Here is a 69683-nt window from a genome sequence, read left to right as displayed (position 1 = left end):
GGCGCAGTTCTTGGGGGCGAAAGTGTCGCCTCGCCATGGCATGCCTTGGCTTTCGTTCATTTATTTTGCTTTATTCTCGCGCCCTGCAGATCGCATGCCACGCCCATTGCTGGTGCTGCTGCTTCAGCATACAAGTGGCAAATAAATTCATTAGTGGCACAAATTAGTTGCATGCAACAGCAGCAGCAGCCCAGAGGAGCCACGGTCAGGGCTTGTACCAGAGGTTTCAGCTGATTCCAGCAGCTACCATTCTGAGTCGTAGTCACAGTCCCCAATACCCAGCACTCCCTCTGCCTCTCTGGAATCCCCTTCACAGCGCAAAAGGACACAAAAGTGCTTTCAATTTCAATTAAATTTTGCCACTTCCATTGCCTGCAACACTTGCAGCTGCAACTGCAACGCCTGGCCGCACTCTCTCCTTCGCTGTGTGTGCTTGCTGCTGACTCAGGGGCACATTTAAAGCTCATTTAAGCGCTCGTTTCGCTTCTCCATTTAGCCCTGGGAGCCTGATTAAGTAATCAAAGTATTTGTCAGATACTTAATCTATCGTCAGGCCACCCATGCCTCCTGTTGCCACATGTTACAGTTGTTTAAACAGTAAAAAGAAACATGCCAGTCGGAGAAATATAAATGAAAATAATGGAAGAGCATGCAGGAAGCTACCAAATGAGGTGGGACATTTATTGGCTTTGCTATCGCTTATTAAATGATGTCCTTACGCACACTTGAAACATTACCCACAGCTTTTCCCCTCTTTAAAGATATTTTCACTCACAAAGGTTTTGGGGGCAAACCTTTGCTGGTAAACCGTAAACAGACCCAAAAAGAAGCGACAGTCGACACACCCAAAGGCAGCGGCAGCAACCGCCAAAACAATCAACAGGGAAATTACAAACATGTGTACCGGTGTACCCCGCACACTACCTTCAACTTTACACACCCCGACCCCCAGGCGCTTCACTGCTTCACCAATTTCTACCACTCTTTATGCCTGCTGCTGCCTGCTTTTCTTCCTTTATTCCTTATACATATGCATATTTGCCATGGGCTTCCTTTTCCGCTTCCACGCGGCACAAAATAAAGCGCAAAACTCCCCGAAATAAATGTGTGCGTGTAGGCGTGGCTGTCACGTGCCTCCTGCCGCTGCTGTTGCTGCTAAAATGTACTTTAAAAATCACTTAACGCATTTAGCATTGATTTTCTAGCCATCGTTTTATCTCCTTTTACGCTTTATTTATTTCGCATATTTTTCACCAATGGATTACCCTGCAGTGCCACATGCCCCACTGAAGCGCACAGCCTGGCACATATGACTGAGCAAAAGCAGCTTTGAAGCATCCAACAAACACATCATTCGCGGCCCATTAGAAAACTGTTATTATATTCAATTTAATTTTTGTTTCATTTCTTGGCTGTAGCATTTTTTGTGTGTCTTTTTTTCCCCCGTTTTATGGAGAACCAAAATGAAATTTCGAAATTTTAATGAGCAATCAACGAGAGAAAAAACCGAAAAATAATAAACGTAAATGGAGCCCCTCACAGGACTCTCTGTTGCTCCCGAGACTCCTCTCTGGTAAGACAGGGAATAGACCTCATCCTGCAGAAAACAAAAGCAAACAAACCCCCCCCCCCCCGCCCGAAAATGCTTAAAGTAAATTCAAATTTAATTAGGATTTTTTTAAGTTTTTTTTTGCTCTTGTTTTTGGGTATTGTTTTTTGGGTATTTCCTCATTCAAGTCTTAGGAGTGTGACCGGGAGCGGGGGAGAGAGGGCGGCATCACGCCCCAGTGGACTAAATGTAAATGAAAATTGACGCAGACGCAAGTTTATTAAAATGGGATTTGCATAAGCATATAGAAGTGGGTGGACAGGGGACTGGGAGCGGGGGTAGCTTGGGCAACCAATGAATATTTTTGAAGGCAGAAAAACTCCCCCGCTGTGGCGCAAAAGTGTGTGGCATCTGTGGCAATGAAAATGTCACAAAAGTCAAAAGTGGGAAGGCATTAATTTTTCTCCGTTTCCATTTTGCGACGAAACTCAATTAAAACTGAACCCTGAACTCTTCTGACCCTCTCAACAGGTGACAAGAGCAAAAAAGACTAAAGACCATTAGCTGGCTCATCAAGTTGGTAAAGTGTTTGGGGCCACCAGCGGCCAAGGGGAATGCCCATTCCGATATTGATCTCTCAAGAGATCCATTAAGGTACTCAACTTTGCATGCCCCTGCCCCTCCACTGATTATAAGTGCTTTTTTTTTGCTTTAATTTCCTTTTTTATTCGGAGTGGAATAAATTACATACATTTTTGCATCTCATTGGGAGATGTAGGAGCAGCAGCAGCAGCCGGATGGGGAATTATCTGTCCTCTGCCACTTGCCATAGAAATTCTAGAATGATTTCACTGCCATTCAGCAACCTGTGATAGTTCAGGTATTTTATGCCCTTTGTGGCATGCTTCAGCGGAAAAAAGAAACAGAAAGAGTGAGAGAGCAAGGGCAATCTGAGTGTGGTGTGGCATGCGGTGCAATCAATGCAGCTGTGGCGCTTTTTAATTGCTTAGCCGATACACACAGAAAGAAAGGAGTGCGTGGCAGGCAACAATTGCTGGCAGCAACCGATATCCGCTTCGAAGAATCAATTGAAAAGCCACTGAAAAGGGCCAAAAGACAGCATAAATTGACGTTGATCCATCAGCTAACAAAAGAGAGAGCGAGAGCGAGAGCGAGTGCATGTCATAGCGCCAGAGACAACGGCAGCTTCAGCATGAAATATAAAACAAAGTTTAAAACATAAAAAAAACCTCGAAATTGAAAATTGTTGTCAACGTAAATTGAGAATAATTATATTTAATTGCATGAATGCAAGTGCATGCAGCAACGGTATGTGGCAGGCAAATGTGGCATGTGAAAGTCAGGCAGGCCAGCAAGCAAATTTTTCGTTTGTGGGCGTTGGCGGGGGACAGGGCAAAGTGCGAATGCGATTGCCATGGCACACAAAAAATGCATTAAGCAAAACAACATTAAAATTAACTTAAATGGCATACAACAGCCGAGTAGAATGCATTTTACATAAAAAGCCCAAAAATATTATGCAGATAAAAAACAGAAGTTTGTGCGGCTGTAAATCCTATAAAGGAAATGACCGTAGTGGGCTTCATATTCGTTAATATTAAACATTAGTGATATAAAGCGTATCCTTTAGTCGTGAAGTCCAAATGTTAGTCATGAAGAAATAGAGAGAGAGAACATAAAAACAAAACCTATGCTCAAAAGTAAAGTCCCGTTTGTTATTTCTCCTTTGCTTTGCTACACACTACACAACAGGGTCCCGTTTTTGCTGTGAGCGAGCGTTGCACTATGGGAGCCAACCATAAAAAAGGTGCTCATAAATGGAGTTCATCAAAATTTTAAATGGGGTAAAATAAACAAATTCTCATAGTTCACACAATTAACAGCCATAAAAGTTAAATATATAATAAAGGTCCATCTATTCCAGTTTATGCATAAAATAAGGCCTTGCTTTATATCTTGTTCGAATTTTGAGACGAAAATGATAAAAGGCTTCCATGGTGCGTGGTATTCAGTCGAATGTGGGTGCATTAGTGTGGTTTTTGTTGCTGAGAGAGCATAGAATAAACGACTGAAAAAATTGCAAAGAGAGCAGCAAAGGAATGAAGCAATTTCCAGAGCGTTTAAGAGTGCGGGGGAGCAAAGACATAAAGAGATAAGACAATCACAGAGATCAAAGCAAAACGAAAATCAAAGAGAGGGTAATATTTAGGGGCCAATAGAGATAAAGAGAGCGGCAGGGCTTGATGTAATTATCATGTGAGAGCGAGAGCAAGAGCGGCTAATACAAATTTAATTAATATTTGGCAACTAGATTTGTTTGCAGATGCCTATAAATGTTTTTAGCATTAGATAAATATTTGTGCTGTTGTGGAAATATGCAAAATTAATTGGAATTTGTATGTAGTTACATGGGATTTGTACGGTCGGTCATTTGATATTGGCCACAGCCAAAGCACAAAGCACAACAATTCCACATCTATCCACCCACCTCAGGTAAGCCCCAACATCATCAAATGAATCTAATTTCACACAAAAATAATCATCGGAAAGCTGCTGCTGGTGCTGCTGCTGCTCTCATACTACTCTTTACCCTAATTGCCACTCGATGTGGCACAATGTGCGACAGAGAGATCAAATTTAAATGTAAATTAATATTTCTACCGTTAACCAGTCTACCATCTGCCTCCTCTGCCCTATCTGAGCTGCAAAATTGCTTCATTTGCATATTCCAGGTAGACACACACTCGTATCTTACAGATACTTTGCCCCCACAGCCACTGCCACTGCCACTGCCACTGCAGAAGTTTGAAATAGTACAAACTAATCATTTCCATCAATAATTCAAATTGCATCAAGCCAGAGGCCGCCTCCTGTCTGTCACCCACTAATTAACGTTATGTCCTGAATGTATCTGAACTTTGAGCCCAACTGTGAACCCAACAAGTCAGGAGTCGATGCTCAAAATGCATAGAAATTTCCTTGTTTGCCCAAAATGCTATGCTAAAAAGTACATTTGTTTGCTCAATTTTCAATTCGTTTCATTTTTCGGAAATTGTGTGGCAAATATTTGACAATGCAATGCGCAAATTGCCTTTGGGTGGCAGCAATTCGTGTCTGCCACAACGAAATACATGTGGAACGGGGAGTGTGCTCAAAGTTCAAAGTGCATAACGGAAATTGTTTGATTTGTTTGGGCAAAATGGTTAAAGGAAAGCGATTTTTGCACATTATTTATTAAGTTTTTATTCAAATAAAGGATGAACGGATGAGGGAATCTCTTTAACAATTTCTAGAGAAAAATGTATGCTAATGGAATTTTTGCATATTTATTTTATATTTATGTATAATGCAAAGATTGTCGTTTAGAAATTTCTCTATTTTATAATTCTTTATGCTCCATCAAAATTTGTTTGTATTTTTGGATAAATTTATATTCTTTTATTAATGTATTTAAATGAATATTTGATCTACAATCCATAATCTTTTGCCAATTTATTTCTTATATATTTTCATTTAATTTCGCCATCAAATTATCTCTCAATCTTTCCGCAAACTCAATTACTTCCTAGTTAATTTTCTCCTTCCCACGAAAATTGCCCTATTCCAGCAGCAAACTCAATCACAGACTGATTAACCTTTCAATCGAGTTACCAAAGAACACTCTCTCTCTCACCTTAACGATTGACTGAGCTGTTGCTGTTGCTCCACTTTTGGCCAACAAACTTCTTGGTGGCAAGTTCTGTTACTTTTTGATCACTGTGTCACTTACCCGGGGAAAAACTTTCGCTGCTGCGATGAGACAGGGGAGAGGCAACAATTCCGCCGCAGAAACTCACACGCAGGCGAGAACTCACTTCAAAGTGCAAATTAGTTTTGCCTTTTCCTGAGGTTTTTTCTTTTCTTTTTCTGCCACTCTTCTTTTTCGTTGGTTTTTGCTGTCTGTTTTAGTCACGTTCTAAACTCTTTTCGGCTCTGGCTCAATAAATTAGCAGGAGTCCCCAAATCCTGTGGCAATGGGTGATGTCCTTTTTTTCACACAAAAACACAGCCACACACACTGGCAGAGTATTAAAAACTCATTAAGCGAACCGTTGCAGGAGTCTTGAGAGTAGAGTCGAGAGTCTATGCTTTTTATGTTCTTTTTTTAATTTATGCAAATATCGACCGCAACATACACAAACACACACACACACACCACACACATATACACATATGCAAAACCGGAAGTCAGTGGAGAAAAGGCTCTTCTGTCGTTGGAGCTGCCAAAAAGTGTGCGACGTCTCCCCCTTCCTTCCTTTCCTCTTTCCTCTTGCCTCTTGCCTTCGTTCGTTTTTTCTGGTGAAAGTAAATCGAATGTCAACCGCACACACACACACACATGCAAGTAGAACACTTAATCAAAAGCACACACACCGGAGGAGGAGGAGAAGGTGTGTTGGAGCGTAGGAGGCGGAGGTGTGGAGTGTAGGAGGGGCACTGTCTCCTGTCAGAAACACACGTGCGATACGTGACCTAGCCCAAGCGTTAAATTCACGCGCCAATGTTCATTCCCGCTCGGATTTGACTTTGCTTCTCAGTTCACTCAGAGACCTTGCCTCAGTTTGGCTCGACTCTGCCTCTGGATTCTGGATTCGGGAGTCTGCTTAAGGACGAGATGCCTGTAGAAAGATTCACCCACACAGATACACACACACACATATACACACGTGTCGACCAAATCCGCTTAGGACAAACTGACGACTGATTCTGTGCCACACGGCGCTGGCCTGCAAGTTGGCCAAAAACTTCGCTATGGCAGTGGCAGAGGCAGGCACTCGGAGTAGCAGCGGCAGCGACCATCATCGTTTTTGCTTCGTTGCCGTCAATGGCTCATCATCGTGCCTGGGAGCCGATGGCCCTGGCTCCCACTTGCTCCTCCAGTGCTACACGACCTGCCCTACACTGACAAAAGAGAGCGCTTAAGAGGAAAAGAGCGTGAGAGCGCGCGCTTAAGAGAGCGCGCCGTGTTCCATTTGCCAAACGTTTCGCCCGCGCGAGAAGCGCAACTAGTTTTGGGGGCCGACGACTGGAAGGCACAGCCAAATGTGTGACATTGGAAGAGTGGCTACCCCAAGTTGAACGAATGCGAATTTTCCGCATGCCCCACACCCTTTCTTTTATACATATAACCCTCTAGTGAATACCGCCCGTCCGTTTTGTTTGCCCAATTAAATGCCACATATGTCATAAGCATAAGCATCCCTTCAGCATCCCACAACTCCAGACCCAGGAACCCCATTCGGTATCTCCCTTTTTTATTCGCTGAATGCAGTTTTTTAATTAATCATTAATAGGAGCCACGCTTGGGTGGAAAGTAAAGCAGACGGCAGGCCCCTCGCCATACGGAATCCCAAATTGCAATTGCCCTCTGCCCCGACAGTGCCTTTGATATGTCCGCGGACACGACTGGCACTGGCTTTGGCTCCAGCCGCAATTAGCAAGAGGCCCGACAAAAGTCCCACAATTGCATCCCTGGTCCCTTGTCCCAGCAGCAGCAGCAGAAAAACACATCCAGATCACGTACCCCACCGCCCCATGGGCCGTGGAAATGGCAGAAATGCAAAGAATTCGAAAAACAAGTGAGAACACTATAGACGGCATTCCGGCGATAAAATCTGGGACGGATTTAGCTTTCAACGATTCCAAGATCTCAACGTAGAAACAATGTTTCAGTTAATTTTCTGGAAAAAAACAATTTATAATTTCAGGAAACAATATTTTTTTCCCTTTTAGCTTCTGGTGCACCCGATGCACAGAGTCAACAGAGGTCGGTGGGGGTACCCTGTCTGCGACCTCTGTGCGACTCCAGCGTCACTCTACGCCACATCCAGAGACCCTGCCACATGGCCGGATGGTGGAAGTGCAGTAGTAAATACAATTTACTTCACTCGGTCGCACACATTCCGGTTCCGCATAATTTTATTGGCCCCTGACTGCCTGCCTGCCGCCTGGCCTGCCCTGCCCTGCCATTGCCTGGCAATGCAATGAGATGCGTTTCGTTGACTTCGATGACAGCAAACAGAATCAACAGTCCCTCGGCAGCGACGGCGGCAGCAGCTCCGGCCCCCTGTTCCCTGCGCTGTGTCTCTCCATTCTAATGAGATATGGCCGAGGGCGTGGGGGCATGGCATGCATTTTTCCAACAGTCGCCCGCCGCCCAACATTTGCAAACAGCGAATCATGGGATGGCCCAACCATATGCCAGATGCCATATGCCATGCCATAGCGATCCCTGCCGCCAGTGCCCGAAGGCACTTATGTTTTGCATATGAAATCGTGCACATAATCAGCTGGGACATCGAGAAGTCAGCCGCCGACTCGATCCCTGGTCGGGACGTGTGGGGCGGGTAGGGCGAGGGAGCGGTTGGGGTCGCGACTCGGTGTGCGATTGCAGGAATGCTAATTAGGCGTAATTCGCATAAAATTCGCAAACAGTGGCTGTCACTGGCCCTGCCAACGGGAGTTGCTCTCCATTGAAATTGCCCCAAAGCGGAGGACCAACTTTTGATAATTTACTCCAAAGGCGTCACTCTGAATGCCCAGTGGTTTTAATATTTTCCCGTTTTGGGTTTCATTTGATAAATATTAATTATTGATCAAAAAAATAAGATTTTAAGCAGCCCTAAACCAGGTTTTAATTAAACATTCAGTCACTAAAGTAGAGGGGGACAAGAATATAACTACCGAAAAGAAAAGAACAAAATCGAAAGCATACAGAAAAACAATAAAGAAATATTATTTTTTCTCTCTTACCTTTGGCCCACCATCTTGAAGGCGACGATTCCGCGTCGAACGAAGAAGCGTACGCGAGCGAGACGGTTTTCGAGCGAACGATTTACGAAACGAATACGAAAACGAAAACGCACTAGCACTGAGAGCACCAATTTTTGGTAGATTAAAATAAGGTGAGGCATAATTGAACTAGAGCACCAACGAGAGAGAGAGAGAGAGATCACCAAAACCTCACCTCACCATGCGAGATAGCTGCACACGCTCTTTTCTTATTGCTTTTCTCCTATTCTTCACATTGAATATTGGAGAGGGAAGGGGACAAATCTTCTCGCCTTTTTTGCACACACTAACACACACATTGCCAGAGATTTGCATACAAAAATTAGTATGCACATTTTGTGCATAAAATACACAATACACTTTTTCACTTTTACTATCACTTTTCACTTATTGCCAATATTTCCGCTGCCGCTCTGCCTTCTTATGCCATTTTGGATCAGGAACTTTTTCTTGCCATCTGGAACACTGACTCAATATACTGCAACCAACTGAGAGAGCGTGGACACGCTGCTCTTTTCTCCACTGCTTCACATTGGGAATTGAAGAGAGAAGATGATGAGTCATCACGCATTATGCCATCAGGATCAGGAACTATACTGCAACCACTTCACTTCACAACAACACTGCACTGCACCACACTAAACCTTCACTTTTCACTTTCACTTTTCACTTATTGCCAACCGCTGTCGCTGCTCTGCCTTTTCTATGCCATTTTGCCGCCTGCTGCCGCCTCTTTGGATCAGGAACTATACTGCAACCACTTCACTGCACATTTAATTACACCAAACATTACACTGCACCACTGCGCGACAATTTTCCCGATGGATATTTCATCCAATTACCGATTTTCGCGACCCGAAACGCGGAGCTGACTCAAAACCACGCGCTTTGTCCGTCCGAAAAATTGCAAGTGAGAGAGCGGCGCAGATTTGAATGCGTAGGCGGCTTAGTTTCTGGAACCTTCCATGCTCTCCTTCTCAATTCTTCTTCCTAATTGCTCTCTCATTTGACTTAGTCTTTTGTCTTCTTCTTCTTCGACTTGAAGAGAGGGTGAGTTTCTGCGTTGGACGAGTGACCACTTGTTAATGCAACGGTGAATTGCGAGAAGGGGAATGTGCTCAATAGCTTGGTTGGTTTGGGATAGGAGAGGGGAGTAGGGCAGGTGACATTGGCTTTTGTTGAGAGAGGGGAGAAGATGCCTAGCAGATCATAAGCTGAACATGGGAGGTTAAATTAGTTTCAAGAGGCATTCCATACTCTTCTTCAGAAATTGTTCTCTCATTTGAATTGGAATTCCGTATTCCCCCTGTCCTACAACAACAGATCGAACGTTTGTGCGTTAACTTGTTAATGCAACGGTGAATTGCGAGAAGGGGAAATGGCTGTGTACCTACATTGGTATGTAGCTGAAGAGAGGAGTAGAAGCACCTCAAACCGTAAGGAGAGCGTGGAATGCTCTCAAAGCAACATACGCATTAAAATCTGCGCCGCTCTCTCACTTGCAATTTTTCGGACGGACAAAGCGCGTGGTTTTGAGTCAGCTCCGCGTTTCGAGTCGCGAAAATCGGGAAATGGGTGAAAAATCCATCGGGAAAATTCTCGCGCAGTGGTGCAGTGTAATGTTTGGTGTAATTAAATGTGCAGTGAAGTGGTTGCAGTATAGTTCCTGATCCAAAGAGGCGGCAGCAGGCGGCAAAATGGCATAGAAAAGGCAGAGCAGCGACAGCGGTTGGCAATAAGTGAAAAGTGAAAGTGAAAAGTGAAGGTTCAGTGTGGTTGCAGTATACTTCCTGATCCTGATGGCATAAAATGTGTTCAAATAATATAAAAAAAAGGTGTGATTACTCATCTTCTCTCTTCAATTCTCAATGTAAAGCAGTGGAGAAAAGCAATACGAAAAGAGCCTCGTGTCCACGCTCTCTCAGTTGGTTGCAGTATATTGAGTCAGTGTTTCAGATGGCAAGAAAAAGTTCCTGATCCAAAATGGCATAGAAAAGGCAGAGCGGCAGCGGAAATATTGGCAATAAGTGAAAAGTGAAAGTGAAAAGTGTGTGAAGTGGTTGCAGTATAGTGGGGCATTGTTTTAAAAGAAAAAGGCCCACAAATGGCATGAAAAAGTTCCTGATCCAGAGAGGCGGCAGCAGTCAACGAAATGGCTAAAAAACGTGGCAGCAGAAAAATTGGCAATAAGTGAAAGTGAAATGTGTTCTTTGAATTTGTTGTATTCAGATCTCTGGAAATGTGTGTGCAAAAATGGATAAAAAACGCAGGAGATTCCTCTTCCCATTCCAATATTCAATGTCATGAAGAGGAGAGAAGCAATAAGAAGTGCAGCGTGTCGTCTCTCTCTTGAATTGTGAGGTGAGGTCTTGGTGATCTCCCACTCTCTTTAGTGCTTTTAGTCCCATTATGCCTCACCTTATTTTAACCCACCCAAAATGTGTGCTCTCAGTGAAATGTTACTGGAATTATTGGAATTCCTTTGGTGCGTTTTCGTATTCGTTTCGTATATCGTTTGTTCGAAAATCCTATCTAACGTATTCGCACTGTCCCGTTCCACTTCTCGTGCGGGTGGAAAGAGAACAGAAAATGCTCCAAGCAAAGTGTAACGCTTCTAATTATGAACCAACGGTAAGTCTGACCTTGACATTTCTTTACTGTTTTTATTATTGCTAGCATACTCCTCTTGTTTCTTATTCTTATAATATTCTTCTTCGCTCGGCTTATTCTTCTCTTTTCTATTCCATTCGTCTCTCCCCTTGAATGTTTGTGTGTGCGTGGCATTGGTTGTGTGGGAGTAGCATGGCGGGAGTATGGAGTGGAATCAAGTAACATATGATTTTTGCCCTGCATATGTATTTCCTATTGAATTCCAACTAAATCGGATCTTCTTAATCAGCTTTGTTTATCGATTGTTTCCCTAGCCTCACGGATTTCATCATGGTATAATTATATCCAAGTTGCTTGCGGTAATAAACACTAAGTTCATCAACAGAATGTCCCAACAGAGTTTCGCTTCAGGGAGCTTTTCTCGGATTCGAATTGAGTTTGGTCATAGTTTCCCCGAGACAGAGGGGGGCATTATTCACTTGACGCAAATACTTAGCATTCCCTGTCCACCACCTCTCAACACTTTACACTTTACTCGGGCGGAGGGGCAACTATTGTCAACTACTTTTGGGGCAGAAACGATTCCACTGCTGCTTCCTTCCTGGGCCCCGTCCGCGCTGAAAGGATTTCAATGTCAAACCGCAGCTGTTATTCTGTCATGGGACGCGACTTGGGACGGATGGTCCATTACATAAAACCCACGGGCGCATCAAGTTTTTCCGGGGAAACGCGACGGCGACCACAAAAGCGACGAAAATGAAAATTCATGAAAGTTCATCCACCGCCGCCGCCGCACTCCAATGGAGATGTTCGGCTCCACTTTTGTGGTCAATTAACGGCCATTCGCCGGGCCTTAAGTTTGTTTTTGTCGTAATGAATTTAAATGACCCACTGCTGCGGCGTGCCCCATCAAGTGGCACAAAGTGTTTTCCAACAGAGAGAACGAAGCGGAAGGACAGGCAGCCGACTAGTCAGCGAGATTCCCCAATCAGCATCCCAGACAGACGGCCCTGCCCCAAGAGGCAATGCCTTAAACCCCGGGCCCACAGCACACATTGTGACAGCACCTGTCGCCGAAAAATGTTCAACAATTTAGCTAATGACTTTCCCATGGAGGCAGATCCGAGCCGAACAGGGGCCAACCGAGTCTGTGTGTAGATACCAAATTAATTATATGCCATGCAGAGGAATTAATCAACCAAAACCAGCCACACTTTACCGCTGAACTGAACTCTATTTAACCCCAAAAACAAGACCAAACAACCTCCGACACCGCCCCCCCAAAACTCAGGTGTGAGCCAAAGTCCTGCCCAGCTTGCGGCCACTTCATTAATCACACTCTACACTTAGCAGAAGTTTGGGGCAGGCCTTGGACTTGGGCCCTAGCGCTGGCATGGGTTTTGAGGGTGGGGTCAAGTTGGGATGGTTTTGAGCTGCCTGAGGCCTCCCAATTATTTAACAATAAATAAAAGCTATCTTCCTGTTGAGCTAGATTAGCTATCACCATTAGAGACAGTGACAGTCGGTGAAATTAACTCCACATGAGCAGAGCTGCGCGCCATCTAGAGGAGCATTTCGGTAACAGTCAATTCAGCCAGCAGCAAACCTGAAACTTGGTTTTTATGGAAAGGTGTCATTCCAGAAAGTTTTCAGTGGCAAGTGGTACCACTGCCGCCTACTAGATGGCGTTTGGGAGCCTAAAAGAATGCAACCAGCAAAAACTCATCAGTGAAACGCAAAATTGAGCATTGCTTTGCTAAATTGTTCTCTCGCTTTGAGTTTGACTGTCAAAACAATTAACTAGAGACTCAATTAGGTTACAGGATCACTAGAGTCGTCTCTTGGCTTCTTTTAGGTGTACATTAATGGCTGCCTTTGTGGCACATTTAAAACTTTGCCGCTTCCCACAAAAAAGATCACTTTGAAGTCGCGCGTTAGTCAGGCAACAGGTGTATCGGACGGAACGAACCCGCGCTGCGATAAGATCGGTAATTTGAGGTGTTACTCCCCCATAACAATAGGGAATCACCAGCCAAAATACACGTTTCGTTTTTATGCATATTTGCTATACAAGTGAATTAAAAATGTGGGCCAATATTAGCTGAAATAAAAGAAAAAGTTGTACACCTTCCCGCAGCAAAAGTGTTGAGCGGACTGGAGTCGGTGCTTGTGTGTGTGTGTGTGTGATAAGATTAGACATGCGGGTAACACTGTGACGCTTTGTGATAACAGTCAGAGGGGCTGTTAGTAGGGGGACGCACACAAAAAGTACACTAAACCAAACTGTTAGTCATTTAATCCGGTAGCAGTGTAACTATGCACATGCAACAGGTAGATAATGCCACAGTCCGCCTCTCTGTCGGTGTATGTGAACCCAAAAGTTATCTGGAAGCATGTAAACTTAGACCAGATAAGGCAAAGATATGAATAGAAATCACATCAGTGCTCAAACACGATCGTATAGTAAGAGTGACTAGAATGAAAGCTCTAATAGCCGTGCAACAAATGACAATAATTACCAACCATTGAGCGCAAATAAATTATTTTTTATACAACAAAAATAGGAGATATGCTCATATGAGCAGCTTCCGGCTTTGGCAGCATTTAAAAAAAATACTTGGAACTGTTGTCCAGTCCGGGAAATTATATATAAATTGAGCCTACGGCCTGCTTTTGGTATTTGTTGTTCCTATTGCTGATTGTAGTATGATACGATGTGTGTGTGTGCCTGCACTTGGTCGATCAATCAGCCCCCAATGAGTGCCTGCCTGCCGACACCGAAACCAATGCGATGCGATGCGATCGTCAGCGTGAAGTAAAAGCATAAAAAAAACAAATATTTAACTTGGGGTAATCATCCACAAACAACACACACAAAAAGCTGAACAATAGCCATAGAGTCATTCCAATAATATATAGCCAGAAATCGAAAATATATTGGCAACAAGTACAGGTACACCTGGATAAAGAGTAAGCGCAAAGCGAAAGGGAAAGGGGAATCAGTGAGTGGCCATGAAACATTCCCTTAATCGTTCAAATCCACAACTGGCTCTAAAATTGCTAGAATAACTCAAAATATTCGGTAGTCATTGCGCAGCGGGGGGATCTCTGTAACCGTTACACAACTGCAAAGAGAACGCCATGGGCTTAGGCCTGTAATTAGCTGCTCCATGTATCTGGTCTGGTCTGGTCTGGTCTGGTCTGGTCATTGTCACTTGCTCTCAGCCTGGGTCTGGGTCATTGGCCATTAGGTTTTGTTCGTAGGGAACTTTGAGTGTGCCGACTAAGGAATACCCTTTTGGAAGTAATAAATGGAAGTGGATAAACATTTCTGACTCCGTCTTTACCTATTCCTAACTACTTTTCGAGTAATGGGCATCGATAAAGCGCCATTGCTGACCGCCAGCTGACGTCACAGCGAATGCAATAAATTCATTTCGTTTCGTTTCAGTTTTGATTTTGATTTTAATTTAGTTTTTTCTCTTGTTGGTCATTAACTTTGCAGACATGCAACTGTTGCCGCTGGACGTACAAGCACGAGTTCGTATTACTGCTTGATATATCCGGTGTGGCACCAGTGCTGCTGCTGTTGCTGCTGCCACAGTGGTCAACATGTGTGTGCTGCGTGAGGAAATATTAATAACTAAATGCCATGCATTTCTAATAAATAGCCAAAAGCCGCACAACACACCAGCCACTCCATGGCTAGCCGATGTGTGAATACTCTATGTTGAAAGCCATATTTGGGGCTGAAATTTCTTTTATTGCTCAATTTATAACGCCTAAGCTTGAGGATTGATAATGCTGCGGAGAATCGCGCCAATTGGCGTGGCAAATGCTTGAGTCAGTGGACTACCTGTTGCTCCAGGGACTAGGCAGAGGCGTCTGCAGAAAGGGCAGAGGCATAGGGCAGTTGTAGGTGCCCCTTTTCTGCCGCCTCTGACTGGCTAATGTTTCTTGTGTAGTTACTGTGTGACACCCCGCAACGTGAGAGCAAAACAACAACTAACGGAGCGCACCTTTTGTGTTTTGTGGAGCAAGAGAGGAAGTGACTTGGTGAGCGAGAGAGAGGGTGGGTCACAGAAAGAGCGAACGAACGAGCAGCCAAAGCTCTGCCGGCGACACCTATGGCTGCTCACTCGCGTTCGGTAGCCGGCAACAGCAACAACAGCAGCACAGAAACCCACAGAGAGAATAGCTTGTACTTCGTAATTAGTCGTCAGATAAATATGCATAAAAACGTAACAAAGTAAAAACTATGCAAGAGGCAGACACAGCGATTACTGTAAAGATACAGAAACATATCCATGGGTAATGCAACTGTGCAGCCCGCTACGTGTGTCAGCTATCGGATCAAAGTGGATCGAACATGTTTCTTGGTGCTTAATGATGTGTTGTACATCTTCTTCTGGTGACATTTCAGTTGGCATTTTGTGTGCTGTGAATGCTCTTAGCGATTGATCTGCAGCTAAAACTGATTCCTGCCTGAATTATCTATTTGATTCCACAATTTCTGATGGCCTCCAATAGCAGCAGCAGTCCCACAGATCTGGACAGTCAGGTCAATGTGGAGGATTTGCCCATAACCTTCAAGGTATGTATTTATGGCTCTGATGTTCGCTTGGGATTTACGTTTTTGCGGCCAAAGTGAATATTTAAATGCTGTGAAATGAATGGCGCAAGCACCCGCCGCACCAAAACCTACACTCGGCGAAAAAAAACACTCACTCGGAGAACAAAGTACCCAAACAAAGAGACAAAAGAAAGAGTTTTTGTGTGTTTTTTCCAGGTGTAACCAAAATATAACCAGACACGCATGCGTCACGGTCTGCTGCGCCTTGGTTCGGGGGCGGCGACGCATCATCTAACATTTTGGCTTGGCTGTAGCTCTGACATCCGGCCTGTGGCCTGCCGGGCTTCGGATGCAAATGAAGCGACATTTTGCCCGCAGGCAGTCCAAAGCCCGACGACCGACGACTGACTAACGGCAAACGCAGGCGCAGCGGAAGCAAATGCCACCCGATGAATAATCTCCACCACTCTCCCCCCTTCCTCTCTTATGCGCAGGTCAAATACATTGGCTCGGAGGTGGCACGCGGCCTGTGGGGCATTAAGTACACACGCCGGCCGGTCGATCATATGGTGGGTGTGGCCAAGAACCTGCCGCCCAACAAAGTGCTGCCCAATTGCGACCTGACGGTGTCCGTGACGGGCGTTCAGCTGGAGATCATTTCGCCCAAGGCGAGCATCAACAACTGGAGCCATCCGATCGACACGATCTCGTATGGGGTGCAGGATCTGGTCTACACACGAGTCTTTGCCATGATCGTGGTCAAGGATGACTCCAGCCCGCATCCGTACGATGTGCACGCCTTCGTCTGCGACAGCCGGGCCATGGCCCGCCGGCTGACCTTTGCCTTGGCAGCAGCCTTCCAGGACTACTCGCGACGTGTCAAGGAGGCGGCAGGAGATGATCAGATCGATACCATAACGCCCGCACGCCAAAAGTTTGCCATCGATCTGCGCACGCCCGAGGAGATACAGGCTGGGGAAATGGAACAGGAAACGGAGGCGTAGTCGGAGGAGGAGGAGAGTCTGTGGGGCTCCATTGTGATGTCATAGTTACTTATTGTCCAGTGTTCACTGTAATTGTAAATTGTACGACTGCACGTACGAGTAGTTCTCCTCGCTCACATGGTACGAGTAGTTTCCTCATACAGCTAATTACCCAAAGCTTACATAAGTGTTAAATCCAAAACTGTAAACGATTTTCTACAATAAATAATAGTAAATATTTGTAAAGTATTTTGAATATTACGATGCAGAATTACTTGCTAAATTTTAAATAATTATAATATAAACGGAATCAAGATTGACTTGCTTTATCTTCCTGATTAAGAAAATGTAAATATACTTTTGGGGCTACATTTGAGACCCTCTTTCTATCTATCCTTCTCTGCGTTCTTCTCTCTTGAAGGGTCACGGAAATGTTTAGCGGAAGTTTGATTTGAATTTGTACATAAATGCGCACACATTCAATTCTTATTTATTTACTTCATTTCATATATTTTCCTGCATATATTTAATTTCCTGACTATTCACAGCAGCCATTGGAATAATTATTTAATAATTTTCATTGCTTCAAAATGAAGAAAAACATTTGTTAATTAAATCATTGAACCCTCGAATAAGATCTTTAAAAAAGATAGGAAAATGTAGAGAACTAAATATCGTTTAGAATTGATGTAAATCTGTCTTAAATTCGATTTCCCCCGAAAGTGCCTCTGCTCCTCTTTCAGCTCTTTCTTTAGGTTGCTTTTTAGCAAGCTTTTTAGTTGAATGCGATTTGACAAGACACACGAACACTCGAAACATTGCTATCTATTTCTATACCCATAATAATCATAATCTTTAAATATTTTATAATTTTTATTTGTCGCTTTTTTGTTTGTTTTTTTTGTAATTTGTTTTTCATTGAACTCGTTGGAACAACAACAATTCTAAGCTTAAATTTCAACTCTCGTGCCGCGAAATGACTATAAAACTAGGAAATCAAGGAATATTAAATTGACTTAAGACTTGCCTTAAAGCGCAAATGAGAGGGGGGGGGGGGGGGGGCGGGGGGAACTAGGACGTGAACGGGCGTGGCTGCTCCTCCAGTTCGTTCGCTGTTTTGTGGGCGGGGGGTTTTTGTTTGTGTTTATAATTTTTTGGCTAGAAGAAATGCCTAACTGGCATCGGCGCGGAACAGGAAACGACGCTTGCGAGCATCCATTTTGCCATGGGACAGGGACGGGAACAGGGACAGGGACTGGGACTTGGGCTCTCGCACCTCCAGCTGGGGCAGGGATTCCTTTTCCGTTTCTGTGTCCAACTTGCTGACAGTCACGGGCAGCGTTTGCACCTTGGACATGCTGGGCTCGGCATTGGAAATGCGCTTGTAAATGGGCAGAATTAGCTCCTGTTCTGGTTGAGATTCCTGTTCAGGTTCAGATTCAGGTTCAGACTCTGCCTCACGCTGAGCTTCGGGCTTTGTGCTCTGAATCAGTGTCATTGGTGCAGCAGCGCCGGGAGTCATGACCAGCTCCATGGGAGCCATCTGTTCATTTTTAGGCGTCTGATCCAAGCGCTCTTTCACGAGCTCCACAATATCATCGATGCTGATTGAGGGCATATAGGGGGCAGTGGCTATGCTCTCCTGGGCAGCCACATCATCGTTTTGGATGGGCGACGCTTCGGGTTGGACTTCAGGTTCTGTTTCCTGCTGAATTGCAGAAGTTTCCTCGACTGCAGGTGCGACTTCCTTGACTTCCTCTGGTGCGACTTCCTCCTTGACTTCCTCTGGCGCCTCTGGCTTGGCATTGATCTCCATTTGTGGCTGCATCTGCTGCTCCAATGGGATAACCTGCACGGGTATCTGATAGTCCATGGGCAGATGGTTGAACTGCATTATGTTTATAATGGGAGAGTCCGTCATTAGTTTTTCGGGTGACTTTTGCAGCTCTGATTCCTCCAGCATTTGCTCCTCAATCGAGGCATTCTTATCAACGATTTCGGGCTCTGGCAGCTTGGCCTCCTCTACGGAAACATCTGGGGATGGCTCCAACTTCTCGTTTAGGGTCTCTGCCATATCCATGGCTGCTGTGGCCAGCTCAGTCTCGGGTTTCTCTTCATTTTTCTTCAGTGTATTGAGGAAATCTGTAATCAGCTGCTCCGCCTCGGCGGCCATAGCTGGATCGACGGGCTTGAAGCCCCCGAGTGACTCCTGTGTGTCTTTATTTTCCTGCAGAATCTCCTCCACCAGGGGACTGTGCTCTTGCATCTCTGGTGTGGCTGCGATGCTCTCTGGTGCATCCGATGGCTTGGCAGCTTCCAGAGCTTCAATGCTGCCGAGAATCTCCTCGTCGGACTCGATAATGGCGGGCTCGTTGCGGTTTCCCTCTACGATTTCCTCAACTTTGGCTGGCACTTCCTTTTCTTCTTCGGCTGTTGGCATTTCTTTTTCCGCTTCGACGGCTGGGACTTCCTTTTCCGCTTCGACATGTGGCTCTTCCTTGATTTCCTCCTCTGCAGTCTGCGGCTTCTCCTCCTCGGCAGCCTGTGGTTTGTCCTCCTCGGCAGCCTGTGTCTTCTCCTCTTCCGCTTCCTGTGGCTTTGCTGCCTCCAAACTTTCGACAATAACAGCGGGAATCTCTTCAATAGCCTCAATGGGCTTCATCTCCTCGAGTCTTGTGTCAATCTCAATCCTTGTGGGTGCTTCTGCCTCTGTTGTGGCATCTTCTGGCTGTGCTGTGGCCACAGCCGGCTCTGAGGCCTGCACCTCCGGCTCTGAGGCCTGCTTTTCTGGCTCCTTGACTTCTTCCACCACGTTGATTGGTGCCGCATCCTCGAACATCGTTTGCAGCTGCACTGTTGGCTGTGGCTCGCTAAGCTCTACAACGGCCTCCGTGACTGCAGCTTGCACCTCCTCCACGAAGGGTTTTGGGGTGGTTGTGGGTTTGTTGAAGATCGCTGGACGCTTGCGAATGCCGGCAAAGAGTTCGTTGCGGCTGGGCGCAGGCGCAGAGGCAGGTGCAGGTGCAGGTGCAGCCACAGCAGGCTGGTGCTTGTGTGGCCTCATGGTGAAACGCTGTGGCTTGATGATGGGCTTTGACTCGGCCGCGGGCTCGTCTACAGCGTCAGTTTCGACTGCCACGGGTGCTGCCTCCGTGACGGGCGCCTTTCGGTGTGGCTGTGGCTTGCGGCGATTGGGTTTGGGCTTGGGCTTGGACTGCACCTTGACGGGCTTGGCGGGCTGGGCAACTGGCACAGGCTCGGGCTCGGGCGCAGCCTGCACAGGTTTATCCTTCTCCTCCTGCTGCTGCTCCTCCTCCTCCTCTGGCTCAGCGATTGTAGCTGCCTGCTGCTGCTGCTGCTGCTCCGGCTGCTTCTCCTCCTCCTGCACAGCTGCGCCACCAAAGTTTCCATTCAATTCGTAGTACCGCGCGCTGTCCTCGCACTCAATGGTCATGTCCTCGCGACGCATGCACGTGAAGGACTCCTGCAAATAAATGTTATAAATCTCAAAAACAAAGAGAGAGGGAGTGTCCTACTTGACTGAAAATGGTATCCTCGGGACAAATGAAGCTCCAGCGGAAGGTGTTCTCCCTGCCATCGGCATAGGTCACCGGCAGACACACGTGAAAGATCTGGCATTCATTCTCCACATCCGCATAGTAGCCATAAGTCTTGTTCGCACACGAAAAGTTGTCGGTGATGTCTGCCCTTATGGATGTGGCATTGCTGGGCAGGGTCAAGGTGCCCAAAGGTGCGGCTGGGGCTGCTGCCGGCGCGGCCTCCGGTTCCGACTCCATTTCCTGCACTTCCTGGACTTCAGCTGTCGGCGGTTCGGGCTTATCCTCGCGTGCCATTATCGTCGCTGTGTTTTTTCTCTTCTGTAGAAGTAAAAGAGAGGAAGAGAGAGACATTCAGCTAACGGTTTACGTGCTTAGCTTCAGCAAGCAGCAATCCATCCCAATGAGCGATCCAGCACGTGACGCGGGGGGCTCTCAGCTCGAAATTTCACTTGTGTTCTAGTTTTTGGTCTACGCAGCGCTCCGTAAGTGAAAATTGTAGCCCTAAACCCCAAACAACTGTGCACTGGCGCACCTGCCCTCCCCATTTATGGCGCGCACTGTAGTTACTTTCGAATGGAATCGCTCAAATATTATCACATCATATTTTAAGCCATAATCGTATTGATTTGTGTTTTGTATTTATATTAATTATTTTGGGCGCTGCATTTTAATGAGTTTCAAAACTTTCCCTGTCTTTGTAATGTTTTTCTTTGCCATTTTACTAGAAACTTCCAGCGATTACTCATCGCCCGAAACTTCTCTGTGGCATTCCACACGCCGTGTAGAATTTTTGCCGGCTTAAGGCAAGTGCAGCTGCAGGCTATAGATACGTGTCCCGAGCTTAGGCCAAGTCTTTGGCTAAACGCGCGGCATACCAAATAAGCGAAAGACACAGGCAAGAGGCAAACGGCAACGCCAAACCGTTCGAACCCTCAATGGGAGATGCGTATGCAAAACAGCAGAACCAGCACCAGACGCACTGTGGCGGAGTCGAGGAGTCAGTCGTCCCGTGTCCCATTAAAGTTTTTTATTTGTAGTTTTGGCATTTCATTAACTGTTTCGCCTACCCATATCCGATCACAACGAACGAAACGGAAGTGAGTGTGTGGTCAAGCTGTCTGGCGGTCTGCAGCTCTGGGCAGTGTGCAAGTCTGGCTCAGGGTGGGAGAGGGAACACTCACCTGGTAGGCGGTCAGCGGTCCTGCGCTGCAAGCGGCCGTTAGGCAGAGTAACACACACAACGTCTTCCACATGTTATTAGACATGATTCAGGTTCAGTTTTTGCTTCACACTCTCTCTCTTTATCACACTGATTATTGCACTTTTTATTCTCTAGATTTGATGGGTTTATTTGTAGGGGTTTGTGTGTGTTTCGGGTTCGTGTTTAATCCAAAAATTGATATCCAAGCGTTAGGTATTTTTCTTTTCTGGCCAAAAGCTTGCACTCGCACTGCCTGCTTGCTGTTGTCTTTTAGCTGGAGCTGAAGCTGGAGCTCTTTGCACACCTGTGAGGCACCGTTGGGTGGAAAATACTAACTGCGACCGTCCAGGGCATGCGACACCCAATTTATATATTCTTCACTTTGATTTATTAAGAATGCAAAAAGGCACAGCAGAGAAAAGCACCAAACAGGCACGCACACAGCTAAAGACAAGAGGTTTCAGGTACAGGTGCGTGTGCGTGTGCGTGTTCGTGTGTCTGTCGCCCACAAATACATACAAATGACAATGGCAAATGCTTATTGTCGTCGTCGCTGTTGCCTCTTCTGCGCAGACGTGACTGTGCCAGCGGCTTGGGCTGTTCGTGGGTGTGTGTGTCGCTCTGTGTGCGTGTGGAACGTATTCGCTGTGGAACCTAAGACATGCGAGGAGAATGAAGGTGGAAAGAGGACTGATCATGACCATGGCCATGACAGCGCGAAAGGTTTGAGCAGCTGAAGCTAGGGAAGAACGAAGCAGGGATACGTAGCTCCCTTTTTGATATTTCCTTTGGTGTTTGCCCTGCCCTAAATCTAGCCGAAACTCTACTAAGATGAAAGAGAATGCAAATTGTATTTGAACATTTCCATCTTTCTGCTAACTTTCTAAATAAAAATCGTCTCAAGATTCTCTTCTTAAGAAGCTCCTGTGAATGTCTTCCCTTAAGATCCTACCCCCTTAAGAAAAAACATCTCAAAGCTGCAGCTTTAAGTACAATGTCTGCCTCATTATTATGCCAGCAGCTCTCACATTCACTTACAAGATGAACAACATCAGATAGACCAAAAAAATGGTATCTGTACGCTTGTGCCTGACTTTGATGAGTGCCGCCGCCGCCGCCGTTGCCGTTTTGTCTTCTGACTAACTAGCGCCAGTGCATTTAATACATAATTAATCAAGCAATACGCTAATAATTATTATTTTTAAAACTTGATAGCTATTTCCGATGGCAATGGCCTCTGCAGCTTTCGCTTTTGTACGGGGCTGTACGTGATTTTGATAGAACAAGCAAAAGGTAAAGGTAAACTTCGAGTAGGGCTCCAATGACAGCACTAAACATGAAATTAGAAATTCATAATTGTCGCGTAACACACACACACACACACACACACACACATCTACGTGTGGCTCCGACTGTGCCTCTGGGCTGTGGTTTTGGTGAGGGCGAAATGGTAGCAAAACCCATTCTAAATTGCTAATGCGCCTTAATAGGCTTCGCTTGTTTTGGAAGCACACACTGGCTTTGATTTTTATTTTGTTGTATATTTTGTTAGGGTTTTGGTTGTGTGAAAGTCACTGCATGATGATATTTCGTTTGTTGCATAATCCTGCTCCGCCATCCGCGAGTTGGGATGGCTCTGGCCCTCGCCTCGCGCCCCAGGGCCAAGCCAATGAACCCTAACGAATTTTTGTGACCATCTCTGGGATGGGTTCTGTATGCCACTTGGTACACATAAAACTGCAATCTCACGTCGTCGTCTGGGGGCAATCTTTCGAGTTTAATCTGCTCTCGAACAGAGCCAAGTTGTCACCCATTTTGGCCATGGCTTGAGGCACAACCAAATGAAGTTCTCTAATGCCGAATAGAAGACAAATAATCCGGGAGTTTTTAGGGAATATTCTCGATGTTCAAGTCATAGTTTTCATGGGAATTTATGGGTTATAGCAGCAACTCCATTGATATATTGAATTGGGGTCTCTGGTTGTCTCTCTCTTTAGTCAAGCCCTTAAGACATAAACATTAAGAAATGCCTTCAGGTACAGCGAACATACATTTTTAATGTATTTTTGCGCACTTGGCAACAAAGTATTTGCTAAATGCATTTGCTGCATGAAATGTTTGCCGGGGACAGAGGACAGGCCGCCCAGACCCAGACTCGAATCGTGCAAAGATAATCGCGTTGACAACAGGGCGACGCTGAAATTCTACAGCAGAATCATGACTGGAATTATGAGCAAATTATATTATTAATAGACAGGCAGACGGACGGGGGCACAGGAGTCAGCCCGGGCCTGAGTATTGTTTAAAAATCGATGAAAAAGAAATGCAAGTCGGACAGGCGAAAATGTTTCTTGACTTTGACTCTTTCTTTCTTTGGTTCGTTTTTTTTTTTTTGTGGTGCAGGCGAAAAGTACAAAATACAGAAACAAAACACAGGTAAACTTTCTAAAATGCAAATTGCAGTGCAATGGAAAATCATGAACACTTTTCAATTTCAAAATCACAAAAATTGTTAAACTAAATGCCACTGGCAGACACGTGGGCGTTGGAATTGGCCCCACCCACTCGCGGGCCACTCTCCTACTTTTTGTTTCTTCTGCAGCTGCTACGGATCAGAGTCCGATTCCGAGTCTGTTGCACACGCGTATACGTGATGCATGCGCAGCGCACAGGCAGCACTTTCTAGTGGCAGTTAAATTAATTAAGTTTTCGTTAAGCACAATTGTGCGTATGTGTGCCCATCAAATGCCCAAAATGACAGTTCAATTGACAGCGGCACGTCGTCGCCTGTCACTTAGTGGAGCAACAGCAAAGCGGAGCACCGAACGCGCTTAGAAATTTTCGCAAAAATCACTCCAAAATGACCCAAACACACGGCCCGCCCACTCGTGCCACGCCGCGTGACGCTGACACTTCCTTTTGCCAAAAATTAATGCTGTTTTTTTGCAAACCCTGCACGTTGTTAACCGTTATTCAGCCCACCCCAAGGGGGCAGCCCAACACACAATTTTCGCAACAAGAATTACAATTGATTATTGAGGGTTCGGTTCTGCTTCTCTTTTTTTTTGCCAACATATCGAGAACAGATTGTATCTGCATGATGTATGGCTGGGGGCCACACCTCCCTACGCCCACATTAAACATTTAACCAAAGTCCGAGTTGAAGTTTAGAAAGTGCTGAAAACTAAACTATACAAAGTATTCTCTCTCTCTCTCCGTGTCTCTGTGATGATCAATTATGTGGCACACGTTTGTAGACACCTACAGTGTCGCCCCTCCGCCTTTGGCAGTTCCAGTTCGAATCGTTGGTTAGGTCTCCCACGCATCGGGCCAAGTCTGATTGAATTTTTATGGGCAATTTCATTGATTTTAATTTTGCTAATGATAAGAATTTCTTTGCACGAATCTTCATCATCATAGCCAAAGCGGGGTTCAGCTCTTGATAACGTGCATGTTGCGGCATGTCAATTCGCTCTGCTCCATGTTGCATGTTAATTGGTGGAGATTTTCTTTCAATTAAGTAGCTTGCGCCTCCCACCATTAAAACAAGGTCAATATCAAACGTGTCAGAATGCGAGTGAAGGTGAAAAGTGGACAGCATTTAATGGGAAAAATCCCGGCTTGGCTTTCTTTTTGTTTGCCCAAAATCTTAGTTGACAATTTCTTTGAATCTTCTGTTAATTTTCTGTACGCTGCAAAGTATTTACAATTTATTAGCCATAAATTTGCGGGCCACTTGTCAGACGTTTGTCAAACACAAATTTAATTGCTTATTATAAACGTCAAACCTTTTTGCCAAAATAACGCTTGGCATGCCACACGCGTTCTGCGCTTGCACAGCGACACCCATCCAAAAAATAAAGGAAAGAACAGAGAGACGCGTCTATTTTGGGCGCACGTCGCCCCCTATTTGGTATAACAGAGCAGGTGCCAGGCGCGGGGGAGAGGTCCACAGAATTGGGCCACAGAATTAGAATCGAATGCACGAAGGCGTCTGGTGGAACAGGTGAAATTTCTGTTGGAATTTCAGCGCAAGCATTGACCGCATTCTGATTGTAGCGAACCCAACAAATAAGGCAGGAAATGATTGATTGGATTGCTCGATGGGATTTCCTTTCAGATTAAATTACTGCAATTATCCAATGTTGTTTTTGTCTTTAATATGCATCATATAACATATAAATATAATAAATAATTTTTGCATAAATAACTTAGGTCTAAGCGTTTCTTCCTTCAATCGAATTTCAGCTAGCGAAAACGCTAAAATAAATTTAAAATTTAGTTTACATTTAAGGGCATTGCACTAAGGGGTTTCCGTCTAGGGTTAAAAACTAAAATTGGTTTACTGGCATTTTTGTTGCTTGTGCTAAGTACAATTAATTTTGAGCTAGGACCTTAACTGGGGGGGATTATTTAATAATCAGCATCATAATACGATATAAAATCAAATAAATACACGCAATAAATTAATTAGCAGGCAGCTGTGGGCGGCTGCTGCTGGGCTGGGCTCCATTGGAGTGCAGGCAGCTGGGGCTCTCATTGGTGGGGTGCTGGTTGTGGGCATCGGATCTACTGCCATTGATGCTGGTTGCGATAGGCCAGATAATGGGAGTCCTGTGGCTGCTGCTGCTGCGGCTGTGGCTGATGTTGATGCTGCCCACGGATCTGATAGCTATCCGTGGATGAGTCAACATCCTCAACGGATGGATCAGTTTGCAGGGAGCGCTTCCAGTAGCTGCCCGGCTCGCTCCAGTCGTCGCCATGGTCCTCATAGTGGTGCTGATGGTGGGCATGTTCAACGTATACAACCTAGTTAGAAAATATGCAAAACACGTGTGGCGTGAAGTGAGAAACACCAGAGGAAGTACCAAAGAAGCCCAAGAGTATGTGTGTGTGTGTGTGGGAGTTTGTCTGTATGTGTATCTGTAGCTGGTTGTGTTGTTGTGTCTCTTTGTATGTCAGTGTCGGAGGTTCATTATATGTTTGTGTTTGTGTTTGTGTGTGTGTTATATAGGGCAGGGATTTCGCAGGAATATTCCAAGTCAAATGGAAACTTGGAATGGGTCACGCCCATACTTACACGGGAACGTTTTTCTTTTGTTTATTTTCTTTTTGAGGAAACTCTTTAGAGAAATTATTTTTGTTTGATTTTTGTTGGGTCTTAAACTGTTAGTAAACTCTTTTTGTATATTTCGTTGCTTTTTTTGGGGGGAGGTAGTAGGAGGCTGTCCAACAATTTTTACCACCATATCTGAAACCAAAGAGGTCTGAATTTGTTAGCAAATAATACTGGAATATGGGCACAGTTTGGTTTGTGTGCTTTCGATTTGGAGCTCGATTGTTGTTGGTGGTGATTGTTGTAGAAATTCTGGAGCTGGAAACCAAAGCTGAGTGGTGGGTGGGTGATCCACAAAAAAGTAGTTAGAGCATAGTTAGAGAACGCATTTTACAAATCCTTTATATACATCTTTTGTGTTTGTGTGTGGTTGGGTAGACAGATAGACAGACAGAGCGCAGGGGCGTAGAAAAAAAACAGGGAATAAGTGAGTTAAGAGGGACCTCCTTTTGCCACAAAATAAACGCAGACTTAAGTACTGAAAGAGTGCAGAATATATCCATTTAGAACAAGGAATAAAGTATATTTAGGGTCTCATAACCGTCGTGTGTCCGTTTGCAAGCGGGGTGGATTAAATTTAGTCGCCCACACAGCTGCTCCCCTTAGAGCCTTGCCCCACACACTCACCTTGGACGGCGGACTGCCGCGTTTCACGTCGATCCAGAAGCGGGCAATGTTGATCAGTAGGCCAATCAGTGCGATGGCAAAGAACTTGACCTGCAGATGGGCGCCCAGGATCTTCAGCAGCAATTCAATTTTGGCCTTAAGGAAGGTGCCGACCAGCATAACTTTAGCCAGGGCCTTCTTCTTCTTCTTCTTCTTGCCACGGGTCACTAAAGGAAATCGAAAGTGAATGGCAACTTGTTAGCTATTATTTGTTGCACTGGGCAGTAGAATGGGCAACCAACTTACTTGGCTACAAAACGGAACGGAAAAAACAACAATAAATATCGATATATTTGTCGCTTGGGAGGGTGGTGTTTGTTAGTATGAACTGCAGTGCGCGTTAGGTGCGTTAACATTAACAATAAACGGTAACGGCAAGCAAAAGCAGGCAATAAATTGAAAATAAACACAAAAACAGAATCAAAAATCTTAAATGTAAAACTGACGGTAGCTGAAAGCTGTGGCACGAGCACTGCTTTACCAAGACACTGCCTTGCCAACTCAACTGCTTTGCATGCTGACCAGCTTAACTGCTTGGCGCTGCATAAAGCAGTTCGCTTGCAGCAGTCAGCTCGCAACAGTGAACACAAGTTTAAATTTAAATTTGAATTTTTGCTCCTCCACCTTAACTTTTCTTTTGATCCACCACCACAGGATATAACATAACTAAGATATAGAAAGGCACTTAAGTTGTGCTAGGAAATTGGTGCGCAAAAGTCATTTAAAACCACACGCAGCAAACAACACACACCTCCGTTACTTCTACCATATCTAATTGGATTCCTGTGCTTGCGCTTGCCGCCGCCGCCGAGCAGCTCGTCATTGGCTTCAGTCAGGTCATCCAGGAGTCCCAGTCCCAGGCTCAGATCGCTCTGCTCGTGTTCCACCGCCGCTCCACCGCTCGAGTGCTGTCCCTTCCGCTTGCGTCGTCCCTTGACGCGCTTCTTGTGCTTCCGCTTGTTGGGCCTGGAGACGGCACCGCCACTGGCATCATCGTGTTCCACACTGCCACCGCCGCCGCCATGTCCGTGGCCGTGGCCGTGACTAACGCTATGCGACCCATGACCGTGGCCAGAGTCCTCTTCGTGGTGTTCGGGCGCCTGCTGCACCACCACCAATGTGGCTGGCTGTGTATGTCCCTGGTCCTGTCCGTGTCCATGTTGACCCTTTTGGCCCTTCTTTCTGCGCTTCTTGTTCTTCTTTTTGTCCTTTTTGCGCTTGCCACCGCCGCCGGGTCTCTTCACAGCTCCAGCGGCCGTCTCCTCGCCATCCACCAGCTCTATGAACTCTGCACCCGTGGAGGCGCTGTCCTCGCTGAAGACCGTATTCTTGACATCGTCGCCCTGCAGCTCTGCTTGCGGCTGTGCACTGAAAACACTCGCAACGGGTGTATTTTCACTTTCTGGCTCCGCTTCGTCGTCTTCGGCCTCCTCTTCTCCACCTTCGGGCTCACGCTCTGCAGTGTTGTTGTCTGAGGCATTATCATCATCATCATTATCATCATCATCGGCATCTTCTTCGTCGTCAGCGTCGCCGTCGTCGTCTTTTTCAGTGTCTTCGGCATCTTCAGCGTCTTCTTCCTCCTGGTCTGCTTCCTCAGCGGTGTCGCTGCTGTCTGCTGTCGTCTCTGCATCCGCCTCATCGTCTTCATCATCGTCTTCCCCACTCTGATCGTTTTCACTCTCATCTGGCGTTGCTTTCGATGTCTGCAAATACTCGTATTCGCGGCCAAGGAAGCTGTTTGGGCAGAGAGGGAGTGGAACAAAGACAGGAAGAAATGAAAATCTGGCTGCTTGTTCAATTCAACTTGTTTTTCACTGGGGCTGGGGCCGGTGCTTGGGCCACTTACCCATCCATGGATTCGGCTAGATATTTCTTCATATAATTCGTGCCGATTTCAATTTTCTTTAGTATCGTCGATGGCTTCTCTTTCAGGGGCAGCTCCGAGAAGCTGTAGCCGCGTCTCTCGATCGTTGCATTCATCTGGCGATCGGCCTCGACTGTTGGCCAAAAAAAAGAGGGGAAATGCTTTTATTTTTAATTGCTTTTTCGTGTAAATGTTTGACTGGGAATCGCGTGGAAAACTGCCCCTTGAGGATGTCGAATTATCGGACTGAATGATCGCTAAATGTTCGCCTGCGAGTGTGTCCTGCGGGGATCACCCACATGTGGCTTTCCCCCTAATCTCAGTTGGCTGGAGCACCCACATATGTGTGGGAAAAAGTCTTTTGTTGTGGGAAATTTAAGTTGAATTTTAACTCAATTGACGCTCAAACTGTTGGCCTTCCAAATGTTAACTTTGGGGTAAATATTTGTCTGGGAAAAGATCTCTAAACTTACCCTTTAACTTCTGCCATTGGGCATGCAATTCGCCATCCCAAGAATCCAATATCCTGGCCGACTGCTGGCGTGCACAGGTCCATGGCTCGGAGCGTAGGGGGCACAAGGCCAAGTCCAAGTACGGCGAAACCTCTGCAAAAAAAGTTGACAAAAACAGTAAAGATCAGTGGGATGGGGGATATGGGACAAAAACTGCTCTGAGGTGGAGTAAATATTGTCACAATTGACACTTGACTGACTTTCGTATGTGGCCAAAGCCAGAGCCGACGCAGCGTTGGGATTTGTGGTCCAATTTGGCTTACTGGCCGGCTAACATGGTTTCAGGTATCTGCACAGACCTGTGGCTTTTCCAACTGCAAATATTTGAGTGAAAGTATGGGGTGCAAGCAGGCTCAGCCACCAGGCCGGTGCCACAAACATCTCAACACCTTCTGTGGTGGCCTCCTGCTGTTGCTAACAAGTCAGTGGCACGCATCCCCCCGGACCTACCTGCGCTTGTTTGTGGCACGGGCCATGTTTCATTTAACGATTAACGACGTGCCGTGCCGTGATCTCTGCTTAGAGATCAATCAGACAATCAGACATGGAGTGAAAATGTCATGTCCCGGCGATTGTCAGTAATTAAAATGACTGCTGCCTGTGCGTCCGGCCTAAGTAGCTAATTTAATTCGCAGGCCAGACTCGCCATTTAATTGAGAATAATTTAGCGACTGCATCGGAGGTCTGCTCCACACATTCCCCTCCATGTAATTTCCATATTTCCATCAATTTTTTGTGTGCAAATTGAGCAATTATTGTGCTGCTGATTAAATTCATTAGGACCTAGCTGTGGGCTCTGTGGCATGCCTCGTATGTGTATTGTAATTGCCACATTGTAGTCGTGATGGGGGAAAATGTATTGCCAGTTCGTGTGGGCTTTTTGTTATGTTTTTTCTCAGTATTTGTCGTTGATTTTGTCACAATCCATTGAGCTTCATTTCACTTTCGATGGCAAGACATGGCGCCTTGCTTTGACCCAAGGCCTGCCTAATATTTATTTGGCAAAAATGCAATGCCAGGTGAAAGCCAGAGGATGCCACCAAAAAGCCTGTGAAAAATTGTCTCTTTTTGCGATTCGTGGTGACATTCAACACACAAAGAGAGAGATAACATCCTGTTAAATTCGACCCACGCTGCAGCAAAAAACAAAAAGAATGCCGCAAAAGGCAGAGGGGAGCTGGCTGGCACAGGGAAATTCGACAACGACTCTGGGGAAGTTCAAAGAAAGCTGCCAGCAGCAGCAGCAGCAGCAGCAGCATCGTGCTACTCCCTGGCGAGCGGAGGCATCTTCGATAGCCTGTCCAAAACTTTGGCTGGGGATGTCTTGTGGTTTTGCCACAACAAATGTGCCACATTATTTGGAAGTGCCTTAAAAGAACCCAACTACCCCTCCCCCATGCCATTTCCTTGCACTTTTTGTTAGTTAGGGCAAATGGGCGATGCCCGGGGGCGGTCGCTGTTGTCTTTTCACTTTTTATTTTGTTTTTCCTGATGTCTTTGGCAGGGCGTCGCATGCTAATGCCACGAAGCTACCAGGGACCTAGACCCAGAGCATGTCTGTTGCCCCGACTGATGGCCAATATTAAATGAACTTTCACTGCAATTGAAATTTATGCGTGGCCATAGGGTAGCGTAGCGTAGGGTAAGGCAGAGTACTCCTCGTGGTAGTTATAGGCATTGGCCGGCAATGCTTGGCCTGAGCTCGATGAGGGGTGACGCAGAAGCTTCGTTCAGCTTCAGCTCCAGCTGTAAACTGTTGCCGCTGCTGCTGCTGCTGCTGCTGCTGCATGTAGGCTAACTGTGTCCCGGCTTTTGCCTGCCGGCAGCCCATAACAGTAGCACATAAAATATTAGCATAATCATCATCAATGAACGGATTCTAGCCATACTTTAGATACATATTTTTGTTTTGTCTGATGAAGCTGTTGAAACGTGAATTGGAAAGTGAATCGTTGTTAAAGTTAACCTGAATATTTGGCATTACCATTGGGCATTCAATGGGCAATAGATCTGTCAAATTGTGAAGGCAATGCATCAACATTTGATGGATTTTCGATTTAGTTAGAGATTTAGAAAGGTTTTACAAAAATTAAGCCTCAAGTACAGAAAATATGCACATTAAAAAATGCGAAAAAAAACGTTCATCTTGTAGCAAGGGTAAGGAGAAGTGAAAGATAACTTTTGGGGGAGTTAAAAATACAGAAAATGACTAATAGCAGCGAGCCTTAGAGCCTTAAATTGTGCTTCGTTGTGGTCTAGAGAGAGTAGAAATTATGGAGAAAGAAATTTTCTGGATGATTAAATATTCGACATTTCAAATACAAACACATACAAATTTAATAGAATTAACTCTGATTTATACATGAATTTATTTAAAAGTCTTTTAGAAATGCGGAACATATTTAATTTAAATAGAAACCACTTGAAAATCAATTTTTTTATGAAATATATTTAATTTAACGATGAAATATATTTAAATCAAACATTAGGTATTTAAAAAAAAAAACAGATAATATTTGTATACCAGTTTAAAAATGTAAGTGAAAGCATTTTCTTTTTGCAATCTCCCATCTCTGATTAAATCTAAAATCTTTATTTTCTGCCTATAATCTGAAACCCTAAAATTCTAGCATAAAATCAACTTAACGGCCCTAAAAAATCAATTCCAAAATCGTATATTTCCTTCAAAGAAACTTCGAATCTATTCTTTCCCATTGAATATTCATTGAGTCTCTCAAAGCAAAACCCAGCTTGTGGCATTGTCTGCCATTTGATCTACAAGTGGGAATAATTGGGTGTCTATTACAAAAGAATTTTGATGGGCCATTAAAGAAATCTCAGACGGAACAATATAAAATGCTTAACTTAACCGTTAAAAGTGAGCAACAAAACAAACATGTGAGTGAAGAGCTCTGCGCTTGAAGCTCTTCGAAACGTTAATAAACTTTCACTGGTTTTTCGATCTGGCGCAGAATTTGAATTGAAGACCCGACCGTCAACCACAGACAACAGCAACAGCAACAGCAACAAGCAAGCAAAGCAAATAACAAGCAGCACACACACACACCGGCACATATGTGTGTGTGTGTATATGTATATTAATGTTGTAGCTCCACTTTGGGTACGCAAATCGATGGCTGGCTGGTGACTGCAACACTGAAACTGTAATCCACTCCTTAAGTGGCCTACGCAGAAAATCAGCTCGACGGCGGCAGATGCAGCGCAGCTATATGGAGTGGCTCTCCAGCTCCAGCTACTCCAGTTTGTCCATCTTTTAAGCCAAGTCAAACGGAAAAGGCTGCCAAACTAGGCAAGATGCGAGTGCCACTGCCAATGGCTATGGCAATGCCTGGCACTGCGGGCAATTAAAAAATGAAATTAGATTTCCATGAATTCCAGTGAAGCAGCAGCCAGCAGGCACTTTTCATTTTTTTGCGCTTCAACCAAAAATGTCACCAATGCCGCGCTCCGTTTTAGGCATGGGATTCCATGGGATTCCATTTCCAGTGGCATTGTTTTACCTTTTATTCAGAGCAGTGCGGACCAGACCAGATCCAACCAGACCCAGCCAGAGGCATATTTAAATAGTGTCCGACGACTCACTCTCACATACAAATATGACAAGACGGTTATAACCCAATTACCCGAGCATTTTTCAAGTTTTTGTTTTACGCTTTTGGTGTCGTCGCAATTTGTATTGTACAACTGCCCAAAATGGAGGCGCCTCGCGCTCTGCCTCTCTGCCCCAGCACCTGATTTTGCAGCCCATCCCTGACCCCTGTCGCTGCTGTATCCACGCTTTTGGGTTGCTTTTGTTGGGTGTGTGTTTGGTGTGTGTTTGGTGTGGTCACCGACTGAATCGGACACTATCACAACTAAGACATCAACTTGTTTAGTCTTGCCGGGAATGCCTGCCTGCTGTTTGTGTTGTTGTTGCTGTGGAGGAAACGCTGTCTGTCTTGGTTGTTATTGCTGTTATTGTTGCCACTGCCACAGTTGCTACTCTTGCAGGGCAAAAGAGTTGCATGAATAATTCATGCGATTGGCTATGCTGGAGCTTAGCTCATCGATGGAAGAATACTTGGAATGGGGTAAGGAATTGCGCTAGGAATTCTGTGGAGGAAACGAATCGAGTTATACTGTATGGGAATTTATTGCCAGTTTTTCTTGCAGTTAGAGCAACAGTTACATTACAATCTTTCTGGGCAATGAATTCTCCCTAGATCTACCACTTATTACCTTCCTCAGTAATCCACCTGTCAGCCGCATAACTTAACCCTTTGCTGCCTCTACTACCCCCCACCCGCAACTCTCTTTTTATTTACAATTTATGAAAATTTTACTTGATTAAAACCTCACACCCCAAACCCCACAAAAGCAGCCAAAAGGCAAGGGCGACTTTCATTTATTACATTAACAATTCTTTGGGCATAGTTTTCGTCTGCAAGTGTATTTGATATTCGCTTAATCGGCAGATGGAAAACCGTTAAATCATGTTTGGTTTTTTAGACTGCGTGTTTCTTAATGACTCGACACTGTGCACCCCACACATCACACACTTCACACTCCACCTGCTGCCGCACACACACCCACCGTTGAGGCCGTGGAAGGGCGCCTCTTGGCCGCCTTAGTTCTGGTTTAGTTAGTTATGACCCATATTAAGCAGAGTTTTGCCCTAAACGATAACGAGGCATAGCCCACTTCTGGCTGGTAAATGGCAGCAAAGGCAATAATGCCTTCTTGCACTTGCCTGCCACTTGCTAATTGTGCGCCATGCAGCACACAAAAAGTGGCAGAAAAAACAAACAGCAGCAGCGAGGGGAGCAGGTGAAGAAAAGTGTCATCCGCTCCATAACGTAACAGAGCCAAAAAGAGGCATAGAACACAGCGATGTCTCTGCTGCTGTTCTGCTGCATTGCCCATGAAAGTCAACTGGCTAACAAATCCCGTTGGAAGCTTAGACTTCCACTCCCAATTGATGGACTCTGGAGCTGTGCTTGTGCCGCAGTCAGGGGTCTCTGTATTCCCGGGACCACTCGAATGGCTCATAAATCTTGCTGGCCAGTCGACTTTCCTCTCCTGCTGCTGCTACTTTTGCATTATATAATTGCCAAACAAAACAACAATTTTGTTGGCTTTGCCCTCCACTCTCACACTTAACTTAATGAGCCGAAATTTCACTGCAATAAAAGTATTTCATTTGAAGGTTTTTTTTCATCGCTATTTTCTGTTTTGTTTGGAGTCCAAAGAAAAGCCACAAGCAAAAGAAATTTGGTGGGGACAGCCAGCCGGCTGCTGACTCATTTGATCCGATCTCTAAAGAGATTTCTTACCATTTAAGCGTCGGGCAACAGGTGCTGCTGCAGCTGCTGCTCTGATTGGCACTGACACGGAGGAGACGCGAGCCGAGGCCGGTGCCGGTGCCGGTGCCGGCAAGCTCCAGGCATGCGCTGTGGGCAGGAGCAGCAAACAGAGCAACAGACCCATGGCTGCTGCTTGGACAGAAGGCGGTCGCCAGTCCATTGTTGGATGGATGGATGGATGGATAGATTGTTGGGGTACGTCACACACTTGCACCGTTAGCAGATATCAAAAATTCCAAAAAGTCAACTCTCGCTCTGGCCCACAGAGGCAGCAGCGGAGGAGCAACACTGATTTATGTACACACTCTTTTCTGTTTCTTCGTTTTTTGTTTGTTTATCGACACGCACAAGAACAAACGGCGCTTTGTTCCATATTTGTTTGATATTTTAAGAAAACCAAAGAGCCGAAACGAACCGATCCCAAACCGAAAAAATAACGTATAATATTCTCTTGTGTTTCTCTCTCTTTGCAGTAGCTGTTGGGGATCTGCGATCTGCACACGACCAAGTTCAAGGTAAGATTAAGCCATGACGCGCATACGTAAGAAGTTTTATACCAAAACACGAGCGGGGCAGCACCATGGCCAGCAGTTGCCAGTTGTCAGTTGCTGCCAGCTGGGATCCGGCGGCGGCTTAAGAGAGCGCAATGTGAAAGCGCGCCGCTCTTTGGAAAGTTTCGAGGCAGCGTTTCGAACCTGGTCAAGAGAGTCGAGCCGATAGAGCCAAATGCTGTAGCTTGCTATTGACTTGTTCGTTCGATGTTCGCTGGTTGTTTGGATTTTAGCAAAATGTGTGGCATGCACTGAACAAACGAATCAATTAAGTTGTCCGCTATGCGTTTGACCCGACACTCCCTGCCCTCCAATCAATGAACTGTGACATGAACTTTTATTGGGTTTTGAATTAACATTTTAGCCAGCTGTTGTTCTAGGTATTGTGTCATGCCTTTAAACAGATATTTGTGATTTCTTAGCTGTTTTAACCTCTTTAAAGTCCCATCTAATGGATTAACATACGAGTATTCGTGTCTGCATTGAGCAGGCACACGAATTGAACTCTTCGTTTCATTATGCAGACAACTGGCATTGGCCCCCACTGGATGTCATTTGGAAAGTCGTTCGTGGCAGAGAGATGCTAATCCTGCCAAGGCAGATGCTAATCCCTGTTCAGGGTTCAATGGAGTTGCAATGGAAAACAGGGGAGATATTTCCTGCCCACTTTTACCTTTCCCTTTCAGCGATCAGTTTTCATCATACTTAGCACCTTTTTTTAGTCAAACATATTGCATAGTCCATTTGTTTATTGATTAAATTAACATTTGGGCAACAAAGTTGCATCATTCACAACACATTCTGTGGCTGCAGCAGCCAAACCTAATTTTCACCTATAATAAGCTATGAAAAAGGAAAGTTTTCTAGCTATTTACCCACCCAAAGGCAGTCCCTAATTGACAATTGACTTGTACATTTCGCAAGCTAATGCTAGATGTGTGTTAAGGCGTAGGCCTAGACAGGGCTACGCCTGATAACCCCACAAACATTGGCAGGCACACACCTGTCTCTCGTCTCTGGCAGCAAACAAAAAGAAAGTTTGCACAAAATATTGATTGTCAGATCGAAGTTGGAGACGAAGTAGGTGTGAGCACAATCCACAATATACAATCCCAAATCCAATTTGGTCAACGCACAGCGCACATTCGTCGAATTATTGATTAGCATTACGAAATGTTTGAGGGGGAATTAGCGTAGAATTCGTGATGAACATTCAATCCATATATCAATTTCACTTTTCATCAGCAACAGCGGGACACCAGTTGGATGGGACACTAACGATGGCAATTAAGTGGACATAGGGCTGCCAGAGATGTCGCCAGGGATGGCCTGTGACATCCCGTTGTACCGTTTGTCGCTCGTTGCCCATTCCCATGTCCATTGGCATGTCCATGCAGGGAGCTTCCATGTCCAATTATCATGTTAGAAAGAGAGTGAGAGCAGCCAAGAGCCGCTGACAGCAGGTCTACACAGATACTACAGCTGCTGCAATCCTGTAGGCCCAGTGTCGTCGTTGCTGCTGTCAGTTAGACGCAATTATCCACATTTTATATAGGAAAAACAAGGCAAAAGATGCTGCTACTGTGTGTGCTGTCGTTGGTTGCACTTGGCCTCATGATTTGTCGTTGAGAAAAATCCATTGAATTGGAAAGAAAGAAAGAAACTAAAAAACCTTTGAAGTATTTCAATAATCGCAATGGCCAGTGCATTGGCTGACCGTTAGAAAGCAGACAAACAGTGAAATTCATTTACAACATTGATTTTTGGATTTGTATTTTTATTTACTATTTCCATTTATTTCTATTTATTTCTCCTCTCTTTAGTTTTGTTTTACTTTTGGCCTTAACGTCTTTTACGTACCTTCGTATGCGTGATGTTTTTTTTTGGTTTTTGGCACGGCTACTAATTAATTGAAACGCTCCACTTTGGACGAACGCCGACAAAGAAGACATCAGAGAGCAGAGCGACATCGGACACACGGTGCTCCACCACTCACCATTCACTCAGCTGCCTGCCCACACTTATGATGGCTGACGGCTAATGGTTGCTGCTGCTTGGCTGCTGTCAAGCCAGTTCAGGTCCAAATCCCGTGTATCCACCCATAAATCACTCAACGAGCAAGATTCCATAATGCCAACCCTGTTCCACCACAAGCAGCGAGGAGGAGGAGTAGGAGGAGTCGCTTCGATTTGTACCAGAGACAAAAAAGCAGCAAAACGTCCATTACATGCTCGGCCGCCTGTCCGAACGCCTCTAATTGCCACAGATAAATATTTATCGATCGCCACGCCATCGCCATCGCCATCGCCAGCGACTTAACTCAATCTTGTTAATTTGTTGCACTTGCCGGATAAGTTTTATTCATTGTTGTTTAATTGCTACTGGTGCTGACACTTTCTAGAGGATAATTCCCCCAACGCCACCACCCCTGGGTAGCAATTGATTTTTGTATGTTTTTGTGTTAAAATTTAAAAGACTTGGGAAACGAACCAAAAGATAGTGAAAATGCCAAAGGACTTAGGAAACGAACTTCAAAATGCCAAAGGACTTAAGAAACGAACAATGAAATTTGAAAAGACTTGGGAAACGAACTATGCCTACGCTTAAGACATGCTTCAAGGCCTGGATAATGCCTATCTCCGGTAAATCAGCTGTGCCTCGCCCTGATCGGCACGGGCCTGATTTGTTATTGTGACCATCATAGTTCCAAAAACAGCCAAAAAACCTTGAGACGCCACCCATTTCCAACCCACTGGCGCCGTCAGTATTGCGGCTATCTTTGGAACTCGTTAAATAGTTCGCTGCCATGAATAAGGCGGCAGAAAATTGAAGCTGATGTAGTTTCATGGCGTCAAGCTTCTGTCAGATGAAATGTTAAATGTCTAATGTTAAGCGTACATGGCTGGAACTTTTTTAATTTTTTAAGGTAATGCAACTAGCGTACTCTTTTTATACGCGGTACTCGAAGAGTAAATAGGGTATATTTATTATTAATATTAGGCACTCGCATAGAAGAAGGATTTATTTAGCAGATACAATAATTTTTCATTTAAAATTCTGCCTCAACAATCTTTCTTAAATTATTCCTCTAATTGATTTTTATATAATTAGTAGACAAAATATTCTTCTATAAAACTCTTCTATCTTCGCTAGGCTCCGAAGCACTCCCTTTTCAAACGCCCACCATGCATCAGTGACATTTTTTTTTGTATTACCTTTACCTGTCCACACTCTCTGTGAAGAAGCCCCCAAAAATTTACTGTCCCACCGCTAAGCCAACCATCAATCAACAGCCAACTCGTTTGAGAGATCTCAATCAACTAAACGATTGTCAAAGAGGGTAAAGCTAAGGCGATTACTCAAATTTGTTGCCCTTATTTAGTCACTCAATCTTTCATCTTTCACTCTACACAAATATTTGAATGAAATTGAAAACTTGACGAAGTAAAGTTGCTAATAAATGGATAAACCTCGATGATTGAGTCTATAATTATTGAACAAAATTTGATGTGTTTTGCTTCCACTTTGGGCCTCTCTTTTGGTGTTGTGTTTGGCGATTGTCTGGGGATCAGCCGGCTTCGAGCTACCGTTGAACAATGTCAAGTCATGACTCGGCTCGGCGCGAACTACCATTTCAATGTTTGCGATAATGTTGATGATTAGACGGCAAAAAGGCAAAGCTGCAGCACACGCCCCTATGGAAGCCGAAAGAAATCTCCTCGGTGGCACACACGTCAAATGCCCAATTAATCAAAGACCCAAAAAAGAGCCGAAACGACCGTAGCTGAAAAGACTTTCTTCTTCGACGCTGTCTGGTGGGGCAAACATCAATCACAAACTTCTGAGACGCCAGGGGTTGTCTTTCTTTGGTAATTGTTTCAGCTACTCCAAAAGCAAAGATCGCCCACATTTTGTTGTATATTTTATGCTATTTATTTAAGGCTACTTTGGGGGGCAAATAATTTAATTACAAATTAGTTTTAGGTGTACGTAAAGCTGCGTCCTCTCGTAAAGTCCGCTGACTAAAAGTGTGTGGTGTGTGCGTTCTTAGCGGTGGTCGTCGGCTGATCCCCAAGAGGGGCAGGCGCAGCTCTCAGAGGATCAAATGTCTCGCCCGATACTTGGTCGGCAGCAGGGCCATGGGATCTGTCTCCTTTGGCATCGCGTCAGGAGTCGCAACTGCGGGCTGCTGGCTCTCCCCTGCAAACTGTCCCGTTGGGGCATATCCTCCATAGGGATCCGAGCGACTGGCCCAGCCACCCTGCGTCTCATAGTTGTAGCCCTGGCTGGCGAGCTGTGCCTGCGTCTGGGCATTGCCATGGATGTGCAGATGAATCTCCTTGCTGGGCGGATGTCCATGTGGTCCACCGGGTCCACTTACACCAGTGCCTCCCCACGACTCCTTGGCATGTGGATTCCAGCCAGGATAGTTGAAAGTAGGCGCCGCGTGCTCATACTGGCCAAAGAGTGTCGATTTCAGCGTTATAAACTTGCCCAAAATGGCCACGGCATTCATCAGAACCAAAACCTTCAGCAGGAAGAGCGACTTCATGCCAATGGCCACCAAAAAGGCAACCATGGCGGACAGTACACCAAACTTAAAGATGATGGGTATCAGGGCCATTTGCAGGCGTCGAATCTTGCCAAATGTACGACCCTCTGAAAGAGAAAATTATAATTCAAACATTAATTCTGGTGAGGAATTTGCGTAGGTCAAAGAAATGGCATTCCAGTTGGGGGTTTTAGCTGCCATTATTAATGTAATTTCATCAATAAACAGAGCTGAACGCCTCGGACTATGCGAAAGTACACTAAAAAAACCATTCGGAAAAACAATAAAAACAAAAAATAAACCTACAACTCGCAAAAAAAGTGAGGCTCAAATATTTTCTCATGATTTTAAAGATGAGCGCGACTCGTATTTTTTTTTGTCTTATTTATTTAATAAATAAGTTGATGCGGAAAGTGAAATTGCAAAGGCTCCAGAGACAGAGCAGACTTGTAGCACAGCGCTGTGTTTTTTTTGTTAACACCTTTTAGCGCCTCTTGGCCGCTTTGTTGTTGTTTATCTCTGTTATTGCTTATCCGCTTTTTGGCCCTCGCTCGAGTCAGGTTTCATTGAAAACGAAAGTGAGTCAAGGGGCTGGGCACAGCAGGGAGAGCTGGGAAATGGGTCTTGATTGGAAGAGGCCGCTAATCATTTGAGAGTCAGATGTAATCAGCTTTGAAATGGCAGCCAAAGTCGAGCAAATGCCACTCAAGCTGATTACAAATAGTTCCACTAATTGTTTGTAAATGTTTTTTGGTATAGGAAGCGGCAGAGACTCACCCACGGCCGAGGTTTCAGCGTCCGCTGACGGCTTCTTCTCATCGTCGTCATCTCCGAACAGGCTTTCACCCAGATCGCTGCGCAGCCAGCTCCACAGTGTGCGCACCATGCCCCAGACACTGAGATCTGTGGGATTTGTGGTCGCCTGAACGGCAGTGGGGTTCTTGCTGCCGCTGCTTGTTGCAACAGCTGTTGCTGCTGCTGCATCTTTGTCTGCCTCCTCATCATCATCCTCCTCGTTGTCGTTCTCGTCGTCGTCGTCGTCGTCGTCTTTGTCGCTTTCCGCCTCATCAGTTTCTTCCTCCTCGCTGGCTGCTGGGGCTGCACCAGCTGCCTCCACTTTGTCTCCCGTCGCGGTGGGTTTTTCGACCTTTTTTGTTATCTTGGCGCTAAAAGCGCTGCTCAGGCAGCAGAGGGCCAGCAGCAGCATCAACATTGAGTGCCTCGCACTTGAACTCTTTGTGAGAAACTGAAAGTGGAACCAGAGAGAGAGAGAAGAAGACAGAGAAATTATATCAGTACGCTCGAGTGTGTGTCTCTCATTGTCATAGGAATGACAGCGAAAAAGAGACGCTTAAAAGCCATTTCATCATTTCCAGTTTGGATTCAGGTTCGGGCTTTGGGCTCTTGGGCTCTTGGGGAGGTGCGGAAATTGCGTAAACAAAAGACTTGGGAAACGAACCTGTTTCTGGCCCTGTTAAACGCATTTTAGAATCCACTTTAAACGGAAACCCAAAAATGCGAGTACAAGCAAACCGACTCGTAAAACCTTTTATGACCCCAACTCGAACTTTGGGTGCGAAAGCATTTCCCATTTTGAACTGTTGCATAATGAAATTTACAAATATTTCTTCTTTGGCCGGTGCCGACCCGCTGTCACTGTCGCTGTCGCTGGCAATTTAGATGTAAATTAAAAGTTGCTAAAAAAATATTTACATAAATGTGATTTGATTTATATTTGACGCATTTAGCGGATACAACTAAAGTGAAACTTAAGCCGGATTTAAGCAGGATAGAAATCCTGCTTGAAAAAGAAAATTACAGTCTAAAATTCTTGCAGAAAAAACTTTCAAGGAAGCTCTTTAAAGAAACTTTTAAATAAATACTATAGAAAACCGATTAAATCTAACCCGTTACCCACTCCACTGTCAAATCCATTAAAACTACAAATTTCTAAAACATTTAACGTTCACACACACCACAAAATTGTAAACTCTTAGCATTGGCCAAACCTTTACTTTTGGTAAAGTGAAATTTAAATATGACCTAGCCCGAATTTGTTTCCCAGAATGTTTACAACAAAAAACTGAAAGTCATTGGATTGTTAGAGCTTTCCATTTCCAATTCACCTGCAGAACCAAAAAACACACAAATATAATTGTGGTAACCAATTTGGGGGAACACAACTGGGCAAAAGATATTCGCCCAAAAGCCCTAACAAAAGAGTAAGCAAATAAAGTGGATCTAACGGTTGGCTTCGTTCCCTAAAAACATATATCATCGTTTCGTTGGAGATGTTTTAATTAACGAAAAGAATTTGCATGCCAAAAACTGCTGTGAAACGGTGAAGCTGAGCCCAGAGAATGCCTCCGCTTCGATATAATTTGTGTTCGCTTTTGCATTATCTAATAAAAATAACTTCATTTTTGGTGCCCCATTGTGTGGCCTCTTAGTCAAATATTCGCCTCATTCGCCAGTTAGTAGGCCAAAACGCTTTTGTGCTCAATTTGTGGTGGCTGAAAACTGTAAATGGAAATCTATTTTGGCATGGCCTTGATTCAGTTCAAAGCAATGCGATGCACAAAAATTAATTAAAGTTTCGATGAGGCGACTGCAACTGCGGGGAAAACAAAGAAAGAAAGTCTTTCACTTCTCGTGTTGACGCAACAGTCAGATAGAAATGCATTTATAAAAAATGTGTGACTGATCGACATTTACATAATTTCCCATTTCTGTTTGAAAGACTGAACGCAGTTTTTTCAGCTTAGTTTCACTTCTGATTTGTTTCAAAACACACGAACGCCCATCCCATTCCAGTTAATTAGCATCTTCTGATGTCTGTTTCGTCATCGGTGTGGAGAGTATTATCGAATCTGAGTCAGGTCTTGGGTGAAATTTCATTCGATTTAAGCTTCGCCTCGTTATATGTAAATAAAATCAAGGCTTGGGCTGCCACAAATATTTGCACTTGCTGCTGGGCCAAGATTTCACTGCAAATTCCAGGAAATTGGCGGCGCTAAAACGTTGCTGATTGTTATTATTGTTGCTAAATGGAAGGAAGGGCTCAGCAGCAGAGAGGCAAACATCCATCATTGGAAAATCTCCACAATAATTTCAAACAAATTATCCTCAAACACCCATTTATCGTATTAATTCCACTAATTTGCCAATAATTTGCCTGTCTGGGCACCCCAAATTGAACCAAATTACACCTAAAAGCTATAAACATTATATCGCACACAGCTCAAAATACTTTGTTTATTTTAGCCTAATTTAGGCCAATAAAATATTTATGGCTTTATGGTTTAATGGCAAATGAAATGAATTAGCATGTAGGCCTACAATAAATTCCTTAGACTTTCTTTTCCCCATGGGTGTATCCTACATTATTTACCAGATTTTATTAGCCAGATATAATTATGAATGTATATGCTAATCAAATCGTAAAAACAAAAACACGCAGCACAGTTTATCTTAGATAATTATGAATCTGCGGCACGACTTTCTATGTTTATGACACTTTTGCAGCCTTTATGCAATTGAGTGGCACGTGGTTGAGGCCAGGCCACAGTTTTTAATACTTGGCCATTATCTAATGTCCATATAAAATGTCGCAGTTCATGACACGGGCCATGTGGCTCCAAATAAATGGCAGATGGCGCACACAAATTTGAACAACAATTGAAAACTGGCCGCGAAATGAAAAACACGCCTCAAAAGAAAGTTTTGGCCAACATACACAAAAAACAAGTACACACAACACAAAAACAGTCGAAGATTGTGGCCAAGAATTTGTCATTTGGCATTTGTCACACAAGCTCTTGGCCTGCATTTGGGCCTTTTGTGTGTTGGCTCCTTTTCGGCTGGGGATTGGGGTAAAGCGAACACTGAACTCGTGCCTGGCATGCCAATGCCTGACGGTTGTGTGTGTGTGTGTGTGTGTGTGTTTGAGGGGGATTCCCCCCTTTTTTGACTTACCATTTTTGTTAATGATGGCTCAGACTTTGTGATCTGTGGCCAATTAGTGCCTGGCTCTCGAACAGGTGGCTGGTAACGCGTTATCCTTAATTATATCTGCTACAATTGGCACTTTGGCGCCGGGCAATGAACCACTTTCACGCCAATCTGCTGGCAGACACGCAACGTGTTGTCCAAAAATTAAACACACGAAACTATAGGCCAGTACAAACAGTTGCTTGGCCAAGGAGTGCTCTGTATTTGGCCAAGATTAAGACGCTGATTGAATCCGTATCGAGAGAGAGAGATGTGGTTGGCTAGAGAGAGGCGACTGCAAAGCTTGAGATGTAACCGCTGACTGCCACTTGGCGCTGGCCCCAGCCAACAGGTAAGGTCCGCGCGTCTGCGTCTGCGTCTCGGCTCATGGCTCTCCGTCTCTGGACGGGTCTCCGTCTCTGTTTTGGCCAGCGCTTCTTCGGCTTGTTTGCGTTGGCCCGCACGCTCTCCCAGAGCCAGTTGGCGACAGAGGTAGAGACAGAGAGGCGCTTGCGCTCTTCCAGTTTCGTTTTCAACACTTTCTTCACAATTTCCCCTAAACGGCAGCAGCAGCAGCAGCAGCAGAAGATCAACCAACATCGAGTCGGTCCGGTTACCACCAAAAAAAAACCAAAAACTGCAAAGTCAATGTCGCTCCGTGTCCACATCTCTCTGTCTATCTTGCTCTCTTCCTGTATCAGTATATCCATTCCATCTCTTTTGGTGCTTTTTTATTGCTTTTGTATTACGAATTGTCGTGCAATGGCACAGAGCATAAACGAACGTGACAAAACGCACAACTGACGTCACAAATTGACCGAGAGTACTCTCGCACGAGTCTCAGTTGCAGTGGGAGCCAAACCCAGACCCACCACCCAGTCCCAGTGCCCTGCAATGCTGCTCTCATTTACGCTTCCTCTCTCTCTCTTTCTCGCTGCTCCACTGCTGCGGCGTCGCTGCTGTTGAGTCGCTGCTGTCGCCTTATCTCTTCCACAGATCTTCCACTGCTGTTCGTCAGCTCCTTTGCATCTGCTTTTAAGCTCTGAGGAAATGAAGCTGCGCGCTGCAGTTTGCAGTTTTTATGACTGTTTGCATTTTGTGTCTGGAAAAATAACAGTTCTGTTACCCTGTGATTTTCATTTATGTTATTTGTATGCACATCTGGTCTTCACATCTGCTGGGGTATTTAGAGATTATAACACTTAGCCTCTCCAAAGCAAGGCTGCCTTCAAGCCTATTTGTTATTTTCAGCAAAAATAAATAATATTTTGGAAGCCATAAAAGTCACAAAAAGAGCATTTAGAGGTCTATGAAAATAAATCTCCTTGGGCTTTCTCATTTTCTCGTGCCAAAAGGCTGCAGTGTGCATGGGCTAAAGTGATGGCAAACATTTTTGCCGGCTCCGTTTTACACGATCTCCGTCGCTCTCAGGCTGTCTGGCTGCCTCTGCGGCTTTCGTGATTGTCTTGACCCATTTCCCCACTACGCAGGTTTCTCACTCTCTCTCTCTGTCTCCCTTTCTTTATCGCCCATAGCCACGCTTTTACGCATGCCGAACTCCCGGGGGGAGCATTCATTCGATCCATTCACATTCACTGAAGATCATCTCTCTCCCGTTTCGTTTCCCTTCTTGTGCCTCCAGTGATTTGCATGATAAGGCACGCAGAGCATTTCCATAATAGCCTAGAACTTTTAGAACTTTAATACCCTTTTCTGATCAGATGCAAATGGTTTGATTTGTGGCTTATAATTGTCACAGTTCCCTGAGGAAGTTACAGTTAAATTAGCCAGAACTTTTAATCGGAATGTTGCTCCAGAAACGAAAGATAAACATTCTATACGAGCCTCGGTTGACATTTTATGATCATGCTAGTCTATTGTCATTACATCAAATAATACGAATATTGCCACATGTTGCCCAGTTACATAAATAAACTTAAAGCGAGACCGGCCTGCAACTGTCATAAGTTCCCTCCGACAAGAGTCAAGTCCAGAGTCAAGTTCGTTGCTCTGTCTGATGCAGCAGTGTAATCCCAGCGCAGAGTTTGTTCAAATCATTACATAATGGCACCCCAAACCAACTGGAACCTGGCGATGGTGTGTGAAAACCGTTAAGTACATGAAACGCACCTACAAATGTACCTCTCTGCTGGGTTCAGGTTCACGTTCACGTTCAGGGTTCACCGGGATTGGGGGTTCAGGTTTTTCGGAGTTCAGTTCGCTTTGCTCTGGGTCTCGCTTTAATGGGACTTTCATATGCCCCACAAAAAAACATCAGAGAGTTCCATTCATTGGAACGCTCTATTCCTAACGGTTCTCACACCTTTTGACGCTTGATCTGCTCTCCCGTTCTGTGCATTAGATATGGATACGGCCATTTAGTTTGCATTTTGATGGAGCTCTTTATCATAATCGTTTCCGTAGAGGTTCTTTGAAGAGGTGTACCCAAGTAATTGGCTATCTTAGGCGATTCAATTACAGCACAGATCGGTTTTCCATTACTTTTCTGATTTATTTTTATTTGGATTAACTGAACACGATATTATTATAGACCCCTCCCTTTAATTTGGTTTACTTTCGACCCCAATTCGATTGATAGACATTCGAGTAGTAGCTCTGCCAGTTGGGATTGCTCAGCGAGGCATACGGATTGTTGTAGTTGTTGTTGTTGTACACCGGATACAGATACTGGCCAATCACATAGGGCCAAATGCGTATCTTTGTATTGTCATAAGGACTCGCTGTGGCATAAGTGCTGTAGTAGGTATACGGCGTGGTCTGGTAGTAATATTGATTCAAGCTGGAGAACGTTGGACTGGGCGAGTAGTAGGGATTGTACTGTGTATAATACTGGGAAGATGTGAGCTAAAATGTAGATAAATACTCATTAGATGGCAAGCTCTCCGATCCTTTTGTGTTTAGGAAACTTACCGCCAGTAGGCAGGAAATCAATAGCCAGTAGAGGCTGCAATTGTAGCTGGATTTGTGTGACATTTTGTGTGATGGAGCTGTGATTCCGGACTAACTATGTTGCGCTCGGACTTTTCCAATTTATAACGCCCCGAGGTGTGACAATTTTACGCACGGCTGCCGTATGGCAATTTTCCCCAATTAACTTTGTTTTGCTCTGCCCCCTTTTTTTTGGTGGCACCCCGTGTGGAATTTCGTCATTGAACTTGACTCATCCCCCGGGTAACGATCGGTGCCAGTAACCACCTGATGGTTGGTTGCTGGGGTTGTTTACCCAGTGGATGGATAGATAGATTGTACTTAGCCCAGCGCCGGTGGGTTCCCGTGACGTAAAAGGAAGGAGAATTATCCACAAAACACTTTGTTTCTCGGCCATAAATTAGTCAATTAATTATGAGTAGCATTTTGGGGTAGCTGCAAATTTGATTTCGTTTTTATTTGTAAATTATACAATCCGCAGTTGTTCCGTAGTTTTTTGTTTGTTGGGAATGCAAATGGAATTCGTAAGGGTAAGGGTAATGGGTAAATGGGTGTGTGGGGTAATGGGACCATTTCTATATACATTATATACACAACACGACTCCTCCTACTCTTCATCTTCGGCTCTCTGTCTCTCTCTACATTTCTATATCTATCTCTATCTTTACGCAATTAGACTAAAATACAAAAATTACAAAACGAAACTCAACAAAAATTGTCAACAAGTCGCTTAAATTAATTCGATTCAATTCATTTCATTGCTCATTTCGTATTTCATGGAATTTTACAGCATTCTATTCATTCAGGGCATTTTAATTTAATTAGTTTGTTTGCTCTTGGAAAGACAATAAATATTTAGTTAAGTGCAAATCGTTTTAGTAATCCTCATCATCTTCATCTGGCGGATCTGTGGCATACGTCAGTTCGTTCAGATAGAACCATTTCTATGGGTTATAATTAAAGTGAGACATTAGCCATAAATATGTTAAAATATGGTCAGAGTTCTGTTACTTACGGGCGACTCTGTGCAATTGAAATTGTAGTCCCAATCACAGATTCTGTATTCCTGATTGAAGCTCGTCTCGTTGGCGCACAGGTGTGGTATCCGATTGCCCTCTTCATCGCACATATGGAAGATCTGTCAGACATAACAAAAGTTAACATACTTTCAGGCAGCCAAACAAAAGCACAAGCCAGACTTCAGCTCAAGCTTTGTCTCTCCGTCTCTCTCTCTTCGCGCTCACCTGGCAATTGTACTCCATGTCGGCATAGAAGCCCACCGATCGCCTCTTGCAATCGAATGAGAATGTTATATTATCTAAATTCGTCCATTCCTTCGTCTTGTGATTTTGAAATACTGGACTGGCTAGATCTTGGCCTTGTACCGCAATGGCGGCCAGCAGGATGGGAGCTGACAAATAAAAAAGAATGCAGAAAAATTGTAAAATATAATTGTAGCTACATTTTGGTCTACATTCTATAGATAAAAGGTTGCCTATTTGAATTAAATTATAGCTTTGAGAGACACCCAAATAATTTAAATATATTTCAAACCCCATAATAGTTCCCTTAACATTCTTAACATTTCCTCGCTTTTGGCATTGTTTTTATTTTGCTAATTTTCGTGTGTTTGTTTCCCTTCCAATTCTTTGCACTTTGCCAGCCGTGTGTTGCCTGCTTTGCCTCTTTTCTTCTTCTCTCCTTCTACAGGCCATGGCCAATTCCATAAGTTATTTGGCTCACGCATGGCCCAACACACAGCAGCAGCAGCAGCAGCAGCAACAAAACGGGCCAAAAACAAAACCCAATAGCATTCGGTTAACCAACCTCAACGTCAATGGCTTAATCGACGCACTTAGCATTTAATTTGTGTCTCCATCTCTGTCTGTCGCTCCGTTCGACTGTCTGTCTCTCAACGTCTCCTATTGGGGACAGGTACTCGATCGTACTCGTAATCGTACTCGTACTCGTACTCACCTAGTAAAACGCCGGAAAGCCATAAAATTCTATAACTGTAAACCATTTTTGTGGCGTTGGACATTTTGGCGTGAATTTTGTTTCTCTGGCTCTGGCTCTGGCTCGTTTGAGGTATTTCGCCTCTGGGCTCTCTCTCTCTCTGTGCGATAGCACGCTGGAAATCCAAATCACAACACTCGCTCTCTCTCGCTCTCTCTTGGCCCGTTTGCTACGCGTCCATTTAGTTGGCTCTTCTGTTGTCAATTAGGAAGCGGTGTCTATGTCTATGGCGTATGGCTTATGGCAGGCACATGGCTAAAATGAGAATAAACCAGAAAAATGTTGAATTAATTTTCAATGAATTTCAGCTATGTAGATAGAAAGAAGTTTGCAAACGTTTATTGAAAAGGAGGCAAATCAAATCAAAGCATTTGCTAAGCTCATGAATTTTATGTATTCTTAATGATCGCGTTTGTCGGATTGTTATTTGTTTTGCAAACAAGTCTCTCAGGTTTTGTGAGCTAATTGATTGAAAATTGGGAAAGCACAAAATTATTATTGTTTATTGCAACAGAAAGTATGTCCGGAAGGTTCCGGAATGTGTCTAGGATTGGTATTTGTTAGAGTTTTAGATTAAAGATAGATTTATAGATGCTTAGATGAGAACCAGAGTAGGTTTGGTTATCCCTACAGGCTGCTATAGTGCCCTTGGGGTGAATAGTTGCACAAGGAAATGATTCTGTAACAAATCGTTTTACTATGACTCTCTGAACAGCTGGCCAGCTTGCCTTTCTTTTTAATTAAATTGCATTGAAGCTGGTCTTACAGTCTATTACAAAATCAAAACCAGACAGACAGCCAGACATGCCAGCCAGACAGACCTGCCCCAACCAGCTTAGACACAATTTACATGCCGAACCCACGCCCAAACCAAGTCAAGACACATCAGAGATTGACTCATCAAGCCGGATGCATCAGCTTCTGGTTTAATTGATTTTATTTTGAGACACAAGTAAACCCCTCGTATAACGAGTCCACACCTTTTTCTTTGGGGTTACAACAGGATATATCTGCTTAATGCTGACCCACTTTGGTGTCAATCAGAATTCTATGACTTCTGCTGACTAATCGTCGACAAATATTCACAAAAATATTTCATAATAATATTTCACATCAATCATAGACTGTCAAATTAACAATGAATAAAAGAGAGGGCGATGGTTGTGGTGAGGAGAGGGGAAATATGCTTATGGCCAAATGCTTTAAACGCCATTAAAAGGCAATCAGTCAATGGCAGATCCAATCAGCAAATAGATTCTATTTATGCAAAAATATTTCAACGTTTTGTGGCGATTTCCTTGCCGTTTCTTTCCCTTACGAATTGATTCATATTTTATTTGGGTATTTTGTCTGCGGTTTTATTGTTGCAAGCGGTGAAAAGAAGGTCGAGTAGGCGAGTGCGGCCTTGCAGCCTCAATTAAATTGTCAACCCGGGCTCTGATCTGGAGGAGAATCGAAACAAAAGTCTGCGACTGGGACTGAGACTGAGAGCGATTGGCGATTCCCTTGATTAACTTTTATTGTGTGTACCTCCATTTGGGCTCTTTCACTTGGGGCATGCCCCGACTGTGCTGTAAATCCTTGACATTTTACTGGAATTTATGGCCTCTGGATGCGTAGATGACGTCGATTGCCATCGCGCCGCGCAAAGGCCATGCCATGCCACGAAAAGATCGCAGACGAAATAATCGTAAATTGTTTTTGTCTTGGCCTCCCGCGCAACTAATTTTCCTGGCACTGACTCCTGGCTACAGGCGGGCAAGGGGCAGGGAGGAGTGTGGCTGCAACCGGCTATGTCTGGCCACAAAAATGAATGATATGCAAATTTTGTTGGGCTCTCTTAAGCCGAGTCCGTGATGAAGTGAAGGCAGGTCTTAAGGCGACGTAAAAGGTCATCAGTGCCCGGGCCAAGCAAAAAGTCATCTTCACGCAAAACTGGAAAACATTTCATGGAACGTATGGGCAGGGGAGAGGCCAAGACAAGACAAGGGGGCATGAACAAAGAGGCGCCTCCGAGATGACACAGCAGCAACAGCTGTCCGTCTGCCCAGGGCCCCCGTTGGTTTGCCTCTGGTCCAGCTGCTAGTACTCTGTCTTTCACCTTTTCGACGGACTGTCGACTGACCATGGCGCCTGTGTGACAAATGCCAGAAGAGTGGAAGCCTCAGCCCCCCTTCTGCCTTTTGTTTCTCTCTTAATATTTCCGTAAAGTGGTCTCCAACGTAATTCAAGTTGGGTTTTTGGGTTTTGGTGTATTTGTGGGATTTTGGCTAATGGCAAAACACTCTTCAAGCGCGCTTCACTGCATCACAAGACGCCTACAAATCCTGAAGAGGCTTTCAGCCAAGAGGTAATTGATTTTAACGGATTTTAGACACGATTGTTTGGGGCACTATCAGTGGCAGATTTAATGGTTTATTTAATACAACTTTATTGAGCAGTTTGTGGATAAATCTTTTGCTTAACAGATAATGGGTTTTATTTTGGTTTAAAGCATTAATTGAACTGGCAGCTTTAAGCTTTCGGAAAAACACTAAAAAGCAAAGATTTATTTAACGCTTTCTCTGGCATATAAAATACCGAAATCCTTTCTGCTCTTTTATTTCTGTCATTCAAAGCGCATTCAAAATTCGTTCTTTGGGTGGCCAACGAGTTTCTCCCCATCAAAGCTGATGAGATATTCCCCTGTAATGCACATCGCATCGTCACTTTTGACATTTTCTGACAAGCGTGAGAAGCGAAGCGACTGCTAAAACTACGACAGAGAGGGGGAAAGAGTTGGAGACCAAGAGGAGACCCTCTAGAGACTCCATCGTTTGTGGTCGTCTATCAATTTGCTGTGGCTGGTTGACTCTTGTTGTTTGGGTTTCCTCCTTCGTGCCACCAGCATTCCGTGGGCTGCCTCGTTGTTGCAAGTGCAGCCACACATTCTGCCTGCCTGCCTGCCTGCCTGCGCCTTGTCTTTCAGGCCACCATCTGCATTCCTCAAGCATGTGCGACATTAATTTTGGTTAAACCATTTTGAAAGTCCCATTTTTAGTTGATTTTGTTGTTGCTTTTGTTGGCTGTTTGGCGTCCCGTTGATTGGATTTGCGGCTAATTCGGAAGTTTGTTGGCGTTGCCTTGCGAAACATCGCACTAATTTGTTAATTTCTGACGCGTAACCGAAGGCGCAATGTTTTATGAGCGGTGTTTTTTAGGGCCCCCCAGTAAAATGTATGTAAATGTTCACCAAATTATTTTATTTCTTGATGAAACACACAAAAACATAGGTCAAAAACGAGTAAGGAAGAGTTTTGTTAGAGGTCGAAGGTGGAAACACTCTTTGGAGTAGCCCAAGGATGGAATGTGAAGGTCTTTCCATTCAATCGGTTGCACTGATAGGAAGCAGAACTAAACCTATATGGACTCTATAAAGAACACAGGCTCGAAGATCCCTTCTTTCTCTCATAAAAAATCAAAACAAAAAGCCAAAAAGTTTATTCAAAAATTTCCTTCATCGCCAAAAACCGCAACAAAGTAAAAAGTCAACGAAAAAAATAAAAAGGAAAAGCTGAGACAATTATTTCACCGTTTTATGGTTGTGTGTGGCAGCGGAAGCACCGCTAATTGGCGGAACTGCCACACAACAACAGCAGCAGCAACAACAACAACAGTGGATACAAAGAAAAGCAACAGAAAATATGTTGAAACGACCAAGGCGGGAATGGAGAGATGGAGATGACGATGACGATGACGACACCTGAGACACCGGCTTATTGCCACCGCGCCCCAAAGGGGATCCGGTGCGGATCGGATGGACTTACATAAGCCATAAGCAGCTGGCAAAAAACAAAACAAAAAACATGGCCTAATCATCTCAACCGACTCCCAAGTAGCAATTGATTAGGCCGAACGCGTTGACACCTGGACAAGTGGACAACAATTTTTTGCACAGACACACATTTTTCAACGCCAGCCAACAACTGACAAAACAAAAGACTAAAAAATAAGTAGCAGACTGGATACCGTTTAATTGAGCGGCCAGCAGCCAGCAGCAAAATTGGAAACTTGTTGTTGGGGCTGGGGGATGGCACCATCCCGATCCAGCTCCCAAAACCGCTGTGCCATGTGGGGGCTTCCGCCCGTTCCGACCGATTGTTGGCCTTGAAAATTGTTGGTACGCAGAAATGCGCTTAATGCGAAAAATCAATAACGCTAAAAACACAAACACACGCACGCACGCAGCCCGATACGAGTATATTCCAGCTGCAAATCAACAAAAAACTAAAAAAGTAAATAAAAAAAGTTCAAAGTTAATCAGCGCTGATCAGAAAAAACCGAAAACCGGCTCGGACTCGGCACTAAACGAAGCGATTAAGGCAGATTTATAAACGAAACAGCTACACCAAAGCGCCCACAATATATAACACCAAAATAACAAGCAGAAATAGCATAAGGAATTTCGAAACAATAAATATAAAACAAGCTAATGAGTGCCCAAAAATGTCCAAGCTATATGCAGGTTACCTATCAGAAAAACTTAATCCCATAAGCCCACACCCGTAATCCGTATGCAAGTTATTTAATTAAGATTTTTAACTGCTCATCAAAATCTACTTTCAAACGCCTGCAACTAAATGAAATGTAATCTGCTTAAATGTGTGCGATAAATAATGAATTTATTGATCTATAAAAGGGGGAAATACCAGCATCCCAGCTGTGTGGGAAATGAATTGTCCAAGAAAGTTCAGCAAATAACTTGTTTGACACTGTGGAAAATATAATCCAATGTTGACTTACTTATGTTGACTTTAACGATTGCAGCTTCATTTATGGTTTATATAACCATATTTTAGCAGATTCAAGTGACAAACTACCAATTACAGAAGAAGCTTTATTAATGAATCAAATCAGGCATGGGGTTGGCTACAGGTTTAGGCCTAAGCTTTTATATTTACTTATTTATTTATTGTCAAGGTGCATCCATCCTTGGCAATACAGTTGCTACCCTTTTGTTAGAGGTAGAGGAAGTTAAGGCGGGGAGCACACAAAACTAATAATTAATTAAAATTCCATTAAATGCGTGGAGAGATATTTATGCCCGAGAAGCATTGATCGATCGATCACACAATGCCAATTCAGTGATTTAAATGCCATCAGCAGCAGCTGACGATGCCGTTGCCCATGTCGATGGCTCTGCCGATGCCATGCTGCCGACCTCTGACAATAATGCTGACAACAAAGTAACAACCAACAAGAAACAATCACAAAAGACGGATCAGCTACCGATCCGATCCGCAGCAGCGGGTCTCTCTGACCTGCCAGACATCCCCGGCAAAGCCGCTGCTTGGTGTCCATCCGTCATTAACATATCAGCATTTGTGCTGTGCTTCAGCAGAAATAACAATCGTTACAAGGGCAACACAGCCAGAGTCGGAGCCATCATCTGACGATGCTGTTGCTGATGCTGATGCTGATGATGATGATGAAGAAATTGTTCAGTTATCTGCTCAAAGATACTCATGGTGTACACATGGTGAACAGACAGATACTCGTATTTTTAGATTCGCTAAGGTAACATCTCATTGAAGTTGTTATTGATTGATCGCCTTGCGGCAGAGACCGAGCCCAAACCCGAACCCTATCCCTGTCCATCCTCTCAAGAGCTGGCAGCCCAGAGCTCATGGCAACTCATGTGATTTGTAGCGCGAATATTTGGCCAGTGGCTAGCCACAATGACGCGACGCCTTTGAAGTGGGCATTAGGCCTGCATCCCATAGATACAGAGACACAAAAGCTACAGGCAAAAACCAAAGCAATCATCAGCTTGCTGTTGTTGTTGCTGCGGAAACCAAAATTGGACGCACAGGCAACGGCATTGTTGTTATTTATACATTAATTTTGCAATCTTGTATTAAATTTTAAAATTCAAACTTGTTCAACTTGTTGGCTTGGTAACGGATATCGGCCTGGGCATCGGTAAATACTGATTGTATCCTATAGAAAAAAAAGGTGTGATATTGAGCTCAACTTTTGGTTAAGGTTAGCAGAAGGCAGAACAAGATTCACAAGATCTTTCGAGGCGTCTTAGAGCTGACTGTGATGCTCTTCTAGAAGAACCCCTTCAAATCTTTCCATTATAATCTTAAAATCTGTCCCAAAATCCCATAAACTTCTGTGACGCACACATCCAGAATTATTTAACATAAAATTGAATAATTTATCTGTTCGATTTGTTAATAAATGTTGAATTTTGCTAGCTGCCAAAATAAAATCGCCAATCGCCAGCCACTTGTCTGGGTTGCTTGGCTTGGGTTGGCCAATAAAATTTCTGGTTTGATTTCTCAATTTGCCAGAGTAATTTGAACCGGTTGGCAGAGCGAGCAGAGCAGAACGGTTGTGGGTTGGGGGTGCGCTGAGAAAAAACCCTTTTGGGGGAGTTCAAGGCTCGCCACGTGTCGTATACTTAATGTGCCGGCACTTGAGTCGTTGCACACGTTGCAATACGTTGCTCGGCCAAACGCTTTTCACACAATTAAACAGCAGCAGCCAGCAGCCAGCAGGCAGCATTAACTAACCGACTGGTAATGTGGCAGCCATAAATTGTATGTAAATCGCGTTGCCTTTTTTTTGTGTTCGTATCGTTTCGTTTCGTATAGCTTAAGTTTTATTGCAGCTAAAGAAGAAAACGGTACAGACCAGACGAGACGCTAAACAATGCAAATAAATTACGGCTTCTGCTGCTGGCGGTGCTGCTGCTGGTACTGTTGGTGCTGCGGGTGCGGATACTTTGTAAATTGTACTGATGTGCAATTGAACGCAGAGATTCGCACAGATATCCACACAAACACACACACACACTCACACACTCACACACAGATACTGCAAATATTTTCCAAGAATGCGGCAAGCGGGTGGCTATGGCTGCTGTGACTCTCAGACTCCACTCTCAGCTGCCGCCTGTAACTGCTGCTGTTACTGCATTTAACTTACACTTAAATAACCACAATCCTAAACAACAAGTTTTTCTTTTTTCTTTGCTATTTTGTTTTCGTCGAAGTCATCGATTACATTCAGCTTCGCCTGATCCGAAGCGAGAAAATGCAAGTGCGCAGCCTCAAGCCAAGCAACTTTTTTTCTTAAGGTTTTTCTTTGCAATTTACTGGAAGAGCACATATCCGTTTGTGTCAAAATAATGCTATATATGGAGAGTTCTGCGAAAAGATTTAAAGCCACAAGCTTTGATTGCAAATCAGATGCAAAAATCCCCCTAATAATTTGGCATTAGATTCTCTTCATAGAATTATCAATTAGGTTTCGTTTTCTGTCAAAACAAGTTTCTTTTACTGGGAAGGTCAAGACAATAAAAATAGCTAAATATAATGCTCGTTTCTATAAGGAATCAGTAATATTTTAAGCTGTCTTTTCGTCATTCTGCAGACTCAATATATTCCTAAAGCTAACTCTTCTATACATGATCTACATTTTTTATTGAATATCATATAATCTGCATGTTTCTACGTAATTTCCGTATCTTTCTATAGAGATGAATATATATATATATATTTTAGTTTCTTAAACATTTTCGTTATGTTTTTTAATCAAATTGATACAAAAAAGTGTGTTAAAATTTGTATGAAGAATATTCAAAAGTTTTATAAAGTGAGGCTGCCTCGTTTGTATCTTATTTATTGCTAGACATTATTTTGACAATCGAAATTGTATATATTCTCGCGAATAATTAATACTGATGATGGCGATAATTGTATAATATTTTATAAAATTAGTGTTCCATTCATGAATAAAACAAATATATATTTGAACATATTCGCTAAAGATTTATGCTGATATTAAGATATTCTCAGATGCGATGTTTATTTCGTGGCTTCCACTTTGAAAAACAAAAAAATTGTTAATAAAATGTGTAGATGTTAAATGTGCATTCTACATATTTTTCTAACATATCTTCTATCTAATAAATCACATAAATGTTTAGCTTGAAAGCGAAATTCCTTTACCCCTCAATTGTCTAGAAAAAAAACCTTCGTAAGCGGAATTGCAGTCTTGGGTCTTGGATCTTGGATCATCAACAGACTTAGCCGCTGGGGGCAACTTGTTTTCTTGTTCTTTTGCATATTCATGTGGCGCTGTCCAATTGCTGTGTGTGTACCGTCATCGTGGCAGCTGAATGGCAAAGTTTAAATGGCCTTAAAGCCCACCCTCTGGAGATATTTCCCCCCCCCCGTCTGTGCGAGATGCTTACGCAAATTGGCTCCGATTTTTGACAAATTTGGCAGGGGCATGGGCATTGAATTATGCTAATGGCGCTGATAGCGATACATCATTATGTGCGTCGCGGTGTGGTGTGGCATTATGTAAGCGCCACGAAATGGGAGCACACGCATTGTATAAGAGTTTTTGTTGCTGCTGGAGGCTGCCGCTGCAGGCTGCCGCTGCAGGCTGCAGTTTTGCAGCTGGAGGGAGGGCCCACCTACCTACCTTTTAGGAGATTGCACTGGAGGAGGAGGCTGCGGGGTAAATCCAAAAACCGAGACCAACAAATCCGCAAATCTTTCAGGCACTGCAAAAAAAACGACTCTCTTGCCAAATCTTGAGGCGGCCGCTTAATTATTTTTAAAAACGCATTTGCATAAGATTTTTGCTGTTGTATTTCTTTTTTGTGGGTTTATTTTTCTTATTTGCTGCCGCTGCTGCTGCTGATTTTTATTTCTTTTTTTTTTTTTGTATTTATGTAAGAAACTTTTTTCTAATTTTTAGTTGGAGGCGAGCACTGGAAAAATGATTTCTATTACGATGGCTGTTTCACCACCGGGCACAATAAATTTTATATCTACACGATATATAAATATTGCTATGCTCTTTCTTCACACGCACACAAACACACACGTAGAGGCACACACGCAGACAATCACCGTCTGGAGTATCGCGTATCCGTCAGATGCAAAGATACAAAAGCAAAGACAAAGCAACAACCGTTCGCTGGGGCACACGTCGCACGAATAAAACGGCCAAAAAGACTGCCAGAGCCAGAGCCAGAGCCAAACACTTGACGGCAAATCCACAAAAAAGCACCAACCAAAAAGCCAAAAGAAAACACAAAATGCAAACACAACAAAGCCACACAAAAAACAGAGACGAAATGAAAAGTGTTTCTTTTGGTTTGAATTTTTGTGTGTTTGGTTTTTTGCTTTTGGCTCTCTGTTGTTGTTGTCTTCTGTGGCGTCTTTCAACGGGGCTTTGGCCAATGCATTTGTGTGCCTGTACGTTTTGGCCTCGTTTGCTTACGGTACGGACGGCTGCGACTGCGATTGCGTTTGTGGAACGGGACTGTAGGTAGAGACGATCGATTCGGTCGTGAAAACGTTTGCAAAGTCAGCGCTCAACTGGTTCGCAGGCCGCCGCTCAAATTGGTTTTATACGCGGATCGGATCCCACAAGCTGAGAGCAAATGCTACAGAGATTCATTGCATTCGCAAAAGAGCTACCCAAAGAGCTCTGGTCCAAAAGAGAGCAGAGAGCCATTGAGGTAGGTTGAGCGCATGCGCAGACTCCACTTTTTCATTGAGTGCTGCCAACCTGGTTTACTCTTTTGCCTGTGGCAGTGGCAGTGCTGCCTATTCGGTAGTGTGTTTTGGTTATCTGGGATGAGGACAAGTTTCGGCTTTCATTCAAAATTTTGGCCAGGCCTTAAGGTCTTCTTAGTCATGCCGAGTTCATGGCTTATTGAAATACGAATAGTGTTGAACTTGTTCTAACTTTGAATGCGTCAGAATTCACTTACGAGTTCGCGAGAATCTGCTCTTTCAATGCCTCAACTACACTGCCTAAAGGTAGTGCCATTTGGTGAAGACTTTTAAACAAAAATACGTAGCTTAAAAATATATTTCAGCGAGCGATCAGAGCTTCATTTATGAGCCAAAACAAAGTGTATTCTAGGCCTCGACTTTACCCACATCCGCTGTCCTTCCTTTCTCGTTTTTTTCAATTAACATAATTAAAAAAGTAAAGGCGAGCAAAAGCAAACCACAAAATGTATAAAATTAAAATTAGCATAAGAACAACTTTTAGTTTTATTTAATCCTCTTTTTTTTTGTATTTTCATTGGTTGGCTGGTATTTGCTGTATATTTTTGGGAAACTTTAGTGTGGTTTTAATTTTTGCTTTTTGTGGTTGTATATTTTGGTATGCTGTTAACTCCGCGTCAAGTTCATCAAACACGTCTGATTAGGAGACCGTACACCCGCCCCGATACCGATACTGGTTGTGGCTCTGGGCTTTCGTCTGTTTATCTGCCTTTGGGCTGGTGGGGTTTTTGGGCAAGTCAGCTGCTGGCCCGGGCCTGGGCCTGGTCTCTGACCAGGTATGAGATCTGGTCATTTGAATGCCAAAGGCATCGCCCGTTTGCTCTTTTCACATTTGCCGTTGGCTCTTTTTTGGCTCTAAAAATCAAATTTATGATGAGCGCGAACAACGAATTTATTACCAGCTACGGATCGACACCAAAAAACCAGCGAAAAAAAGTGGCCCGGGCCAATGCGAAACACTTTTTTTTTGGCTTAAATGTCAAACTAATTTAAACAAGAGGAGAGCCATTAAAACTGGATTAATTAAAGGCGCAACGGCAGCAGCCACCACTGCCACATCGGACAACCAAATTAATGCATTGATGGACATCAAATGGATCTCCCAGTCGATGCTCACTTTAAGGCCACTGAATGGGCAGGGGTTTCAATAGTGGAATCGAGCGATTGATTAATGGATTGTGTGATGGTAGATATTGTAACTAATATGGGTTTGAGATGGGTTTTTGCAGCGATCATCAAGGAGCAGATTAATAGAAATGTATTCAACTTTATTAGCCACACATAATAAAGGTTTTTTTATTGACTGAATAACTGAGTGTCTGATGGACAGATAATTAAAAACTTATAAAGAAGAATCTGTTGACTGAACTTGCGATTGAATGACTCATTCTTCAAGAATATCAAACGGAAAGAACTCTGTGAGTACATGAATTATTGATAGATTGATTGGTTGCCACTAAGCCACTATTCAAGTGATTAGCTAGCAGACCTGACTGATTATCTTTTATGGCGCCCAACATTTGTCATTCGCATTGGCGTCTCAGGTCTGCCTGAGGTCTGCGTTGCCTTCTCGCCTTCCTGGCCTGCCGTAATTAGCACACTTTGCTTATATAATTACTTCAAATATTTTAATTAACAAGTGGCCACTATCAGGGCGTATGCGCAATGTCGCTTACCTGCCGCACTCCGTCAATTAAAGTCTGTTGAGGTGCTCCACAATCCACAAGTTCCAATACAGCAAAACCCGAACGCAAGCCGCACCGCACCGCAGCAAACTGAACTGAAACTGAACCAATAAAAGGAAAGGAAAGGTGTTGACCTTGTCCAACGACAGGCCAAACACGCATCGCGTTCCAGGCCATGTCTGTGCCGCCTCTGAGGCGTTAACTCTCACAGCTGCTCCCTTCCCACCAATTGTCGGCGAAGAGCCCTTCACAAGAACTGAGTCTCTCAACTGAGCCGCTCGAGAGTAAAAAAGTGAAAGCTGCAAGAGTCATCCCTAAGTAATTTCAAGTTCAAGGTTTTCTGGTCACTGGTATTTAAACACTTTTCACATATTAAATGAATATATAACTTGGACATATAAATATATATATATTCAGATATTGTATAAGTATGTATGTGTGCCCGCGTTTGTGCTAATTTCTTGACATTTACCGCTTTCGTTTCGGGGCTTTTGTTGTTGCCACACTTGATCACTGAAATTATGTCCATAATTACGCTGATGTTAATCGATTTTTAAGTCGTTTTTCCCCCTCCAAAACACACACACACACACACACACACACAGTTTACTCTGGGCTTTATTTGTGTTTCTTTTTTTGAAGCGGATTATACAACAAATATTTAACACCTTGCAGACAATGGAAGTCGCGTTTTTTTATTGGGATTTGGATTACCGGCTGGTGGTTCCCTTTCCCGTCTACAATTTTTGAATTGCTTTTCAAATCCACTCGGTAAATTAAATCGTGTGGATGCCAGTCGACAGGTAATAGCCCCCTTCGTCCGTCTAATGGCTGAAAGTCAATAAAATATATCAAGTTTTAATTCATTTCGTACGAGTATTTTTGTTGTTATTGGCTGCCCTGTTGCCACGCCAAAGCCAAAACAATTTTTGCATTCAAAAAATACTTGGACTAGCCACTAACTGCAGGTTATTATTATCTAGAGCATGAAATTCGAATGACCGAACGCCTGACTGGAGCTCAGCTCGGACTTAGACAAGTGCTGGCCACTGGCCAAGAGATTGTTATAATAACAGAACCTACAATCTGATTGGGGAGCATGCCGCTCAAGGCGCCTTTTGATTGCACTGCCATCAGATTAGGGAGTGCTTAGAGAGGGATTACATGGGATTGGGGTATCAGTATCAAGGTGTTCGTTCGAATGGAGCTTGTTTTGGGGTATTACTCTCGTAAGTGTCTTATATCAAGGTGTTCAATGGATGTGGATGGGTTAAGCTTTATTGGTTTTTATTATTGTTTCCCAAAGCTACCTCTTAGCGGATGCTGTCATTACTCTAACTCCTGCCACACATTACACCCACTGCCGCTGTGATAATTCCTGCCATTCCTTTCCTTTCTCCACAGCAGACACCCACATAATTCTGCCCAACACTTGCCCAATCCAATTCAATTCGAAGCGAAGCGTTTCCTTAACCAATTTGTCGGCGGCAGAGTATTGCAATTTACCTAAACAACATCGCTCGTGCTGCAGCAGCAGCAGCGGCAGCGGCAGCGGCCAATGAAGTCAATTACTCAATTCCCCCTGCCCCAGCAGAATGCGGGAGGGGCAGAAGACGCGGTGCAGTGGAGGGTGATGGCAAACAATTGCTGCTTAAAGCCGATGTTGAATTGGCGCTGACTGCAACTACATCTGTGTCTGCCTCTGTCTCTCTCTCTCTCTCTCTCTCTCTCTCGCTGTCCGCCCTCTTGGCTACTGCGCGCCACTTAAATTCCAACTTAAACTAATTTTGCTGAGTACACACACAGGCACACAGCTGCACCGAAGTAAGCTCACGTGCAGACAGGCCCCAAACGAGCGAGAGAGAGAGAGAGAGTGTGATGGAATGGGCACTAGTCCAAAGAGAGGCCCAGAGACTGCCCAGAGACTGTCGTCAGCAGCTCGTTTGCGTTCGTTTCTTAAGTCGTTCGATTTTCGGCTGACACTAAACTGTGGCACTAAAGTGTTGATGTTTGTTGGTGGTGAATACCCTTTAAAGAGGGTATGCGGGTTTTTTGTAAATATATTTGAAGCCACAAAGGTAAATATTTACGCTCTTCTCTAGTGGAACTCTTTAACAACTTTGACAACAAATTAAAGTTTAATTTAGATTTCAATTATTGCCTTAGAAATTCTGCATCCTTTAGGGTATCAAAACCGGCGGCTCTCCCTCGACTACACATCCTTTCAGGTACTTGCTTGTTGTAATTTTTTTCGTTGCTTTGCTTGGTGTTGCTTGTTTGTTGTCGTTTGGCGCTTGTCGATTTTTAAGCCAAGTTTGTTTTGGGTCTTTTTTTATGTTTGGTTTTATTTTGTCTTTTTTTGTTGGTTTTATTTTTCTTTTGGCATGTACGACGAGTACGAGAGTAGTTGGGTCAGGTTGCAGATTCGAAAGTGGGTCAATTTATTACTGCAATGAATTGGTAACGCTCTGCTCTTGTGGTTATTGTTGTTATTGTTGTGGTTTTTGTTGCTATTGGTGTCTGCTTGCGCTGGCAGGGTTTATTTTAATTAACTGCAATCATTTGTTTTCGTGGCGGTGGGCGGGTCACTCAATTAGCTGCAGCAAATTTCAGAAAACATCTCAAAGGAGAAGATGAACAAGAAGGCGTAGAAGAAGAAGGTCATATCTGGAGGCACCGCCGTGGACCAGGAATAGCCACCATTTCGTATAGGGGTTAAATGTTAAGCCATGCTTTCGGACAGACTCCCAAATGATGAGCCACACATTGCATAAGCCGCCACAGCCGCCAGCCTCCAGCTGAAGGCAGCTGGAAAATGGAAAAATGTCTAAAATGGTCGAGTGCAGGCCATAAATACAGCTCGGCCAAAGAGTGTTCAAGTGCCATGTGCAGGCCATTAGGGAAGACATGAACCGCTGATGCCACTGCGACTCAGACTGCCGCTGCCGCAGCCTCTGCCTCTGCAATCTGTTTCTTTTGGTTAATGTCTTCGATTTCGGCTTTGGCTCGAATTTTATGTGTGAGAAATCCACATAAATGGGAGACTGCCTGTCTCGAACGCATTTCCGAGCGTGTTTTATGTGCCGTCAGTTCGAATAAACCAAAGCAAAAGATCCAACAGAAGTCACTGAGAAACAGAAGCCAGCGAATTGCCAATTGTGGGAGTTGACTCGAGATCACAGCAACAGCAGCGGCGGCATAGCTAATGAACATTCATCTTGCCATTGACGGCGGCGGCTTCTGTAGCTTCCAGGGATGTGGCATCTGTAGCCACTGATATATGGATAACTGTACATACATACATATATAAGTATAGATAGACAGTGGCGGAGAGTTAGTATTTGCACAGCATAGACTTTTCGATAGCAGTGCACAAAAATAAGCAACAGCGACATCTGCCGACGAATTCAGTTAAGAATGTTAAATTTCTCGTTAGGGTGCGCCAATGTGAATAATTCTACATTCTTTAACTTTTACATGTATTTTACTGTCTTGTGATGCACTGCTTGCTCAAAATACTCAAGCAGTGCCTGACACGAGCGAGTGCAGCAGCAGACAGCTATTGCTCGCTACCCAAGCAGTGTCAGCCGGACTCAAATTTTACAAATTTAAAATATGAGCGCGGAAGACCAGATAACTCTGGCGCAATAAACTACGTGCCATGCATTGACTCAGCAATCTTTCAGCTTTGATAAGATTAAAGACCCCCAATAATATATATAAACTTTAATTTTCCAGATCTCGACCAGTTCAGGGAACTGGGCCAATACATCGCCGTTCTTCCAAGAAAGTTCATAAATAAACTATTTATTAAAGCGCATTAAACAAAATATGCAAGCTGTTCAATACGATAATCACCAAGTAATCCAATCCGCGGCGAGTGTTCCGCGCGGCAACAGAAACAAATCAACAAAAGCCCCAAGACCTCGGACTCGACTCGATTCGAGCCTCACTTGAGGCAATCTTTCAGCGCAAATTGGAAAAGAACACTCATCAAATATCAGCGAAACGCCTTTTATTCATAAACATTTTTATATTTATACTCTAATAAACATCGAAGACCATAAACAAATCCAGAGGCTGGTGCTGTGTGGGGTCCGATTTAATTCCTCTATAAGAAATGGAAGCAAATATTATTATTGAGTAATATGCGGTAGTGGAGGGTGTGTGCTTATCAGTCGGCTGCCTCCTCCTCATCTCGGCGTTCGGTGTAAGTTTAACTGTAATCGGGATTCCGCTTTTGTTGCATTTTCTCCTTGGTACACCTAACCTCTTATAGGCTATGTCTGATCGTTTTCGAATGCACAGACAAAGCCTAGTAGAGGCTAGATTTATAAGGCACATTCTCTTTTTTAGAATAAAACACTCTCGGCCACGCCCACTTATCATAAGCTACGTAACGACGCACAGCTGCCGCTGCTTGTTCCGTTGCTGTTACTGCTTTTCTCTGCTTTCTTTTCCCCTCGATTTCCATATGGCCTGCTGCCCCCCACGCCCACCGATCCCGCGCTATGATGATAAAGAAAAAGAGTAAGAGGAAAAAAAGTAACTAGTCAGCCCAGGCAGCTGCGCAAAAAGTTTACGGCGCCGCTTTCTTTGCATTGCTCAGCCTCGGGCTCGGTCTCTTTTTTTTTTTTTGGTTCGATTTCGTTTGCGTTTCGAGTCTTAAAACGTATTAACTTGTTTCGCGTTTGTTTCGTGTTTAGCGTACAGTTCAATGTTGGATTTTGTCTAAAAATTCCACGTCTTTCACTCACAGACTTTCACTTTTTTTTTTCTTCTTGCTGGGGTCCAAAAATTAATTGCAAGCAAGTCGCAAATTGATCAGCGAGCAAATTTTATGCGGCCCGGCGAGCGCCACCTCCCAACTGCCTGACCGACTGTTTTCGGTGACACGACTCTCTGGGGCGCAAAGCAAATGGGGAGATTAGCAGCGCCAGCGGGAGAGCAGAAGCTAGACCCACAGAGAGCGCGCCGCCGGCCCAACAGCAACAACAACAACAAGATTGCATACATATTTATGCAAGGCTGCCGCCGCCGCTACCGATTGGCAGTATGCGTGTGACTGTGACTGTGACTGCGGCTGTGTCTGTGCACATTTTAGAGTTCAAGTTCAAGAATTAGAATTTTCTCTCGCACAAGCACAAACATCAGCGCACACCAACACCAACACAGCATGTCTCAGTGCACGTATACTGGGGCCAGCCAGCCAGCTAGCTAGCTGATCTGTCGCTGCTGTCTGGTTTTGCTTTCTATTTTGTTGCCTCTCTCAGAGAGCGCAGATCCATTGACTAAAACTATCGTTAGTTTCTCTTTGCCATTGCCATCATAGCCTTGCGTTGTTGCTGTTTGCTGTTGTTGCCGGGGAGAGGCAAAAAGTAATCCATGTCAGTAGAACACTTTCGATTTTTATTTCTCTTTTTTGTTTAGCTTTTTCTGGTTGCGCGTCGCGTGGCGCCTAGTTAATTATTTTACTGATTTTATTTTCTGCGCCATTTACAGTGGGCGGAGGGGAAGCAGGCAGCTCGTTGTGCTCTGCTCTTTTCTTTATTTTTGTTTGGTGATTGTCAATTTTTGATTAGTTTAGTTGTTATATTTGGTTTGGTTTTCCCCGACTTTCACTTCGTTTTAAAGAGGGGCGTTGTCTGCGTTGTGTGCTTTTACATTTCACAAGAATTTTTCACTCAGTTTGTTTTTTTTGTCTGGCTTATACGACTTTCGATCTGCTGCTGCCGCTGCGGCTGCTCCTTCTCCAACTACGATCCGATCTGTTCCGTTCCGATCTTGACACTTGCACAGTTTTGGTTTTAATAAACCCGAGTACGAAGTGATTTTATGCTTTTATACTCTCGAGCGGCGAGGCAGGCGATGTTCGCTGGCAGAGCAGAGCAGAGCAGTCGCCGTTGGCTTCAATGGCCGCCCCATACGCAATGGCGGCGGCGGCACACCAGCTGCATCTGTGTGTGTGTGTTCCAATGTTCGTGTGTGTATGTGTGTGTGTGTGTGTTTGAGGATCGCTGTTTCATTTTTATTATTTTGTTTGACTTTTTTTATACGAGTATTCCAGAAAAAGTAAAGCGAACGAAACGAAACGACAACAGAATGAACATTTTGCATCTTTCGATCGCCGCTTATATACATATTGGCCATGGCAGTGGCAGCGGCAGCGCTGCCCACACACACACTAGCACACACAGATACAGATACACTCACGGTGTGGTACGGGACTTGAATATGAGTTACTTTGAGCATCGTTCTGCGGTTCTCTTTAGCTTCTCTGCGTCGCACAGTCTTTTTGGGGCTGAATTCGTCTGGCTCTGTTCTTTGTTTTTGGCGACACACACACTCGGAGCTCCTTCTGCAGCCTGTGCTTCCGACGCCCACTCCCCACCACAGATCCCTCCACTCCTTACTCATTGGCCAGACGTGTCTTTCTTCTCTGTTTTTGCTTGGTTAACTTTTTTGCTGTTGGGTGTTGTCTGCCTTGTTCTGTTTTCGCTGCTCTCTCTCTTTCTCCTTCATCCCCACATTCCGCTGCGGAGAGCGCAAATTAAGTCCGAGTCATTAAACCGTTCAACTAAAAAATCCTGAAAGGCATTGCGGTGAGGGGACTGTTGTTGCGGTCAGTTAAACGTTTTTGGCCAGCTCCAAAGTTATTGACCGACTTTACTGTAACGTAACCCGAGTGTACCACATGACATTTAATGCTCTGAGGAAATCGAGCACCAGTTCCAGTGTCAGGATTGTGCAGCCTGCAGGAATAAAAAGGCAAAAACATAACTGTTCACACTTGAGGGACGCTGTAATACCTGTAAAATATAAGTAAATTATGTCACAATCAATAACGATCAGTAACGTACCAGTACGTTTGAAGTTTGCTGATCAATATTTAAGCAATTGAATGATTTGGGAGGCTATTGAAGGATGTAGAAAATTGAAAGCTAATACAAAATTCTCCTTTTGGTGTAGCCTCACACTTTAATTTCTTTGCTTAACATTGTTGTATCATCCTGCTTCACTTTCCTTCCCCCCTCGCTTTCCCCACTTGATTGCAAGTTTTTTACATTTCCCAAAAAAGGAAAGAACTGATAAATTAAGCTGAACTCTCCACACACGCGCAGCCGTTAATTATACATCGCTCGCTGTGTACGTACTTATTTTTTTTTGTATGTTTATTTATTTTTTATACATTTATATTCTGTCGAATGCAATGAACTCTCCATCGCTGCCACGACGACTTTTGGGCTTGTTTATTTAAAAATAAAGTAATACAATTTGCAAAAATAAGAAAAACGACAAACACAAAATTGAATCAACAAAAGGAATTCTTTGTTTATGGCAATGCCAACCTGTGCCAATGTGTGCGTGAGTGAGATACGATCCTTGTGTGCTATCTCTGCTGCAAACATACTTTCTAAGATGTGGTTGTTGTTCTTGTTTTGGGCTCTCCAATTCGGGCGCAAATTGCAGGCGACCCCCTCAAGGCCCACAACCCGCACAGCCCAGAGACCAGTAGATAGCAATTGTTGTGTTGATTTTTGGTTGTGTAGAGTTGTGTAGAGTCGAGTTCATTGGCTTCATGTAGATTTTATTTTATCAGTTGAAATATTTTGCTAACAAATTGCAGTCAATGACATGCACACACACACATACACACACACAGAGAGTAACACACACAGAGATACTACAGCAGAGCGGATGTGGATACACTGGATGTCCCTCCCTTACCCATCGCCCCCTCTCTGATGTATGTGCGTGGGATAGCCAAAGGAGGTGGAGACGACAGGCGATTGACTGAGACGGGGGAACAGGTCACGCAAGCGTACAACAGTTTATTCATCTCTCTCTTTCTCGCTCTCTCTGTCGCTCCAGTCTCAGAACCCAAATGCGCAGCAGCCGCAGACGCTTCGGAAATCGACAATGTTCTCAAAGCAGAATCGATAAAGTGGAGATAGAAGAGAGTTGAGTTGAGTCCGCGCTGACCCATCTCCTGGCCCCACCGGCTTCCCCTGCACACACTTGTGCAAGATTTATTTTTTTCGGGTTGTTTGTCAAGAAAAAATGATGAAGAAGAAGTGCACAGCAAAGGCTGCTGCGGGAGGGAGTGGAAGACCTCAAGTGAGGCCACAAGAAGACCAGAGAAAAGCTTGTTGATCAATGGGAGAGGGGGAGGAGTAGTAGGAGTGAGCGGAGACTACAGAAGAAGCTGTTGGTAGAAGCTGGTAGAGGGGTGGCGCAGGCGAAGCGACTGCAAAAATTGTTTAATTATAAAATGCTAAAAAAGAAAAACAACAGCAAAACACATTCAGCGCAAAAGCAAAAGCAGCGAGGGAGAGAGTGAGTGAGTGAGAGACAGAGATAAAGTTTTTTGTTGAAGGACACACACGGTCTTTAAAAGTGAGTAATGCACTGGAGGTTGTTGACTCTCGATTCGATCGTTGTTCCCATCCCCCCGCTCCACCTCTAGCTGGAAGCTCTTTCTCTCTGGATCTCAGTCGCTTTTGCTGTTGTTGTTCCTCTGTTGCCAGCGTCGTCGCAGTCCTACACTTATTTTGCACTGTCCGCTGTGGCTGCACACACATGCATAAATTCATATATGATGTGCGTGTATTTGTGAAGATTCTTTTGTTATGCGTTTTTATTTTTTTGGGACTGTTGTTGTTGCCTGTATGATTTTGTTCACGAGTGTGTCTGTATCTCCTGTGTGCATGTGTGTGTGAGTGTTGTACAAAGTCAAAGTGATTAAAATTTATGCGCAATTTATTTTGCATTCAACAACAGCTAAAAACTGAGCTAAAAACACAGCAACAGCATTATGGTTTAGCGTTAATTGAACGGCCTGTCAGGTATGTGATTACAACAACAGGTTATCGATTTGTGTTAATCTGGATATGGAAAATTACTGTCTTCCTTCCTTCCTTTCCAGCATTATTCATAAGTATGCTCATTCGCATGTGTTCCGGATCAATCATCAAATACGCGACGGCAACGGCCACCACGCCACCCAGTGATTGACTTCTTGGCAACTGTACGAATGTCGCATGACAACAACGACTGCCCCTGCTGCCCGCCATGTCCGTGATGCGGATACGGGTGCGGGTGCTGCAAATTGACTCAGAAGTTAATATTTCTGTTTTATTTTTATGCGGTGTTTTTTTTTGTGAGAGGGAGTTGGGGAACTGCAACATGCGGTTAAATGTTGACACCCAGCAGACGCCACAGTCAACCGCAAAACACGCGGCAGCGGGTCCTGCAAGACAAAAAAACCACAAAAACACGTAATGAGTGGGCAAACCATTAGGGTGGATATTTCCTGGTTGGGTTTTAAAAATAAAAAATTATTTTGCAGAATTTATGAAATTGTTTTGTTGGTGTTTTTCAATATTTAGTTATTAAATATTATTATTCATTCTTCTTGGAGAATGATATGTAAGAGCATCAATAATGTCCACCCTAATCGCGTGCAGCCAGCCAATCTCCAGATGCGCGCAATATGGTGCT

At 44.2% G+C, this 69683-nt stretch overlaps 5 protein-coding genes and 1 long non-coding RNA gene across 12 annotated transcripts; 2 read left to right on the top strand and 4 right to left on the bottom strand.

Annotated features, from left to right (window-relative positions):
* The first annotated feature begins 12900 nt into the window (after positions 1-12900).
* Positions 12901-16816, top strand: LOC117579904. The gene is made up of 3 exons (XM_034266040.1): positions 12901-12999; positions 15435-15605; positions 16079-16816. Exons 2-3 carry the CDS (start codon positions 15528-15530, stop codon positions 16586-16588), a joined length of 588 nt encoding a protein of 195 aa, XP_034121931.1. The 5' UTR covers positions 12901-12999; positions 15435-15527; the 3' UTR covers positions 16589-16816.
* Positions 16817-17468: 652 nt separating this feature from the next.
* On the bottom strand, positions 17469-35361 carry LOC117579834 (sarcoplasmic reticulum histidine-rich calcium-binding protein). 5 transcript variants are annotated; one of them, XM_034265928.1, is made up of 7 exons: positions 34823-35361; positions 29451-29582; positions 28960-29110; positions 27862-28847; positions 27072-27277; positions 20104-20445; positions 17469-20051 (listed from the first exon to the last, which is right to left on the bottom strand). In XM_034265928.1, exons 1-7 carry the CDS (start codon positions 35010-35012, stop codon positions 17739-17741), a joined length of 4320 nt encoding a protein of 1439 aa, XP_034121819.1. In that variant the 5' UTR covers positions 35013-35361; the 3' UTR covers positions 17469-17738. The 5 variants fall into 5 exon arrangements, with proteins under 5 accessions (XP_034121819.1, XP_034121820.1, XP_034121821.1 ...); XM_034265931.1 differs by lacking the exons at positions 17469-20051; positions 20104-20445 and adding an exon at positions 25832-26137; XM_034265932.1 differs by lacking the exons at positions 17469-20051; positions 20104-20445 and adding an exon at positions 25832-26107.
* Positions 35362-39312: 3951 nt separating this feature from the next.
* Positions 39313-44290, bottom strand: LOC117579301. The gene is made up of 3 exons (XM_034265109.1): positions 43931-44290; positions 40733-41201; positions 39313-40062 (listed from the first exon to the last, which is right to left on the bottom strand). Exons 1-3 carry the CDS (start codon positions 43931-43933, stop codon positions 39497-39499), a joined length of 1038 nt encoding a protein of 345 aa, XP_034121000.1. The 5' UTR covers positions 43934-44290; the 3' UTR covers positions 39313-39496.
* Positions 44291-46470: 2180 nt separating this feature from the next.
* LOC117579923 lies at positions 46471-47511 on the bottom strand. The gene is made up of 2 exons (XM_034266068.1): positions 46877-47511; positions 46471-46810 (listed from the first exon to the last, which is right to left on the bottom strand). The coding sequence occupies exons 1-2, from the start codon at positions 46937-46939 to the stop codon at positions 46517-46519; spliced, it is 357 nt and encodes a 118-aa protein (XP_034121959.1). The 5' UTR covers positions 46940-47511; the 3' UTR covers positions 46471-46516.
* A 148-nt stretch (positions 47512-47659) lies between these two features.
* Positions 47660-60374, bottom strand: LOC117579922 (U-scoloptoxin(01)-Er1a). 3 transcript variants are annotated; one of them, XM_034266066.1, is made up of 5 exons: positions 58199-58291; positions 48872-49165; positions 48139-48305; positions 47910-48032; positions 47660-47838 (listed from the first exon to the last, which is right to left on the bottom strand). In XM_034266066.1, the coding sequence occupies exons 2-5, from the start codon at positions 48933-48935 to the stop codon at positions 47770-47772; spliced, it is 423 nt and encodes a 140-aa protein (XP_034121957.1). In that variant the 5' UTR covers positions 48936-49165; positions 58199-58291; the 3' UTR covers positions 47660-47769. The 3 variants fall into 3 exon arrangements, with proteins under 3 accessions (XP_034121957.1, XP_034121956.1, XP_034121958.1); XM_034266065.1 differs by lacking the exon at positions 58199-58291 and adding an exon at positions 57392-57548; XM_034266067.1 differs by lacking the exons at positions 47660-47838; positions 47910-48032; positions 48139-48305; positions 58199-58291 and adding an exon at positions 60174-60374 and having other exon boundaries at positions 48973-49165.
* Positions 60375-68752: 8378 nt separating this feature from the next.
* On the top strand, positions 68753-69537 carry LOC117580173. The gene is made up of 2 exons (XR_004573539.1): positions 68753-69028; positions 69109-69537. It is a non-coding gene; the product is annotated as an uncharacterized LOC117580173 (long non-coding RNA).
* Positions 69538-69683: the final 146 nt, after the last annotated feature.

Source organism: Drosophila guanche, unplaced genomic scaffold (genome assembly GCF_900245975.1).
Source record: "Drosophila guanche unplaced genomic scaffold, DGUA_6, whole genome shotgun sequence".
NCBI lineage: Eukaryota > Metazoa > Arthropoda > Insecta > Diptera > Drosophilidae > Drosophila > Drosophila guanche.
Note: the sequence above shows the minus strand (reverse complement) of the source record. Positions and strands in the feature narration are given on the sequence as shown.

What these genes read in the sequence shown, in the direction of transcription:
- LOC117579301 (XM_034265109.1), bottom strand. An exon ending in CGCTGAAACCTCGGCCGTGG is followed by an intron (nt 40,063 to 40,732) that starts GTGAGTCTCTGC and finishes TTTCTCTTTCAG; the next exon opens with AGGGTCGTACATTTGGCAAG.
- LOC117579922 (XM_034266066.1), bottom strand. Translation starts at nt 48,935, where the DNA reads ATGTCCAACGCCACAAAAATGGTTTACAGTTATAGAATTTTATGGCTT. An exon ending in ACATGGAGTACAATTGCCAG is followed by an intron (nt 48,033 to 48,138) that starts GTGAGCGCGAAG and finishes TATGTCTGACAG; the next exon opens with ATCTTCCATATGTGCGATGA. An exon ending in TCAATTGCACAGAGTCGCCC is followed by an intron (nt 47,839 to 47,909) that starts GTAAGTAACAGA and finishes TATAACCCATAG; the next exon opens with AAATGGTTCTATCTGAACGA.
- LOC117579923 (XM_034266068.1), bottom strand. Translation starts at nt 46,939, where the DNA reads ATGTCACACAAATCCAGCTACAATTGCAGCCTCTACTGGCTATTGATT. An exon ending in TGATTTCCTGCCTACTGGCG is followed by an intron (nt 46,811 to 46,876) that starts GTAAGTTTCCTA and finishes TCTACATTTTAG; the next exon opens with CTCACATCTTCCCAGTATTA.
- LOC117579834 (XM_034265928.1), bottom strand. Translation starts at nt 35,012, where the DNA reads ATGGACTGGCGACCGCCTTCTGTCCAAGCAGCAGCCATGGGTCTGTTG. An exon ending in GCGGCAGTCCGCCGTCCAAG is followed by an intron (nt 20,446 to 27,071) that starts GTGAGTGTGTGG and finishes TTACTTCTACAG; the next exon opens with AAGAGAAAAAACACAGCGAC. An exon ending in AGGATACCATTTTCAGTCAA is followed by an intron (nt 20,052 to 20,103) that starts GTAGGACACTCC and finishes ATTTATTTGCAG; the next exon opens with GAGTCCTTCACGTGCATGCG.
- LOC117579904 (XM_034266040.1), top strand. Translation starts at nt 15,528, where the DNA reads ATGGCCTCCAATAGCAGCAGCAGTCCCACAGATCTGGACAGTCAGGTC. An exon ending in ATTTGCCCATAACCTTCAAG is followed by an intron (nt 15,606 to 16,078) that starts GTATGTATTTAT and finishes TCTTATGCGCAG; the next exon opens with GTCAAATACATTGGCTCGGA.